The sequence below is a fragment of the Athene cunicularia genome (genome assembly GCF_003259725.1).
Source record: "Athene cunicularia isolate RWA chromosome 1 unlocalized genomic scaffold, athCun1 chr1_part1, whole genome shotgun sequence".
Lineage (NCBI taxonomy): Eukaryota > Metazoa > Chordata > Aves > Strigiformes > Strigidae > Athene > Athene cunicularia.
In genome coordinates, this window is record NW_020799091.1 from 104,484,541 (window position 1) to 104,556,629 (window position 72,089).

The following is a 72,089-nucleotide window of genomic DNA, read 5'->3' on the forward strand; positions in this document are numbered from 1 at the left end:
CGCAGCTACCCTCTCACTCACCCCCACTGAGGGATGGGGGTAAGACGATTGTAAGGGTAAGCATGAGAAAACTTGTGGGTTGAGATAAGAAGAGATTAAAAATAATTATAATAATAATAATGATACTACTAATAATAATGTAATGAAGAGAAAAATAACAAAGAGGGAAACAAAGAAAGACAAGTAATGAACACAAAACAAATCGACTGATGCCCAACCAGTCCCTGAGCAGCACTCCCCCTGCCAACCTTCCCCTTAGTTTTATTGCTAAGCATGACATCATTTGGTATGGAATATCTCTTTGATCAGTTGGATCATCTGTCCTGGCTATGTCCCCTCCCAATTTCTCGGGCACCCTCAGACCACTCACTGGTAGGGAGGTGAGTGAAGCAGAAAAGGCCTTGGCTCTGTGTAGACACTGCTCAGCAATAGCTAAAAAGCCCCTGTGTTATCAGCACTGCTTTCAGCACAAATCTAAAACATAGCCCTGTACCAGCTACTATGAAGAAAATTAACTCTAGCCCAGCTAAAACCAGCACAGCTTCCCTGATTTTTCTCCAGTCATCAGAAAGGCCTGAATTGATTTCCTTCTGCTGTACTTTTCTTATGTCACACATACGCTGTTTTCACCCACAACAATAAGAAAACTAAGAAAACCTTTTTGGGATATACAAACAGTTGCAGGAAGCCATGTGGGAGCAAACAGTAATGTACAAATCAGTTAAAGATATCATTGTCTACCCAAGGCATGTTTCAGAGAAACAATTTCTACTGGAGAGGTTAAAAAGAAGTGTAACCTATTGTCAATGGATTTTTTTTTTCTGAAAATAAAAAGATGGGAAGATGGGGGGTGGGGGTGGGGGGGAGTGTAAAAACAAAGTCAAGAAGATGAAAGAATGAGTTACTAATTTGTTCACTAAAAATAAGTCTTGTGTGAAGTCTTGTGTGAATTACAACAAACCATCAAAGAAGTTAGATGATAAAGTATCTATCAATGCTGTCAGGTTAAAGATAGGTAAGACAGGAAGAAAAATCATTCCGTTGTTATAAATGTGATTTCTTCTGCACCGTGGAATATCCCCAAAGTAAGATATTTCCATTTTGATAATTTACATCTGCCTTACTGCAATAAAATGTATATTATGAAAGCACCTGTTATTTTGGATATCCCTACTGACATTGCTACTTGTCCATTTGAAAATAAATAGATCAATAATAGTCTCTGAAAACTCTGCTATGATCACACTTTAAAACATATAAAGTAAGGATAGAAGAAACAGTCATTCATCTTCTCATGAGATAGGAAACAAGAAATTATCTTCAAAGATGACTTGGGATTCTGTGCTTTAGTTTTTAACTGCAGCATGAAGTAAAATTCACTGAGTATTTTAAGTGATAAAAGACAATCTCATAAAGTAATTCAGCATGTGGATAACTACTCCAGGTTATATATTGTTTCGTTTTGAAACTGTTAGAAGAAATTCAAGGCAAAATATTGAATGTTTTAATAAGTTGGTCTCTATTGCTCTAGAATGTTAGAAGACTGTTTATCTTAAGTAAATCTAAGCTTCAAAGAGAAACTAATAGAAGTTTTAAGAGAGAAAGCAGAATGAATTAATAAATTATATGATTTAAATTTATTTTTAAAGAAAATGTACTGCAAGTGGTACAGTTGTAAAACAATTGGAACACAATGATGTTTCTTTGTTAAGGATTTTTAAAAACAAATACAAAAGACTGGCTCAGATCACGGTAAGCTTTCTATGTAGCAAATAAGAAAAAAAATAAAAGGTACTGAAAAGAAGATCTAAGATTATTCTCTGGCTGTATGAGCTTGTATAGGCACCTTACTTAGCTGAAAAGTGCTATGTATTCAGAACCGAATCCTGAGTTCAGATGAAACTTGCTATCTTCAAAGTAAAAAATAAAACAACACAACAAAAACTTACCAAACATACAATTTGGTAGTTTAAATACATCTGTATACCTAGGGAATGTTTTCTGAGCATTTTTTGTTACCCGAACAAAGAGACAACCTTGCTGAAAGACCTCTAGTTTTTCTTCAGAGCTTAATCCAAAATATACCAGAACTATAACAACATTCTCATGTTTTAGAACATTTAGAGGCAGAAATCACTAGGATACTCCACTAATGGCAGGGCATAAAATATAAAAGGAGGAAAATTAAGAGACAGCATAAAAGAATCCACCTTAATGTATCATATACTCATGTTTTTGTTGGTTGTTTTTTTTTTTTTCAAGTTATCTGAATATTCCAAGGCATACCATCAGTGAGCTTTTCTGAACAAGAATGGAGACAAGCACAACTTCTCAGCCTGAAAGGAACAACAGCAAAATTTGAACCAATTCGAAAAAGAGGTAGATTTACAGACTTCTCAGAGAAAAGTTAAATTTTACCATGTTCTTTTTAAAAAATAGTTTAGGGACAGTTCTCAGAACAGCAGTTTAAAACGTAGTAACATAGAGGGAACTGAAAACTAAGTAGAGCATCAAAGAAAAAAACAAAAACGTACAAAAAGAATTTCAGTACATGTCCAAAATATCTTCTCTGCAGAGAGAATCACAAAAGCCCTGAAGAACTATAAGGAATTTCTCCTAATGAATTGGCTCCCAATGAAAAGAGGGGGAACATTCAGTTAAATAGTCAGGCAGTAATTCAAAATTAACAGCAAGAACACTTTTCCCCAGTCACCACATAGGTAAACTGGGGAGCTTATTATCATAGGATGTGAAAGCTAGAAGCATAAATAGGTTCTAAAAGGACAAGACAATTAAGGACTGTTCCATAATTTTCTGTAAAGCCTATTACCTTTGCCCTTTACTATACCGTTTCATTAAAACCAGAAAATATGGACTTCTATTATTTTGATTTTGATTTTTCTGAGATGTTTGTTGATGATAGAGTCTTGACACTGAGTCTTGTGAGAAATTGGAATGATTTGCAAAGAAAATAACCCAGAAACAAACCATTATATATTGGCTTCTTTTCTTAAGTATCCGCTACAGTACGTACCTAGAAACAGGATAATTAAATACCTTGATCTTAACATTAATGTGGTATAGCTTTCCATATGTTATATTTCAACCAGTTATCTAAGATATTTTAAACTTCTGATCTGAGGAATGTAACTCTTTGTAAATATAAATTCTGAAAAACAAGAAGTTAATTAAACAGGGCCTACAATATCAGACCAGACCCCTGCTTGAGTTAAATGAAGCATAATTCTCCTGTTTTCCATAGAAATATACCAATATAGAACAGGGAATACATAGTCTCTTGGAGATGTAAGACTCCTGATAGCTTTGGGCATCCTAAAATCATGATCCAGGAGAAGAAAACTGATATTTTATCAAAGTTTTAAATGCCAGGGAGCAGCAAGAGCAGGGCTGATAATGAGACCAGAGCTGAAATATGTCTCCTGGTCAGGGAGGACTGGGTCAGGGGTGTGTCCCAAGTGGAGCTGCTCTATGCAATAATGCAGGTCTGACAGTGCCTTCATGACCCTGACATTAAATATCTAAAATTTCCACTATTTCATGTGAAACTAAAGACACACTGCCATGCTGAACTAGCAGTTCTGAACCTGTAGTAGCTTGGAAAATTGTTCTACAACTTCCTTAAACCTAATTTTTCAGGTCACTCAGCTGTAGCTAGAGTATACCCCCAATAATACATTCTGTATTATGTAGCACGTGTGATCCCTTGGGATCTCGCACTCGAGGCAGAGGGAGGGCTGCTTTGGAACAGGATAAGAGGCACCAGGTGGTGGGGCTCTCCCTCTGCACCACAGGGGACAAGATATCACAGCCCAGAATGGGGGCTCCTGGTTTTAAACACCATAGTTGTAAATTTCTTGTGAGAAGTCTCTGAAGTTGTTTTGACTCTCTTGCCTCAGAAGAAGCAATCAGCATTTCAGCAAATTTCTTCAGCAATATAACCTCTGATGTTCGGCTTCCTGGAGCTAAATGAATTAGCACCATCCGCAGAGCTCTCCTGCATTGCTGCTTGTCTCCTGGAACGCACCGTGCACACCCTGCCAGGCTTCTATCCATAGTAAAACTGAAACTAGTTCAGAAACCCATTCAACCGCTCACTTTATTTAATTATATTTTAATTAATTCTTTTGAAAACTCCTATGAGAAAAGGATCTGAACATTTTCAGCATTCAGCTTAAAGCTAAAATTAAGGCAATGAATCAGGCTGTTGGAAGCTGGAAGCTAATATTCTAAAAGTATTTGCCACAGGATTGGAAGCTGTGCACATTTATTTTGAATGTTGACATATAGTGCATGTATTTTTCAAAAAAAAATTATGACTTGTTTCTGATTAGGATACGAATCTTGTCCCATTTTCTACTACAAGCATAAAATGGCCCTACCCTTCAATGTTACTTAATAAACTTTACCAGAATTAGTCATCAGTATTTAAAAAACCCCAAACCCTAGTTTAGGATTGAAAAACTTTTATATAACAAATATATTTGGTTAATGATAAGAATATAATTTGCTCTTTCCCTTTGTCATGCAATATAAAAACATAGCAAAATAGTTTCAGTGTGACCAGATATTTCTTGGATTTGATTACTCTTATAAGTTTCCAACAAATATATTACAGTAATTTCGCCCAGTATCATGCATGTCATTTTAGCATCTCAGTGATTTGAATCACCTTGGGCACCTGGAGCAGAACATGTGATTTGTTCCACAGTTCAACTTTTTCCTATTCTCATGCCGGGTATTCCAGCATACACCGAGAGCATGACAGCAGGCTTGTAACACAGTAAGTAGCTTCAGTAGCCCTGATATCAAAGTCAATAAGAACCATCTCTTAGTGAAGGCCAGGATGGGTCCTACACTGAAATGCAAAATAAACAAGGATAAAGCCACACTACTCAAGATGACCGTAACTGCAGTGTAACTGACAATGTTGAAGCTGGTGTCTTTGTGGAAATTTAGCACTTAGCCTGTTTGACAGAAAAGGACAGCCTGAACAATACTTTATGTTTCAACACAAAATCAAAATTTGACTTGCCTCACATTTCCAAAATGTTCTCCTACATATGTTTTTGACATTAATTGTACTGTTTTTTTTCTTTGCTCTATCAAAGTTGGAGAAGGAAAGTATTATTTAAAATAACTAGCCTCATGTCTCAGAATTATTTGCTGACAACAGAGCCATTTGAGCCTCTCATGTGTACCTGATGAGAGGCAGAGGAACTTAACTCTGACAACTTAGAAAAAGTGCCAAATATAAATTAAATAATCGGGTCCAGGCCTGTGCTACTCAAGTGAGGGTAATATAATATGTCCTGTAGAATAAACCAAGTGTGAAGAGATTTAAAATATATATAATTAGGAAGAAGAAAAAAAAAAACAAAAAACAACCAAAAAAACCCCAGTAAGTTTAGATATAAGTAAGTTCACTGTTGTGGAAGACTAGGAAGGGCAAAGTAAGAAAAACATGCATACTTTTTTGATTGATGGTATCTTGTTTTATCAGTTTTCCTCTATTTATGTTCTGACAGATAAGTATTTTGTTTGAAAGGATCTCACAAGTCACCACAATTTTAACACCTCATATACTACAAATGGGAAACCTATAAAGGTAGCCAAAAAGCTTTGGATGTGAAGATGTGATACAGGTTGCTAACGAGTACTATTGTCACTTGCAGACATAGATGAAAAAGGGATAAATTGTAGAATATCATCCAGAGATCCAGAGGCAGACACAGAGGATGACATTAGGAAATGGGTAAAGGATCTATGGCTGCTAGAAAGTTCCATTTGAAGCTTAAAATCATCTCAAGTCCTTTGTGTGTATTTTTTAAGGTATACTGTGCTTTTTATTTTTCAAATAGATAATCAGAGATTATTATACTTACTGTTTAATTTTTCCATGATTCTATAGTGATTTTTCACTGTTTATTATTTTTGTTCATTCTTATTCACTTTAATATTTAAAGAGGAGCATAATTAAAGTGTTTCAAGATTAAATTAATAAAAAAAAACCCACCACCAAATGAAAAATAAATTATTAATTTCAAATTACTTTAGAGTACACATTTATTTAGAAAGATGTAAATTAATGGCAGACACACTAGCATTTTCTACCATTTTAGATATATAAACTAGTTTTAAGAGACTGTCAGTATTAGAGGCAGTACTTGAGTAAACATCAGTAACTGTGATACAGCTATTTAGTCACCCTTACTTTTAAGGGGTATTTGTTTTGGTTTTACTAATGATTGGTGTGAAGGTAAAAGAATTTGACAAACCTTGTTGCTTAAACAGACTTACAATTCAAACTTCTCAGAACTGGATAAATTCTAATGTAATAGAAAATGCACATGACTGAGGGAACTAAACACTGGGTTAGACTTCTTACTTACATTTTGAGAATTGCAGTTGTGAGAAAGAGTAGAAAGAGTAAACATCTCAGAAAATTGTAGAAGCTTCCGGAAATTTGCACTGTATTTGGCAGACTCCATGAGTCAGCTGGAGAGATAGTGCCCAACATTTTTCCCTTGGGAGGGGCCAGGGGAGGACAGAAGAGACCCTAAAAACCAAAACACTGCCACTAAATTGGTGCTTGTGTTCCAAAGAGAAGAATTTAGCCTATAAAGCTCAAAGCATGTGTCATAACTTGTTCACATTTCTTCCAAGCCAACTGTCTGCTGGCAGCATGCTGACTTGCCAATCCTTATCAGTCATATGAAGGTCAGTGACCTCTGAAGGCATATCCTGATCTCCCTGTCAATCACCCTTGCAAAAAGTAGACAAGATCAGAGGATGCCTTTCACCAACAATGTAGACACAGCACAAATAGAAATTGGGAAATGCTTTTCATGGAAAGATGGCATTTAAAAGGGTAATCACATGAAATGTCATATTTGATAGACAGGGCTTCACTTTTTTACCTGCCAGAGCTCTGTCAGCAGAATAATTTCTGGAAATCTGTTTAGATAGCAAACATTGGTGCCAAAAATATCTGGATCCCTAAATAAATGACCACTATACAGAAACTGTAAATTAATAATTTACTTTTGCATTTGATATTTTTGTGATTTTAGGCATTTTACCCTTCCAAAGACCATACAGCTACATCACTGGAAAGATTCCAGAATTTCTGATTCCCTGATAAGGAAATAAATTTAATTATATGCCTGTTTTCCCTAACTTATAATAAAATCAGTGAAAGAAACTAATGAAATTATTTGCTCATTGTAATAAATAAGGTGAGAGAAGGAGGAGGGGGAAGAGGTGCTCCAGTTACCCGAGCAGAGATCCCTCTACAGCACATGGAGAAACCAAGGAGGAGTAGATATTGCTTTGCAGCCCATGGAGAGGAAAATGCTGGATCAGATCTCTACACTGCAGCCCATGTATCCCGATCCAATGTTGGGGGAGGTTTCGATATGATCCCAGTGGTGAGATTAAGACACAAACAAGGTCAAATGGCATACACTCAAAACAGTTTTTATTATTAAGAGTGAAGAGGGGTAGTGATAGGACACAATGGAAAGAAAAGACTGAAATCAAACAAACACCCGGAATAGTCTCAAGAATAGTCACCACCATGGATCCAGAAGCGTCCCATCAGTCCTCAGACTTCAGTTTTTCTGTGGTGGATGCACACGGAGTAATTTTCTGTTGCCTTTTTAAGTTCATTGCATCAGCTGATTAGCATATCTGCCCACCTTTAGTTTTTCCTCTGGTCCTACAGGTTTTTGTTGACTTCATACTTCTAGAACAGTCATCCTGCTTCTGGGGTAGAAATTCTCGCCTCTCATCATTTCATTAGCAATGCATGCATGGGGTCTGGTGTACACATCTGGCCACACGATGGAGACACTTATAAACATTTGGTTTCAGCTCAGTTCATGTCTGTCCCTTTGAGGCTTATTTAAGGAGTTTGACAATGCAACTGCAAGGGAGTGGGTGTGCATCCTTCAATACACTCCTGCTTCCTGAGGATGCAGCTTGTCCTTGAGGTTTGCACAGACACAAGCAAGCTTTGAGACAGTCATTGACATAGTCTCTAACACCACAGAGGACACAACACCTTAGCAGGTGGATATTTCCTGAAAGAAACTGCACCCCATTGGAAGGGCCCATGCTAGAGCAAGGCATGGCAGAGAAGAACTGTTATGACCTGACCACAACCCCCATTCCCCATCCCCCTGCACTGCTCAAGGGAAGGAGATAGAGGAGTTGGGAATGAGGGACCGAAGTGGAGCCTGGGAAAAAAGACGGAGTAAGGGAAAGGTATTTAAGTGTTGTCTTTGTTTTTCACCATCCAAATCTATTTTAACTGGCAATGAATTAAATTATTTTTCCCCAAGTTGTGTCTGGTTTGCCCTTGATGGTAATTGGTGATCCTCTCTTTATCTCATCCCACAGGCTTTTCCATCTTATTTTCTCCTCCTGTTCTGCTGAGGATGGAGAATGAGAGAGCAGGTGGGTGTACATCTGGCAGTTGGCCAAGGTCAACCCACCACACTTTGTAGTCAGAACACAGTTCCCACTTCTGTCATTTCTCACCTCAACTCCCTGTGTTGGTACTGCCTCCAGCTACTATCCTTTCTTTCTGTCATTTATTCCTTCTAAGGAATCATAAGGACACTACCGTCTTCCCTTTCAAGCCCTTTAAAAATACCTTCAATAAATTAAATAATTGTGGCTATTAGTAAATAGGTAGGAAATATTATCTGTAATTAAAAAAAAAAAAAAAAAAAAAAAAAAAAAAAAAAAAATCAAACAAACAACCCAACAACAAACAAACAAAACCAACAAACACGTAGAATGCTTTTATTCATTTGTAACTTCTGTTCAATGCATTCAGTATAGAATAGTCTGATCCCATATAGGCAATAAAAGTGAGACTGATTGTTTGCAAGTTTGACTTTTGGGAAAAATACCAATCTTCTTATCTAGTTCAGAAGTTGAATCATTTACTCGTTTAAATGGATCTCTTAGAAGTCTAGTGATTTTTCAGTTTATCAAATATTCAGTATAAATCTTAGAGAACACAGTTAATACCATGTTTTTTCATTAGAAATTGGCAGAGAAAACAAAGCAATCTCAGTTAAACTAATTATAATGTGATTGAAAAATACATTTCTATTTTAAGACAGGATTAAGATATTTAATATCATCAGCATACAAGAATCTGAAATCATTAAACTGGAGACTCAAAACATCTCCTTCAACTTTCTTTCTATGCTATTTTTTATTGAAATTATTAACAGTATCTAAAATGCAAAAGATTAAACCCTTATGTAAGCCTAGTAGTTCTTTGAGCATTTATAATTTTGCCAGTAATAGTTAGATAATTTTTACCAGACTTAAAAACAAACAAACTAACCCAGTTATTTGAATACCTGTATGTATATAGAAAAAGCAAGATCTTCAGCTACATTTAAAGGAATCTTAAACCTACAGAAGCTATGGAACTTGGCAGCTTTACTCTGAGCAGGTGTTCGGTTCTTTTTGGGGTATCACCAGTGATGATCAGGTTAAAAAGTGTCACACCTGAAGCCAAACCTCAAATCCTCAAATCTAAGTGTCATCAAAACCAGTCTTTCATCAGTAAACATTAATGAGTGAAGTGGATAAAGATTTTACATGTACAACTGCCTCCTTTTCCACACTTCCTCCCCAATACTTTATGGTCTGCTTCGATATGGCTTGTTCATTTTATCGCAGAGTTCAAAAAAGTACTAAAATCTATGCTACTAAACATACCCTTTGTTGAGAATCAGGGTTTTGTTAAGGCCAGCTTCTATCTTGTAAAGATTAATAGGAAATTATTAATCCTTTACCAAAGATGGACAGTAAAATTTTACCTAATTATATAGAAAATTATTTCAATAATTTCTACACAATTCATACAAGTTTTTCCTCAATCTATTGTCTTCTCTGCTTCATGTTGAGACAAATATTTTGCTGAAGAACCTTGAGTATCTCAGCAAAATTAAACCTTTCATCAACACCTATATATAGCAATTATCAATATGGATTTAAGGTCTCTAGCATACATAAAGTCACAGAATTAAGAAAATGACACCGTTCTATTGAAACCAATGAGATTTCAGGAAGAGAAAGGAATAACACTAAGGTTAGAAACTACTCTTCTGCAGGTCTAAATCTCAAATGATTTGAAAGACTGTTGGTATATTATTGAAGTACTGCCAGTACCTTTGTTCAAAAGAAGGATTAATTTGAGAAAAACAGAAGGGAAGGAAGCTGAAATAGCCTTACTCAGTAGCATCTGATTTTTCTTGGGAAGTCTCTTATTTAAATACTAGGAAGACCATATGTCTTCAAGATCTTACCAGAAAGGTTTCAGGCTAGATTTAACATAACACAGGAGACAAGCTGGTTAGTATTTTAGTCAGATCACATTAAAAATGTAAGAATATAATCTAAAAAAGCATATTGGAAGCCTGCGGGCAATTCTTGTGAATCTTCACCTACTTGTTGCCCTTTCTTTCATTCCTTGAGTACGTTTCCTAAAAAAAAAAAAAAAAAAAGTTGTGAGAATTCAGACCTAACATGCAATTGCCTATTTCCTTAATCTGACATTCATATTACATAAAATTCAAGATGGAGTTGGGCTTGTATAACTCAGTGTTAAATAGATGGTAAGATTAATAGGAAAAAAAAAAAAAAAAAAAAAAAAAAAAGAGATTATTTAGAATCCATTAATTTCATTACAAATACTTCACAAATCTATTCTGCTTGATCTTTCAGAAGAATATTAGAAATGTAACTGGATGACACTTCCTGTCTTTAAAAAAAAAAAAAAAAAAAAAAAAAAAAAGCAAGCAGTATAGCTAGCAATTTTGGCTACTTGCTCCCTTTGGAAACATAACATAAAATGTTATCAAATTTTTGGGGGTTTAGGGTTTTTTAAATAGATATAATGTAGAAAATTTTCAAGAAGTCATGTATTATCATACTTCAAATGCTATACAAGCTTTTAATAAGTGACATGGCAAATTTTTCACTTTCAAAGTACAATCATGTTGCAAATTTACAAAGAAAAATCTTATAAATTCCTCTATGAATACATTACTTAAGGTAGAGACAGTTTTGTTTTTTTTTTTTTCTGTAATGAAATTTTTAAAAAGGGACTAAAACCTCATGCTTTACAATGACAGTTACTGCTGGAGTTAAAAATGTTCAGAGGTAGAATATAAGCCTAGGTATCATATGTAAGAGTGGTCACATATATATGATTATTAGGTAGATTTTTCTACTTTAGAAAGGCACAGACCAACAATTGTTCTTCTGAATTCAGAGGCTATTCAAAACAATTTCGTAACAGGATTATAATTTTTAGATATTTGTATTTATTTTCATTTAATTCTTCTTTGCAAACTTTGGGGGGGGAAAAAAGAAAAAGGAAAATAAAATAATAATAATAAAAAAAGCTAATATTCCAGATATTAGAATGGCAAATACATTGAACTTGTAAACAGGAGATAGGTACTGCATTTTTTTGCAAAGGCATCAACAGCAACTTCAAGCAAAACCACAATAACCAGCTGATGCAACTGCTGATGACAGAGGTGAGGAAGCTTAATATTCTGATGTATTTGTCTTTGAATAGGATAAATTAATCTGCCAGGCTTAATAAAAGGATTGAAACTCTCTGAACAGCAGGTATTTTCAGAGATTAGAGACTCTGAACTATACAGAATCAAAGCATATTTAAGTCCCCGTTACAGGGTCAAATACTGCTCTTAACTTCAACTACCTACTCACTGAAACAAGTTATGTAAGACTCTAATAGGCCTAATATATCATGATACTTGTTTCTTTACAAAATATTTCCTTTGTAATCAAGCAAACAACAAGGTAGTACCTTCCACATAAGTCATCAAACATTAAACTTAAGACTACTTTGCATTAACAAGCTACAATGTCTGCCTCTTGCCATGGACATATTGTAAAGGTTAAGCCTCTATTTCTTATTTTCCAAGTATATTACATTTTCACCCATAGCCATACAACTTAGTGAAGCTCACCCACAGAGCACACAATTTTCTAATGTTTACACATTTTTTATGAGTTGGGCAATATTGTTCTGAGTTCAGCTAATTTAATTGGAGGTAACAAGCTTCTAAGGTCTTTATGACCAAATTGCCACACCTCTTGCCTTTGTATACTGTTCCTCTTTCCACACATAGTTAGATATCATATCACTGTTCTTGGATCTGATCTACTTAATAAAAGAAATGAAAAACCACACTTTTTCCTTTCTCTTGATATTATTAATTGCTAAACTTTGTTATGACAACAACAAACATATAAGTATTTCATTACAACCTTGTTTGGTTTTCACACTAAATTGAAGTTGAGCTGTTGTTTTCACACTATGGCTAACAGTTTTTCTGTTCTCCACCATCCATACTGACTCTCTTCTTGAGAGAATCTTGTCACAGGGCTCTCCTCTTAAAAACCGTATTCATTGTAGCTTCCTGGCTTGGGTGTTTTGGTTTATTTTAATCAATTATGAATATCTAGATCATGACATAACATGCTGGGAGACACACAGCTGCTGAATGCTCAGTTTCGCACCCAAAGTGCAATTCTGCAAGTATGTGAACTCTCTTAGCTTCACTGAGATAACCAGGAGTAAGCACCTATGTTTTGCCAGAAGAGTAGTGGAAGTCATTGAAGTTGTTTGTTGTCTTCTAGTTTTTCTGTTGTAGTTTCAAATTGCAGAAACTCTAAAGAGACTAGCTGCCAAAAGGTCTTCAAAGAAGTAACAAAGGAAGTATAGCAATTTTCCACAAGCTAAGAAACATCAGCTTTCCACACATGACAGTATTGGCTTCTCTGTCATCAAAAGGGGGACTGAAATGGAATTAAACCTGTTACAGGAAAAAAAACCAACAATCCAACACAACCCATGTCTAAAATTCACAGATGATTATTTGTTGCTGTCTGCTTCTGTGATACATTCTTATTTCAGTACAAAGCCAGATAAGGTTAACAGAGGCAGCTATGAAACATTACATCTTTTGAGGTAAAAGCAGGAAAGTTTAACTCAGTGTTAATGAAATTACAAAGTCAAGTTTTTTTGAGGTCTTCCTTTAAAAAAATATAACAGATCATGTAACAGCCTGTAAAGTAGATAGAACATAAGTTTTATCTAAATGACAGTTAAGACTTATCCTACTAGGAGTCTCAAGAGACAATGACGTTCATAAACTCCATTATCAAAATAATACCAGATAGACAAAGGAAAACATTAAATCACATAAAGATAATCTGCTTTAGGATTTTACTACAAACCTGATGTGCAACAGTATGTGGTAAAAAAAAATTATTGAGTTTTACAAGCTTACTCTGTGAAAACATAAAGACCCATTATCAAGAAAGCCAGAACAAAGTAATAAGGCTTTTAGGCAAATTTGAGAAGTTACTTAATTTTTAATATACTCATTCTGATGCTGAACAAAATTAACAAATCAATGAGTTTATTGTGTTCATGTCTGTGCAGGTAGACCTGGTCTCCAGGATTTTTCAACAGACTTGACCACTAAATCTGTTTTCATGGAATGGGTGAGGCCTATATTTTGTAAGATCCCAAATTCATTTTAGCTTAAAATTAATCATTTGCAAACCTGCATGTCTTGAAATAAAAAGAAAACATGTACAGAGCAACTTAATAAGAAATTTGTTCTAATAGTAACACCTGAAATTTAACCTCACATGGAGTAGTGTAATAAGCCAGAGATAGTTCAGTCCAATGAGTTAACCATTTGAAAAATTAAAAAAATAAATATTTCAAAAGGCCTTTTTAGTGTAAAACTAGTTTCCACTCATCTCAGTTTTAAAATCCCAATTGTTATCTAAATTTTTCAAGCTGTTCTGTTAACTGTATTTTTTCTTAATAATGAACTTTAATATACCATCAAAAATTGTATTAACTTAGAGAAAAATATTCTTTGGCAAGTATGATCTCTCACAGAAAGAAAGCACATCATTAAGTTCTTAGTGAGTACTGCCCTTTTCTTGAAGAAGACTTAGGAAGAACAAAAAACCCCAAATGAACAAACAAAAAAAAGGGAAAGATTTCAAACAGAATCGAGTTTATATTCTTAAAGAAATCCCTTCACTATCTCCACCGTGACATGCACTGACCATGTGTAACCATGCCATACAAGCATATTCTAGGAAAAGAAAAGTTAATGCCAAAATGAATATTTCGTAGAATAAAATTATTGTAAACAGTTATTCTCTGTGTTAGCCTGTAAAGCCTACACATTGTAGTGATCTTAGTTTCTGGAAGTGGTCTGAATAACACTGCCAGAGTGAAGTGGGGAAACATGAAAAGTGGCCTACGATGGGGTTGTGAGTTCATCACCCATTTTAGACTTGTATGAATTCAAGTACCATCATCACATTTGATATTGCAGTGTCCAAATGACAATGAGAGTATTTACTCCAAATACGACCATTTCTTTAAGCCTGTGCTTCAGCTTGTACACATTCCATAGGTCCTTTCCAAAGGAAAAATTGAAGTCTGTGTGACTTACAGGTACAAGGATAGTCCAAGATAAATTTTCAAGATCAGGAATTGCATTTTCTAGGTTATTTATATTTGGAAGAATGTATGAAACATGCTGTTCAAGAAAAAATTAAACAATACTTCCATAAAATTGGGGAAGAGTACGTATAAATAAATCAAATATTTCAGTGGTAAAAATATAACTAAAAAACAGACCCTCTAGACAGTGTAGAATTATAACTGCAAATCATCTCACTAATGAAAACTGATGTGAAAATTCATAAGTTTATGAATAGGTGAACAAATAAAACAGCATACTGATGGTTCCAAACACAAGGGTTCTCTTCAACATCTGTCAGAGGAAAAGCTCTTTTTTTTTTTCTTTTTTTTTTCTTTTTTCTTTTTTTTTTTTTTTTTTTTTTTTTTTTTTTTTTTTTTTTTTTTTTTTGAGAAGGGAAGAGAGGGGGAGACAGAGAAGAAAGATACAGGGAAGGGTATTTTCTTCCTACATGGGAGACTCCCTGCTATTCTCTTCTGAAAAACTGAGTAAATATGGACAATACTTTCACTTATTTGGGTTAGTGTTAGTTTAATTTAGTATTTATTACTTTGTTAGGTCTTGGGTCTCATTATTATCTACTCACCATTGTCTTTCTTGAAGGCATCTTGACTTTAGGGCATTCAGAGAACCCCCATGCAATGGTCATCCTGAAAATGACATCTTAATATAGGGCAAATGTACATCTAACTCTGTAATCGCCACAGGAAGATATCAGTTCAATTAATCATAACAAATTGCTGATTTTAAAATTAAACATTTGATAGATGGGACAGAAAATATTAAAAATGTAGTACCACCATATTACTTATATAGAGGTACATAAAAATTAACACTCCACTATGTGCAAATTTCCCTCTAATCATCAAGGACAGTTTGTTTTCTTAGAAAGGACTAAAATCCTCCTTAGGCTACCTTCTTAATTCCAGGAATTTTATCTATTGTGTAAGATATTTATAACCAGGTCCTTGTAAATTACTGTGATTTAGTTAAACTAATTAGAAGAATGACACATTAACCAGGAGATCCGTCAACCTCATTACCTTCGGCCATTAGTCTCTTCAGAGTATCTTCTAAGAAAACATACAATTGAGACATATTTAGCTTGAACACAACCAGATATTTTAATTCTCTAAGAACTGTAATGTGACAGAAAACCTAAAGTATAACTAGAATAAATTGTACTAGAACATGGAAATGAGTATTCATTCTGAATAATGTCCTTCAAAAACCTAGGACATTGTGTTAAAGTTAGTACTTAATTTTAGCTTTACCATCTCATAGCCATTGTTGTTTAAAATACAATTTTAGATATTTGCATTAAGCGGTTACTGTTTCTTCTGTCCTCAAAAGCTCTTGAGGGAGCTGGAGGTGATGGACACCATCAAACACTATACACAACTTATATGACTGAATAATTATTTCTATAAAATTTTCCAGCTCAGGAGCAAAAGGCAAATCAATCAAATGACAACTAGCCTTACCTAAAATGCCCTCAGTGTTTGTTACTTAGGTACTTACGCATATTGAAGAAACGGTTCCTTAACCATATAAATGGGCCTAAAAATTTATGATCTCTTATCAGAAATGAATTTTAGTACATCTAATGTAGCTAATACCTACAGGTAGGATTTAATTGGTTTGTGCCTGGATAACTTTGCCTGCTGATAATCTTACAGATGAAATTTTAGAAGAATACTTTCACATTTTGCTCTTATTTTCTATGTGTATCAGTGAATATTTTTTTTTGTCATTGACACCAGGAATACTATAGAAGAAATATACCAAAATGTAGTTTTGGTTTGAATTTTCCCCATCACTAACTATATTTATATTTTGAATTTTACAATGTTAGACTTCATTAGGAACTCAAACATTACTATGAAGAAGATCCACTGTTATGCATAGCCGAAAGTGGATCCCTAATAGTTCTTTGTACACCAAGAATTCCTTATTTCTCATATGTAACCCACTACCCTTTTTTACACAAGTTTGCCACTATTCACAGTTCTGAAGTGTCCAAGATATGTCAGTCTAACAAATAATTCTAAACATTATAGCATAGTATAAAAGTAGTTTTTCTCATGCTCAGTGCTTTTCCTGAAATTTTTGTTGTTGTTGTTGTTGTTGTTGTTAAAATTCCACATACACTAGCCCATTTACAGATGAGATCCATCTGTATATGCTCTACTTCCTTGGCTGACACATCATGATATGACATGCCATAAAATCATTGCGTCAATCTTTTCATAATATTACTGTATGACTTAATACAGTATGACATGACTATTGAGAACCAGACACAGTGCTTCATAATATTGCAAGTCAGTCTGAGGTACAAGAAAAGACAGTTCACCTTAACTATGGTCAGGTAACTATTCCTTAAGAATTAATTAGCCCACAGTCTGTTGAAAAGGTCATAAAAGTAGCAGCCTTTGAAGATGTTTGCATGTGCATATGTGCAACCAAGATGCTGCCATGAAGTGATAAAAGTTTCCACAATCTATTTCTTTTCCTCTTCTATTGCTTTCAATGATTAATTCAAAATTCTCATATATAAGTATGAATTTATTTTGTACACAAACATGCACACTGACATTCACCTAATGAAACTCCTTTAATGACATTCATAAATTTAAAATAAGTACGTCAATGATTAGCATCAGTTCCACTTTCATTGTCCATGTTGTTTGGGTTCATAGACTTAATACTATCTCAGCTGGCCAGTGAGTCACTCAAGCCTGAAGAGGTCTTGCAAAATAATTTGCTGTGTTTAATGACAAAGTGAATGCTTCGATTTCTTATACTGATTTCAAAAGGGAAAAAGGGAAAGGGAAAGGGAAAGGAAAAGGAAAAGGAAAAGGAAAAGGAAAAGGAAAAGGAAAAGGAAAGGAAAGGAAAAGGAAAAGGAAAAGGAAAAGGAAAAGGAAAAGGAAAAGGAAAAGGAAAAGGAAAAGGAAAAGGAAAAGGAAAAGGAAAAATAATATTAGACCAATTTAATTTAGGGAGGGTTTCTCAGCTGGCGGGAACAGCTGCATAAAAGATGGTGAAGAAACAAAAGGGTTTGTTTCAGATGATTGGGAAAATGCTGGAAGATTTCCCTAAAAAACGTGTGCACAGGTAGGCAAGACGTAACTCACAGACAGTTCAGATGAGTTACCAGCTATACAGATTTAGGCCCACAGAAATCCTGTTCTGAGTTCAACATCAAGGTACATGCACATAAAAGCAAAGTACAAACATGTTTGCCTTGCACAGGAGCAAGCTACCACTTGTCAGCTGACACGTCTGTGTCTGTTCCAGAGTGTTTCATTTAGTGATTTCTCCAGAAATTCAACTATTTCCAGGACCTCGCTCTCTACAGAGCTTGTTTCTGTCATCAGTGATACATACAGGTGTAAAACACAGGTTAGGAAGATGGTTTTACGACCCAGACTGGGAGTTCAGGGAGTCATAAAGTTTCATGATCCCCTCAGTTTAAATTAAGGTGAAACAACACCAAAAAACAACTTAAAATGTTTTACTTGTGGTAGAAGCAACTTAAACTTGGAAAATAATGGTAAGCTATATGGTCTCTTGTTGATAAATCTATAAGAAAGAAAAGAAAGGTAAGAAAAGAAGAGGAAGAGGAAAAAAAAGAGATTCAAAGAAATCAAATCACCATCCAGGTTCTGGCATTGTCTCGGGTCTGAGAGTCTTGGGTGGTGGATGCACACAGAGCAAAGATTTCTCATGCCTTTTTAAGTTAATCTATCAGCTGATTTGCATACTAGACCAAGAAAATCAGATATTTCATTAACTCATTTGCATGAGAGACAAGGAAAAGGTGGAGGATGGGTATTGTGAGTTGAGGAGGAATGGGGTGCATTAAACCTTTTGTCCAATTGAGTCAGTAGCATCATCCACTCCTACCACCTTTACCTTCTCCTCAGTTTTTGTTTCTTGGTCAATTATCGAGCCTTTAGCTCCATCTGGTGCCAGGTGTTTATTCTCTCTTACCAATCTTTTAGCTCTTCTTCAAGACTATATTAGTAAACTAAAGTGTAGGCATTAACCCTTCATTTTTACTCAGTCTACATCTCTCCCCTTCAAGGTTTATCTAGGGAATTTGACTATACAACCGCAAGGGAGTGGGGCTGTGCACAGCTCCACTCGATACACTCTGAACTTCTCTAGGCAGATAATTCATTCTAATTAGTCTAACCACAAAGGCCACTACTCGTCCTTGAGGCTTTCCCTGTGGATAAATGATTGAGGCATTAACTCTTTCAGTTCCTCACAGGTGGGCAAAATAGGAAATAAAGATTTGGAAAAAATGTGTTCAGATAACAGAAGAGCAAATATGGTTTCAGAAAATTAGTAAAATATTATAGTTCTAACACAGTTAAGGAAACTGTACAAAAAGCTGATCTTTGGAATTTTAACTCTCAATAATGCTGGAATAGGGAAGTAGACATGGTATAGACATTTGGCAACCTGCAGACTAGTTAAACTCCTTTTTCCATGCTCCTATTCTGTGGATATCACCAGCAAAGAAATAGATTAATAATTGTCAGGTTCCATAGATTATTATAATCCATAGGAGTTTAAAAAGTAAATCAAACATTTTCTGACCCCAGGGGGAAAAAGAAAATAAAATTTAAAAAGGAAAAAAAAATAAAATAAAAAGAGAAGGGGGGGGAAGAAGAAAAAAAACCCATGCTGTTACCAAAACAGTTAATCTCAGTCTTGTCTGGACTCCTTTTAGAGTGACAGCCTCACTTCTGCTGCAGAAAGGAGGTTGTCCTTCCCAGGATCAACTGCTGCCACTGTTCTCTTCTACTACCTCACCTCCCTGTCCAGTCCAACAACAAACCCAAAGGCAGCAGAGACTAAACACAGATCAGTGCTTCAATAAAATTAAGATACAATACATACAATCATTTCAGTTAAAAGAAAAGAATAGCTTAGAGCTCCCTTATGCCCCACTGAGGCTCACAACGGTCCATGTCCTACTCAGAGCTGAAGTTACACCTACACCAATCTTCTGGCCTTTCAAAACTAAAGCTCATATCTCCTAAGCTTTTTTCCTCTTATCTTCCCAAAATCCAGTGAATATAAAACTGAGTCTTACTTACTCTGTTGTGAATCTCTGAGTCTGCTCTGGTTGGCATCAAGAACCTCTGGAAATGAGTGACCGGAGTAAGTGTGCCATTCATCTGATAACTGTCTGATATTGCCAACCTGCAAATTTTGAAGGTAAAGGAAAATATGTCATGCAAAATTCACAAACAACTGACATTTAAAAGCTTACAAAAGTCATAAATTTAAACAATTCTGACCGGTCAAAATCTACAAAGGGAAAGTGCTTACAATACCTCTTTTCCTCTGTTTTCTGTTTTCTGTGGTGCCATACATGACATTTATTTCTCTTCAGTAATTCTGGAAAGTGCATATGCATAAAACATTTAAACAATAGGGTGCTACCTATTTTAATACCAATTTAAAAATTGAATAACTTAATACAGTGGGATTTATTTCACTGGAATTGGGAAGTACATAAAAAAAATGTGGGATTTGAGAACTAGGAGGTTATATTAGAAGGTTTCTGATCTATGTATTCTCATCAGTCTGCTTGCAAGAAGCCAAGAGAGCATTAACAGAAACATGATGTTAGAAGATAACCAGCAAAGATTTCTGTCAGTAATTCAGTTAATACTGAGGACAGGAGGAGAATAAATCAAAATCAAACTTAACTGGGCAGAGTATGAAGCACCATGTTCAGACAAAAGCCCATAGTTAAGATTACTCCTGACAGGCTGATATTAGATAACCGGAACATGGCATGTAAAATACTAACATTTAATAGTTTCTTTGCTTGCCTTGTGCAATTCACATTTAAAAAAAAAGCAAAACCCAAACCCCCCCCCCCCCCCCGCCAAGAAAAAAAAATAAAAATCCTAAAACATGCAAGATTACAGTTTATTTCTAAAAATACTATGCAAAAGGGTCCCCAGATAATTGAATTTACAATCCACCTGTAGAACAACATTCAAAATATATTTATGAGAGGGTACAAAAAGGAGATTTAAAATTTGCCAGTTGTTTTAATACTTCATTTTATTTGTAGATGAATTCCGTCCTAAAACAAGAGCTTTTAGTTTCTTCCCTACTTTGAAAACAGAAAACTGTGGTGTCATCATAAAGCTAGAAAATCATACCAAAATAAGGATTCCTTGCATCTTCTTTTGGTTTAATCAGTTGCTAGAATTAAATCCAGTTGTCAAAATACAACGTTGGTGAAAACCGGAAAGAGTTGGTACGATACTTGCATTGGAAAAGAGTTTACTCTGCTAATGGTAGCAATAGCTGGGAATTTCAATGAACCAGTTCTGTAAGACTTGTGAGATAATGACTACACTTAAGTGAGGCGATTTATAGCTCACTTCTGCTGAATCTCTTTTTCATCTCCCTCAGCACCACAGTTCTAGACTATGCTTTTAAGTGTCAGAATGCTCATGCACCAGACTACTACTGCTGATGGCAAATGAAAAGAAAAACACACACAAAATATGATTAGGGAGGTCATCTTTTCATTTGCCATCAGCAGCAGTTAAAAGATTCTAGGTAAAGGTACAAGTAAAAGGTGTCAAAAAAATTGCAAAATGTACAGTGCTCAACAGACTAGAGTTCACACTTGCTGCTGCCATTGGAAGCTCGTTTTACATGAATACGTGCAGAAAATAAGCATTAAACACAAATACAATAATATTTGCATTTGAAATTACGCACTTGTCTGTAATGGAACAAGCACCTATGTAAGAAACAGATTCAGCATCAATGGATGCCTTCTGCATGGCTTGGAACAAAATGGATTTTGTGATCTGAACACAGATCGAACTGCTCACCCTGCTGCTGATAGGTAAACATGAATACTAGTCAACACATGTTAGCTGCAGTGGTCACAACAAAAGAAGTACAAGCTATGTGACAATTTTTGTGCACTTACTAACACACTGTGACTGTAACTATTCATCAGAGCCCTAATAAACAGGTAATTAACTGAGCCAGACATTTCTGAGTAAATCCAGTGTGACTGGAACTATAATGCACTTTTGTGTGACCATAACAAGAAAAAAATCAGAGTTTGAACAGTACATGCAGGCAATATATTTCACAGTAGTACATTATTTGTAGAAAAGAAACATAATTAAACTAACCTCCAGCAGAGTCTGTATATCTCACTAAGTATTTCTTTACATAGATTCAAAGAATAATTCTTTTTTGGAAGGGATTTCTGGAAGTCACCCCATCTATCCTCCTTCTTAAAGTATCCATCCTTCTTAAAGTTGGGCTAACCAGAAGTTAGGTTGTCTTGTTCGAGGCTATGCCCATTAACGTTCTGAAAGCTCCAAGAATAGATATTCCCCAACATCTCCAAACAGTCTGTTCAAGTGCTTAATAACCCTTGATTTAGGATTTTGTTACCTTTGTGTTTCCCTTGAAACCACTTGTGACTGTTTCATTATACCATCTCACTGTTCACTTCTAAGAAAGGTCTGACACCATCACCTCTATTCATCTATTAGTAAAAGGCCACAAACTAAGTCCCTCGAAGCCTTCTCTTCTCCAGGCTGAGAAAAAGCCCAGGTCCAGATTTAGTAACCTTGAGCAATTAAATACAGACCCACAGCATCTCCAACAACTCAAAATATGTCATCGTGAAAGGTTTCTAAGACATCTACTTCAATGTCTATTTCATCCACCACACAAAGCAAAACTATTTTCTGAATACCCTATGGAAAAGAATATAGTACTATAGGAAAGATCAAAACCCTATAAATTGGTGTAACCTATGAAAAAAGTAGAACATGAGATTGAATTTTCTCTCTTCCTGCACCACATTTTTCCTCTGCTTTGTTACACCCTCTTGTCCAAATAGCAGACAGAACAGATATCTGCACATGACAGAGGAAGAAAAATAAATCAATCCAAGATACTCTCAAGACAGAGGCAATTTACACCTGCTTTAAGTCTCACCTTCAAATCCTACCAGCAGTAGAACAAGAATCACCAACTTAAATATTTCTTTTCTTAAGTAGCAATAAAAATAGGAGTGGAATTTGCTCTCTCTTATGTCCAGGTATGGTTAATTCCTATTCAGAAGCATATAAAAGGACATCATTGAAGTTATTTTTCCTCTTGACTGGAATTACTCTTTTCTGGTCCCTGAAAACAGAGAGCAGGCTACCTGAAGTATAAGATTAATAAATATAAATTTGTTGCAGAAACCTCAGTCATGGAACAGAAAATTTTCAAAATTACTAGTGTGTTTTGAACTAGTATAGGGTTCATTAAGGAACCTGTGTTAGTGAAATTTTTATGCTGTAATAAAGCTAATCCATACAATCTGAACAGTTTTCAGAATCGGGAATTGTTTTGCTGAGTTTATAACTGGCACAAGGGAAAATCCATATTTTACTAACGGAACAGTTTTGTTCTTTAATAAGATTCCTTGTTAAGGATATTAATCTTGTGCAGTAAAGGTGTTAGATGTCTTCATGCAGCTGTTAAAGTAAATGAAAATTATGGTCTTGTATCTAAAATGCTAAAATATATGATGTTATCTTAAAAATACTACTATGATCCTAAAAATATTTCTAGTGGTGACTGACTGGAATAAGGTCAAACTTATTAATGTCACAACTAAATAAAATGGAAACCTCTAATTTATTATGCTTTTATAGAGTAGTCCATCATAGTTTAATGGGAGCAATCCTATCCATATTTTTCATGTACTGTGTAAAAATGTAATTGTTTTGATGAATGTTTCTCAAGGTATTCATAAGTGTTATTGATTTTGCAGGAGGTGTGATGCAAAAGTGATTTTTCTGGGTCATTCAAAGCATCTAAATTTACTCAAGAACATTTAAATTTAATTTGTTTTAAAATATTAGAATAAAGTCAAATGTAATAACTCAACAAGTTCTTCTTGTTTATAAATTTAAGTGAGAGTCAAACTGAAAAAACTTTTCCATCTGTAATCTCTAGATTTATTTTTTTTTTTTCCCAGCAAGGCCAAAACCCCTCCTGAAGGTATTTTACATGGAAAACTAAAAATAAATAAATAATCAAACATTCATTTTTCTATTGTAGAAAAGGTGTTTTGATAATTTTATGGAGGTATTTCAAAATACGATCACTCAGAAAAATTAATTCAGTTATTACAAGCGATACAACCTTTTTATATTTTTTACATCTGCAGCTCTGATATTAAAGATAATAGAGTTCAGGCTTGGAAGAAACAGTTGTTTGTAAGTCTAACTAGAAAAATATATAGATTGAGAAACATAATTTGTCAGAAATGAGAGATTTGGTCCTCAGAAGGAGTTAATTCTGAACATATGCTCTGTTCTCTCTCTTCTTATATCATGGTTTAACAGAAAAAAGTTCCCAAGAAGATGTAAGACACTGAGTTTTGACATAACAGAGACAAAAGGAGAAATCTCTAGTCTTAAAACAGATGTGCATACAATTCCACATATATTTTACTTGTAAGGAAAGGTTAAAAATGAAAGACAAGAGGGATTCAGCAAAATTAAAAAATGTTAATATTCTTCCCCTAAGAAAAGGCAGTATGTTTAGTATGCCATGTTGTCCCAGGACATAAACTAAAAAGTCAACAGCTCAGCTGAAATCAATGAATGTATTGAAGCCACTGTACAGCTGAAGTCAATCATAGATTTTTTTATTTTTTTTTTTTTTCTGAAGAGTGATGGCGAGAAGCAATAGGATTTCCAAATCCTCTATTTTGCAGCTATTTTGCAAACTGTCTAAAAAAATCACAAAGTCACAACAATAACACTTCTTTGTCAGCTAGAGCTCTAAGTCATTTCACAGTATCATTATCAAACTTAACAAGATTGCAACACAGTGAGGGACTTGACAAGTGTGGTTTAATCACCTACTCACACGGGAGATTATAAATTGTCTTATTTTGAAAAAGAGCTTCATAATTATTTGTTTTGCTCCTTTTAATTTTTTTACTGATTAGTTTCCTTTATTCATTTCCTAAGTAACAAGTTACACATGGGTCATTTGAAATAGTTATTTGTTTATGTCCTTCCTTATTCCATTAAACAAATGGTAAATATTTATTGTTCTTGCTTTTCACCAGGTAATACTTTGGATATACAAGAATTATTGTATTCTAGTCTTGGGACTTAAACATTATCTCCCTGCTGTCACCAACTATATTTAACTAACTCAGATTGTTTCAGAAAAATAATTGCAATTCCCAGCTATTAACTTCTGCTTCCAAATCCATTAGCATAAAATCACATTGTTAGTCCCAAAGTCAAAACTTTCTAATGTCCTTACAAAAGAGTTTGTACTTTGCCCTGATACTGAGTTATACTGTATTATTTAAGATTACAACACTGGTTCACACAAGCTCTCTCATGTAGTCGATTCTCACTTCCTCTGGCCTCACCTAGATTTTGTTTCTTATTATTGTATTCAGCAGCCCCTTTAGTAAGTCAGTTCTCTCTGCCAGTTTCTAACCCTTTTCCAGAAGCCTTTGGTTCTGGTTTTTTTTTGTTTGTTTATTTGTTATTTATTTCAGTTTACACTAGGTTTGATCTTGGGAACAGTAGCTTTTTAAGGTGAAAAGTTTTGTTTTACCAGTTTAGGACCAGTTTATGTAACAGCCTAAAGCAATGGGAAGATGTAATAAAAAAATGAAAAGTGAAAAAGCAGAAAAAACAGCCACACCAAAAGCAAATGAGCAAACAAACAAATAATGCCACTAACTCCCTAAACTATGTAAAAAGGATATTTGCACATACATATGGAAGACAGTAAGTACTGGCCACTATCAGTATGATTGTCAACAGTCACTCAATTTATGGCCAAAATAATGTTACAACTATGAAACTACTTTTAATGTCATTAGTAACTTTTCCCTTATAATTGAACCCCAAGACTTATTATATTTAGATCTAATACTTTATATAATTTTTCATCTAATTCTTGTTGTCTTAGCTTTTATTACAAGTATCCCCCAATTGCATTTCCGTTATTCAAACTAAGAATGTGAAAATGGTACTTCTTTTCCAACTCACATCTTCCTCATACATACACAAGTACATTTTTTTTTTGTTTGTTTAATTTATGATTTATTATCTCCTCTATTCTTCACAAAGTCTTCCCCTCTTCAAAAGAAAGCTTTATCATGCATGTATGCCCTTGTGTTTTTTTTTTTCCTCTTATGATACTTTTTGAACAGGAATGACAATTATATGTTACAAATTCAGTTGAAGTGCTACTGGAAAATACTGTTCTCTTTGTGGAATAGAAGTAGTCAGCTTTCTGCATCTTGTACTAAGAAACTGAACACCTAATTTCAGATTTTTTTTTTTTAAAGTGGCAAAACAGTTGTAAAGTTTTCTTTATCTTTTGTACTGCAATGATTACAAATATTATTAGCCCCTCAGAAATACACTTTAGTACTGAAATGAACTTCCATTAGACTTGTCTTATTTTTGATACACCTGTAAGAAATTGTTGAGATAATATTATTATATTACACACAACAACCTTCCCAACATTTAATATTAAAAATATGTGAAATGTAAATTATTAATATTAAACTCTTTAGAATGTCATTATTAAAGAGTGGAAATATTGATGATCACCTTATATATACATAATCAAATATAATTTAAATTCCTAGGGAAATGGAATAAAATTAGCTTAATTATCCAACTGAATGTGTAAATATTCCATCATGGAATATTTAGGATTTTCCAATCCTAGTCAACAAAAATCTTTGAAGATTTTTTTTATACAGCAAATCTTAAATATGAAGACTTACTAGATACAGGTTGAGGGGCAAGCCAAATTTGTTTTTCAAACTTCAGGTAGCATTTTTAGGGCTTGCCACTGACTACATTAAAATATTTCAAAATTAAACTTTTTTAAACACCTGTTCTTAATCTAATTTAGCTAGAAATTGTGCTCGGTTTGCATGGTGGGGTATTTGGTAGTGAGGGAGGGAGCTACAGTGGTGGCCCCCTGTGAGAAGCTTCTCAAAGATCCCCTGGGTCCAAGTCAAACCCACCTCTGGCTAAGGCCAAGACAATTATCAATGGTGGCTGCACTTTTGCGATAACGTATTTAAGAAGGGGAACCTGAGATGGGGTTGGGACTTTGAGGAGGAGTTACAAGAAGGACAACTATGTGAACACTGAGGTCAGTGGAAGGAAGGAGAAGAAAGAGGAGGAGGTGCACCAGAGCAGAAAGCCCCCCGGTATCCGGTGGTGAGATGGTAGGGCCATCCCCCTGCAACCCATAGAGGTCACCGAAGGAGCAGAGATTCACCCGCAGCCTGTGGAGGGCCCCTGGGATGCTGTGGGAAAAAGCAGCCCCCACTGTTGTAGTTCAGCACTTCGAGGATGTGGTGGTGCAGTTCCTCTTCCCCTCCTCTCTTCTTGCTGGGCCGCTCAGTGCTTGGTGTTATTCTAACCCCCTCCTGGGACACATACTAACCTGGAGACATAAGAAATGCTAATGGCAGTAAATCCAAAGCTTAAGGCTTATGCCCTCCCTATCAATTGAGAACAGTAGCAGAGTTGCACACCCATCAAGTACTTGTGCAACTGGTGGAAGACAGAGAGGTAAAATGATTCTAGGGCAGGAGTTATCAGGGCTTCTTGACAAGGCTTATAACTTGATATGAGGGAGGAGGTGGAGATAACTGAGCATATTAGGAACAAGCTCAAGGGAAGCGTGCCAATGCTTGAAGGATGGTGGACTGGTGAGGGCTCTCCCTCTGACACTTCATTTGAGAGAAAGGAAAGATGTTTAGAAATCATGGAAGCACCTGAGACGGATCTGGTAGGGAATGGGGCCCACACTCACAAAAAGGTGTTGGGTTCACTAGTTCATCTCAAGTGCATCTATACCAGTGCACGTAGTATGAGCAACAAACAGGGGGAGCTTGAAGAAATGATGCAGCATGAGCACTATGACATAGTAACTGTCACAGAAACATGGTGGGATGCCTCACACGACTGGAGTGCTGCAATCGATGGCTACAAGCTCTTCAGGAGGGATAGACAGGGAAGGAGAGGTGGTGGAGTGGCTCTGTATGTAAGAGAATGATATTAGAGCTCAGATGAATCTCTAGTTTAAGTTAATGTAAGAATTATTTCTTATGTCCTCAGTGTTGCTGCTAGGTAATTGGGGAGTACATCTTGCAGTTAAGGAAAATCTTAAGTGGTAAAACCAGACTACAAGGAGGTCACTTGAGTATTCTAAAATCTGAGGATTAATTATTAGGTATAAGACTAAATCAGAAGTGAACAAAGCACAATTTAGATTAAAAACAACCAACCAAAAACTTTCCACAAAGGTTAACTATGATCAAGACTTGTTGGTGTTATACCTGATGAATATGAACAGGGAAGGAACCACAGAAACTGAGCTGAAGAGTGTGCAATATCTTTCTGAGCCTTTAGCACTAATAAATTGCAATCTTAAAATTAAAAATGTGAAAGAGAAAATGACGTTAGCACCTAACATTATTCACACAATATCATTTACTAATGAATTGAGCTGACATTTGGAAAAGAGTGGAATCAGTAAAAAATTAGAATCATAAATTGTAGAAACTGAATGTCCCAAGCCATCTTGATTTTTCTGGTGCTGATACTATGATAAAGGCATGCAGGAGATCTATCTGGATTTCTCAAAATGTATTTGATGCTATGTCACAGCATATCCTATGGGGAAATGAAATCAAATTGGTTTGGAGAGATATACAATTAAATGAATCAAAAGATGTCTGTCTAACTCAGGAGAGGGTAATTATAAATAGTACCTCCATCTAGATGAAGAAATAATGTCCAGCACCTTTCCCCACAAATGCCCTTGGGGTCTTATTTATCCAATATCTTTATCCTGAAAATTTATAAGAACAAGGATATAGTTGCATTCACAACTACTGAGCACTTATTCCCTTGTTGGAAAATCCCCATATTATTATTCAAACCTTGACAACCCCATTGGTATTCACACTGCAACTCGTTGGGCAAAAATCTTGGAGCGACTCTCTGAAGTTGCAGTGTAGACATGACAGGAATGTGTTATCCCATACACCTTGCTAGCGGCCAAGCAAGTTCTTCTGATCCCCGACAACCTTGAAAAAACCCAAGGCACTTTTCTTCCTGAACTGGAAAAATAGCATCCATGGCAGGATCCACATGACAACTGACATTATCATCCTCACACACAACTGTGCATACCTCATTATCTTGCAGACCAGTAAATTTCAGTATAATTGCCATTACTGGGAACAGGTGTCAGGCTGTGTCAGGTCCCAGGGGGTGACTGAGCCATCCTTGGCCCGAGAAGGGCTGAGCTGGGTTTACGAGGCACCCTGTGACCAAGTGCCCATTGCCCAGACTGCCTGAGCACTACATCTGCTGCTGGGCACATGGGGGTGGTGAAGCAGCTTTCACCCCTTCCCTGGGTACAGAGGAAAAGAAGTGGTCAAGAACAGTAAGAGAATGCAAGTAAGAATAGAAAGCAATTTCCACCATGAACCCTTGGATCCTGTTGGTAAAGACCTCAGGATGCTGCCAACACATCTTATTTCACCACTCCCTGTTTCTTCTTGAGGAAGCCTGATCCTGCCAGCTTTGGGATTTTGATGAACTGTTATATTCACTGGAAGGGTGAATATAACACCAGGGACTAATAAACTATTTTCTATAACACTTTCAAAGGTATTAATGAGGTTTTCCTGTGTTAATGTAGATTGTAAATACTAGTATTACTTTAATTGGACTAATAATTTGGCTGATCGGACTGCTAAAACAATATTTTGGTTAAAAGTAAAATTCCTAGCTGCATATAGATAACGTGCTCCCCGTTGCCCACAACAAGGTCTGAGTACAACAGCCTCATACTCTTACTGCAGACACCCTCTGAAATTGCCATTACTGCCTGGGCAGGACTTCGCTAGTTGTGAATTGGGTATGGAGGCAGTGTTCAGTAAGTCCTTCTGCCTAGATTTGCAATGTTCTAAGGCTGAAAACAGCTGTACGGTATACAAATGTGCACTTCACTTGACAGAAACTGACATACATTGGTGAAGGTCATCCAAGATTCAGCATTTCTAGGACTATATGCTAACATTCTGAGAAAGTATTTTTCCTGAATGGTACTCTGTTGCAACTGTTTGTGGAGTAATACCGTCAGATTATTTGTCATGCCTTCCTCTCTTCAGTACCATACACCAACATGCACCTCAGCTTGCATGGCACTCAGAACCGGGGATATGTGACAAGGAGATATCCTTAGCTTTTCCATAGTAGCTATGATCAGTGGATTCACGCACAGACATGTGATTTTTGTTTCTATCATCAGCAGTCAACTTCTTAACAACTGTGGAACCCATCTACCTCTTTCAGTTTTAAGTAAAAACATTTCTTTGAACAGTCTCTGCCACTTACGCATCCTTTTTAAAATTGAGACTCACCCATGGAGGGAGAGCGAAAGGTAGGATTTAACTAACTTCAATTCCATGGGGTCTGCCCATGCACTAGTCCTTTCCCTGCTGATTAATCCAGGACAGACCCTTCAGTCATCCCACTGCCCCTTTTCATTTCTTCTCTATAACCAAATACTGCTTTGGATAATTTCTTCCCATTTCTCATCTGTCTGTTGCCAAATGTTGAAGTCACTCTGCTGTCACTTCAAGTTCAGGCTCTCTAGGAGGAGATAGTCACTAAGTTAACATTATATTAAAAAAAAAAAAAAAAATCAGCTTCCTGCAACCCAGCTTTAAGAATCACTTCCCCACGCTATCCCAAAATTATCTTTTCTACTGCTATGAGCCTTCTTAAGGAACCTTATAATCCTGTAAGGATTTTTATTACATCATTACAGTTTCCTCCAGGCAGACTCTTGATATTTATTTTCAACTGCTTCAGATTCCAGTTCTCTCTCTCTCCCCTAGTCTCTGGTCCTAATCCTCTGGTCTAAACCCTTTTCCTAAAGAAGTGTAAATGGGCTGTATCTCACATATCTGACAGGGCACTGTACTTATTTTGTTTAAAATGGCAGGGATGTGCAGAAACAGTGAATATGTAACCTTTAGAAATATTTAGTGGAGTACTTTTGTGGGAGTGTTTAATTTCAAGCATAGTTTATAATAGTGTCTCTTTTTTTTTTTTTTTTTTCCTTTCCAGAATAGTGTCACCTTCTATAAAGAGGGTCTAGAAGTAGAAGAAATCTCTTAAGTAAATATTAAAGATAAGATATCCTGAGGGTACATGTACAAAAACCTAGGAACCCTTTTTATGGCCTCCACCCTGCTGTTGATTCCTCTACAGAAAATGTTTCACAGATGTTAAGCAAGTAGAAACACTTAAATCTTCAGTAATAAGACAAATGTTCCTCTTTACAGATAATGTATCATTGTGACTATCACAAGCCAGCCAAGGACAATAAAATATGCATAGAAAGGACAGTGAATTCTGGTAGTCTACCCTGATCCCAAAACTTTAAATCTTAGTGTGGCATTTATAAATAAGTTTCAAACAGTGTTATGCAAATTTTTGCAAGATTATTTAAAAAGTTATTCTATCCTTTCTACATGTCCTGATGTGTTTTCCTTTTTTTTTTTTTTTTTTTTTTTTGGCTATTCATTAATTTTTCACCCTAAATGTAAAAATGATTACAACAGGATATTGTTTCATGGTGAATTTGCAGATTTATAAGTACTTGAGGGGTCCAGAAGTCTAGCTGCAAATTTGCTTGGAATAAAAATAACACGTGTTCTTTGCAAAATTGCTTATATCTAGTTTCCAAACTGAATCTAAACTCTGTCTCATGTTCTGCATTATTTCTCAGTTCCGACGAATGTCTTGCATTCAAATTTTAGTCATTCTGAGTTACTGGAAACTGTATAAAATAGATATTTTTTTTTTTTTGTTTTGTTTTGTTTGGTTTTGTTGTTGTTTTTTCCTTGAATACAAAAACTGTCTGTGAAACTGAAAAATAAAATTTTGTATTCTCCAGTAGTAAGATTATGTTTTCCTCTTCTCTGCCTTGCTACTTCACTTCACATAGTGCCCCACAAATACTATATAAAACTTTTCTTCCAAAGGAGACACAATAAAAACGATTCCTTCAAAGGAAACTGTCAAACTCAACTCCAAAAGGCTGAACCAAGCATACAAATGCAGTCACAGAACAATATATAACATTATAACATTCTTTTAAGAGTGCCATGGAGAACAGAAGCAAATTGGACTGAGCTGCATACAGTTGATAGAACACCTGGACCTGCAATATTTAAAAAAAAAAAAAAAGTATAAATCTCTCTTAAACATTTCTGTCTGACCCTTGAGTTTTTGTCCACATCATAACACAGACAGTTCAGGCCCCTTGTGGTATATAGTAACTTGCAAACACAGTTAGCATCAAATACTAAATTCCCATTAAATCCATGGGTCCCCAAAGAGAGTTTTTGCTTTCAGATTATTTCTTCCCCAGTTAGAACACATTATCAAATCCCAGTTAGCACAAGTATCTAGATCTTCAGTTGTGAAATAATGAAACACAAGTGCTGTCAAAACTCTGCTCTGCTTTTCTTCCTTTGCTAGTCATGAATCTTATTTTCCTCACACTGTTGTCAGGTGGGTTTCTTTCAGCCTCTTCCAGCTAACTTTTTATGTTTGTTTGGTGTTTCATTTCATATCTTTTGAGAAGCAGCAAACTTTGGATCCATTGCAAAGTTCTCCATATTAACAAACTAGCTGAAAACAAGACCATTAATGATATGATTTGTATTAATTAGAAGTCATAATTTTTTTGATCACATCTATTGACTCAGCTAATAAGCTTACTTCCACAAATATTATATACCATATACAATGCTAGAAGGTAAAATAAATCTTTATTTTAATATATTCTGTATTGTAGCTTTGTGATACCCATACTATTTATGCATCTATACACATTTATTGTAAGGAATTAATCTAAATTCCTTTTGCAAGAGTATAGTTTACTGGATCTTATAGAGAGTTTTGTCTAAGATGAGATCAGCTTTGCTTTGTCCACATGAGGATCCAAAGGATTATTGCTGGGGGTCTCACAACAGGGTAGAAGAGAAGGAAAAGGAATGTTTTTATAAAATTTTGTGTAATGTAGCTATATTTACTTCTATATTAGCAATGTTCACTGATGGTTTTATACTTATGAAATTATGTAAATTTATGTGCTCTGAGCATTATATAATGGATTATTATATGTTCTAAAATATAAATCCAAGACTTTAAATGTCTTACAGAACAATGTCCCCATTATAGATCTGTATAATATTGTATTTACATTCTGTCATTACTTCTCATTGTAATTATATGTATACAGCTTTAGAGAAGCTCAATTTCTTTTTCCTTCCTTCCTTTAGGTTATATTTAATTAGTTTAATTCCAACTCATGCCCTTCTGGCATCATCATTAACACAGACTTAGTATAATTAGCATTTTAATGTACGATAAATAATCCTGTACAAGTCAGTTTTTTACATTACTCCTTCCATTTTAACAACAAACCTATAAAACTCTTTTCCATTTATGTGCTAATGTTTTTTTTTTTTTTTTTTTTTTTTTTTTTTTTTTCCCAAGGATAACTGAGTAGAGAGCAAAACACAGAAATATTAATTGAACATTCTTTCACTTATCAACTCATTTCAACCTTACTGCCCTTAGACCTTCACAGTATTTTATAATGTGTTCAATAGTAGCCATCAAACTGGTTGACTGAAGCCTCTATTTGTAGCTGACCCATTCCTGGTGTCCTAAAGGACTTTTAGGGATTTGAGCTCTTAGATTTTAAATTATTAGCTTACTTCATAAATTTACCCAGCTCCAAAAGTATGGATTGCAAAAAACTGGATGTACAAATAAAAAAGATAAATTGCTATGAAATGCAGAAAAACAACGTTACAATTTTTATTTTTTTTTTAATTTTATCATTAAATCATTATTTGCAGTCCATGGAAGTGCAGAGAAGGCTCAAAAGGTAAGATTTTTTGAGAATATAAGTATACTTTTACTCCTGTCTTTCCACCTCTAAATCCACATACTGTAAGTATTCAAACTGAAAGCAATACATTTAGAAGCTTTATGCCTTAATCCATAGGTCTCACCTAAAATCGATCCAACAAAATTAAAACCAAACTTTTTGAAATAAAATAAGAAGTCAGAGCAAGTATAATTTCATCAAGTCTCTCTAAGAATAACCTTTCCAATAAGAAGAATCTGTGAAAGCAAGAAGACAGTGAAATCAAACAGAATTTCTACCTTTAAAAAGTGACCTCAACACCAACAGACTTCAAAGGATGTAAATGTTTTAGAGTTAAGATCAAATTTTACACTGAAGCTTAAATCCCTCAAAATAAGTTTAAATTTCACAGAGAAATTACTACTAAAATTATGCCGCTTAAATAGAACAAACTAATTTTCTTGTCAAAACGAGCTGTGACCTTTTAGAAATGAGTTAAGTGGGAAGTCCAATTCCCAGCAGATAAGCAATCAAGAAAAGAAATAAAAGAAAGAAAAAGGAAAAAAAAAAGAAAGAAACCAGAGCTAGAAATACACTACTCATCTTTTGTTGAGTGAATTCATTAGAATATAGAGTATTTGGGAGAGATTGTGACAGTTTATATTTCAAAAGCTCAAAGCACCATTACATGTTTCTATATGACTCTGTTCTGCTTTTATTTTTTCATATTTGTGTTCTTGCATGGAGGGATGATTTGAAGGAGATTCTTTGAGTTCAGGTTAATTTCTAGCTCTGCTTTACTTTTCCTCCTCTTTTACCTTCTTTATGTTGCTTTTGTGTTTTCTACAAATCTGTCTTTGACACTCACAATTCTGTGAATGCATGCATAATTCAATAACATTTAAGTTTCTTGAACTTTAGAATACAGAGCTATGCTATTATGCCTCAGTAATTTAATTTGCGAAACTGCTGGCACATAATTCTGTCATTTAATCCTTTTCTGTTAATTCTGTCTGTTGATAATTTCACTTATACTGCCAATAAGCCACTGATGTTTATAGCACAGACTTTGATATACATATTAGCTATGAAGAAAAACTAGCTTATGTGGCATATCCATTTGAAAGTTGAAAACCATTCCAATATATGAAAATCTTTATTTGAGCAGGAAGTAACTTGGCATAGCTCATTCATCTGTAAGCTGGAAACACCATTACTGGTTTAAAAATAATATTACTGCATTTTTAGATGCATCTACCTATTCTGATATGCTTTTACACTTTAGCAAATAAATAAATGAAGAGGGATCTTTAATGTTTTTTACTAGACTGATAATTTGTGAAATTACCTGTAATAAATCTCAGAATATATATCAGGAGTTTTTTTATGACATAAAGTTTCAACTACGGACCTACAGGATCTGGGCTGGCTGCAGTTTAAGTCCTGGTCTGTTTTCCATGTCATCCTTGATGAAGCTCCATTTAATATATCAGACTTCTAGATGTTTTGTGTATGTAGTACATATCTAGTTTTCTAATAATCTGTATTACTCTATGCACATTCTATAACTTCGAATTAGAAAACAAAAAAAAAAAATCGGAAAAACTCCTGCTTTCTTTTAGTCAGCAGGATGAAAATGAAGTTAGGCAGGAAGCAGATGTATTGAAAGAGAAATGTATATATTGTTCCATATTTTATATAAGCAGAGTCACCTTCAATTTGTAAAGAAATACACTTACATTCTGAACAGACTTTGATCAGTCTGATTGAAAAATATGTCTGATGACACACAGAGCAGATGCAGTAAAAGGAAAAGTATAGTAAAAAGCTTGCTATACATGCATATAGATTGGAGACACAATAAAACCCCTAAGGTGCTGGAAATACTTCAGCGTGTAGGATAATAAAAAAAGGTTTCCACATCAATATCCTAACTGTATTTTACTTTTTGTTGGACAGAGAGGAAGATAATGGTCATGAAAAAACAATACTTACAGAGAAAAAGATGAGAAGATAATGTTGACTCTAAGGAAAAATAGTTATAATTAATTTTTGTTTACTTTGTCTAATATATACTGACAAAGTCTCTGACACAGTAAAATTGCATACACACACACAAAAATGTTAGCATATTTAAACTTTGTATTTTTCAATAATATATTCAACACTTTACAGAGATGACCTTTTCAAATAATTTCAGTGTATTGCATCTACAAGGGATTTTATTTTCTTTGGGATTATGCATTTCTACAGTGAGAAAAAAAAAAAAAAAAAAAAAAAAAAAAAAGTATTAGAAAAGGAAAAAGGAAAAATGTTCTCATTATTTTGAGTTAAAAAAATTTTATATCTGGTCCTTATGACAAAACAAATTTCAGGAGGAAATAAGCAGAAAGGGAATGAAATGCAGAATATAAAATAAGAGTTTGTTTTATTTTCATCAATGTACAAGTTTAGAATTTCTTAACTGTCAGCTAACTGGATGCTGGAACCCTGATTTTATTTTCATTTCATTGTAATTTTGTACCAAACTTTCTGAATTTAAAAATACCCAAAAAAACTAAGAAAATGCGTTAGAAGTTCAGGGGTAAAAAACGTGTTTAAGATCTTCACAACAAAGCTATTCGCTGTTAACTGTTTAGAGGATTGTCCTGAAGATCATATCAATAATAAAATTAAACAAGCTTTGGAAGAACAATAGGTAAGTAATTCTATATTTTGAAAGTAGACTCATTAGTTATCTGTGTATTAGATAATGTTATCTGAAAATTCCAAAGTACAGGTCTGAATCAAAAATTTGAACATTTTTTAAAAACTTGTTTCTTTCATGGTTAATAAAAATAATTTCCCTGTATTAAATATATATATATATATATATATATTTAAGGGAGAAAATATAGCTCTAGGACAACTGATGAGGATTAAGTGTCCTGGTAAACAAGTCACAAAAGCCAGCATCCTGAGTGAACAAGCCTACACTACTCAATAAAGGGAATTAAGTACCTTAAATTAGAGGAACAGGAAAAGATTTATTTTTCTGCAGGCCACATTCACACAGGGCATCCCTCCTTCCCTCCATATAAAGATCCCAGAATCCTCTTCTGAACTAAACATTTCCTTTTTTCTTTAGGGTCTTGTGCAAAACACAGTATCCCTGAAATCTCTAGGATACAACAGTTTCTAATGGAAGTGCGTCATGAGCAATCTGAATGAACCAGATTATAGACCATTCTCCTTCCTTACAACCTTTCTCCTTTTTCTTCTCTCTTGAGGAAGTCTTCCCTCTATAATTGCAACTCAGTGTTGAAAATACAGACATTGAACATTTACAAACTTCTTAAATTTCTTGTTAGTAATTATATATATATATATATATGCACACACACATTTGCATTTCTAACCCCACCACAAAAAAAAAAAAAAAAAAAAAAAAAAAGCAGGGAGTAACCCCGAGTAACCCCTTGCCTTAAAGTACAGCACTAGGAAAAGAAGTTGTACTACCCTTCCCTTTTACTCTTTATCACCCCCCAGTCCCATCTTATTTGACAAATCAATTGCTGAATACACACGAAGGATTTTTATTCCTCCCTCTTCACCACTGCTACCTGAGGAGATTATTGAAAACTGCCTATCCGGTACAGATGTCCCAGCCAACAGATTATAAAATTTTATAACAAGGTATCATTACTCCTGTCCTAATTCCCTTTGCATAAAGGAGTTAATGGCTCATTGAACCAGAAAGGACAAACAGACTACAAAAGAGATTATACCAATCACTTAGAAGGAAGGAGACCTTGGTTCCAGTTTCAATTTCAAAGACCTTTATAAAACTTTAGTGAATAATATCAAGTACAGAAACAGTCCTTAATGAAATGTGTACAAGACACTGCGGTGGTGGTGGTAACTGTAACAACATTTTAAAAGAGAAGAGTTAATAATAATAATTATCAGCATTACTACCTAAAATAAATTTTGCTTTGCTTTTTTTTTTTTTTCCCCCCTAATTTAAAACATTACAAAGGCCAGATAAAAACTTGATTTATCTATTCTTAGTTTTAACCTTGAAGAATATTACTTGGTTTTGTTGTTGGTTTTTATTTGCATAAGATTTGTGAGATATTTGAAAGAGTTGTTATTCAGAATATAACAGCTTTAAAAAAAAAAAAAAAGTGCAATTGTAATTTGTTAATGATGTAGAGGTTGAAATAGTAACTAGTAAGAAGGAAAGTAACATTTATTATTATTCTTGAGTAAGATGAAGTGGAGGACTGAAACTTTAGTGTTTCTGACTTTAGAAAACTATTTCTTAAAATTCAGATTTACAGAAATCCCAAGCAAATATTCCCACAGGTGTGTGACTACAACTTTAAAAATTCTGTGTGTTGTCTATAGTACAATTACCAGTGAAATCTACATTTACCTTAATATTTAATGGTACTGCATGAAAATCAAGCCAGTTGCAGAAGAATTAAATTTTCATATTTTTAAAAATATAATGGATAACAAAGTTAGTCTTTATGTTGGCATGACAGAATCATTAAGATTTTTATATGGTTGGATTATAAAGTAACTAAAGCTGAGTTTTTTATAAGTGCACTGCTATATCATAACCATATGTATATTTTTATGAAGAAAAAACTCTAACAGCTGATGTTTAAATCCCTTTTAAACACCTTTCCATTTATGTTCAAAGTCTCCCATCTCCCTTAACAACCCAGTTTTTAGTGTCAGAACATTATATCTGCTTTTTGTTTGTTTTTATTTCTAAAGTCAGCAGATGTAAAAATAATAATAAGAAAATGGAATTCCCAAGTTGTTCTGATCAGTATAGAAAGCAAAAGAATTCCTTAACTATGAAATGTTTTTAACTGGATTGTTTGACGTTATTTATCCTACATATAGAGGCACTTCAGATTATTCATGATAGCTTGTGAAGAGCAGATCCCAGATAATGCAGGTGATGTAGGTGAACATCAGTGAAGAGCAACCACTTACATTATTTAAAAAAAAAATAATTTTCTTGGGAACAAGACAATCCAATCTCTCAGGAAAATAAAACCTTTATTCAGATTCATAAAAAACCTTACACTGAGTTTTGAAAACTTCTGTAAATACCCATTTGCTTTCAAAAGGCTCTTGTATGTAATGAAAACCAATCCAATACTGTATCCTACAAATATTGTCTTCATATTGTAGGGTGATCTCAGCAGCAGAGCTGTTTTCAGCATTGTATCACCTGGTTAATTAAACATAAACCCAGTGAACTCTATTTTTTAAAAAGCATTTTTTCTGCATTCCATAAATTCTAACCGTCATTTACAAATATCTTTCCAATTAATTTTTCTGTCAGACACTCTTCAAGATATGAAGTCATATAGTCTATTACTCTTCTAACTCAACCCATTTTCTCAATAATCTGTAACTCAAATAGTTACATATGAGGTTTTAATGCTCGATATTCTAATTACTAATGTTATAGAGAACATAAAGTTGGATATGTTAAAAACAGAAAACATTTTTAACATATTTTATTGAATTAAAGTAGGAAAAACAACATCAGTACTCTACATGATATTAATTAGGCCATCTTATGTATTTTCAGGTAATTGTTATTATTGTGATTCCCTTCTAGGGAATTCTACAGCTGCTAAAAATGAATTTTATGATAAATAGATCAGTTAATGAAAATGAAAAGGCTAAATTAAGAGCTGTAGAAAATGATCTGGGAAAAGAACAATAAAAGATCTAATATTTACTATATCCCTGAATCATCACAGAACTCTTCTACTGTTTATAATGGTCTTATTCGCTGTTCCATACTGCCAAATAATATCCTGAAAAATGGGAAAATATTAAAAAAATAAAGATTAACCATGTAACTTAAATGCTGAGAAATACAAGAATTTTTTTTTTCCTGAGTGAATGAGCTATCATTAGTTTTAGACTTTATAAAGAAAAAGTTCTTAATCTCATAAAGACAACCTTAGTATTATACAATCTGATCAAGAATCAATTGTTAAACTATGCTTGCTTAGGAACTTTGGCAAAAAGTGAAACATTCCCTCAACTCCTTTTCTTAAAATTTTTAGGAAGATTAATTTCTGTGCAGATACATAAACTCTAAGACAAGGCACTGAAAAAAAATAAGCACTTGAAACACAGCCTCCTTCTGAGAAACTTAGGCATATACATTTGTGAGGACTAGGTAGACTGTAGTGCCTAAATATTGGTCAAAAAATGAGGCAAAAGACAGTACAGAAAGACAAGTGATTAATCACTATATAACAGTTTAGTAGACTCTTAGTATTCAAAGTACTAACTGTACATTCAGTCAGAAGAAATATATTGACTAAAGAGGATGGTTTAGCAACTTCATAATAATTTATAAAAAACTACCAAATTTGTGAGCATATTGCTAAAACTTCAAGAGTACTAGTGTTAAAAAAAAGTTTGTCAGATACGCTGATATTCTTTCTTCTCCGAGGTGTCTGTAGATCCTTCATCTTATATACATATATGCTAGCTCTTAAGCATCAGATTCAACTATGGTTTGGTAAGTATCAGACATAATAGAAACTATAATTGTCAAATACATCTCAAAATTAACAAATTTGAAAGAAGTCCTAAGGAATGAAGGGGTTCAGATATGCCTGATTACTTACTTTTGTGTCATCTCAGACAAGTAATTGAAAGCTATTAATACATATACATTTAAAAAAATAAATAATACAATTTTATCACTTCTGTTCTTTGAGAGGAAGGACTTAAAACATGGATGAACTGACTGCCTATCTTCTCTGATATTCAATACTGAACACAATAATTCAAAATACATGCTGATATGATACTTTGTTTTCACATTCAGAGGGTTTGTTTTCAGGATATGTGGAATTAAGTAGTTCTGGTTTTGTGCTTATTAGATCCCATTCACTCTCTTGGATTTTTCTGAGACATTCTGTCTTAGAGTTAACTGAGAAAACTGCTTATGGACAGATAATCAAATATCAATAACAGGGAGTTCATTTCATGGCATTGATAAGAAGTCCAATATCTTTTCTCAAGTTAAGATAAAGTGTTATATTTTTTATTGCTGCTTATTATTATAAAGCTGGACACTTATGATTTATCTTTACTCCAGTGTAAAAGCTAATCCTCTAGGCTTTTTAAGTCACATCTATTTTTGATTGCAGCATTCTGTATTACAATCATATAAATTTTCAATGTAATTTCTTATAATTATTCTCAATAAAGTTCATCTTAAATAGCCATAAAAGCATCTGTTTTAATCACAATTCAAATGAGAACACTTGAAGATAACTAAAAGGAACAACATATAAGTAACTTTCTGAACAGTAAAACCTGACTTTGTTATGAAACCTATCCATAATTGCCCTATCTCAGGCTTAAATTGACACTACAAAGCTAAATAGTTCCCAGCAAAGCAGGGCTGTGTACTTTTTAACACCCTGGTTCCATGTATATTAGGTCACATTTGTGTTTGCTCCTCCTTTCATTCCTAAACATAGTGTATTCTCCATAATGGCTTGCTAATATTTTGTTTCTAGGCTTAGAACAAACGTTTGTACATGAAATAGCTATTTATCACAAAGAGAATTCTATATTATTAGAAAACAGCTTCATCAACAAGGCAAGGGCACAAAGTTGATGCTTTTTTTAGACACCAGGTAGGATTTCCTCAAATACTAACCTAGTGAACAAGGTGAAGGGGGAATAAGTGCACTACTGAATGGAAAAATACTCAATCACTGGGTACCAAACTATCAAACTATTAAAAGATTTCTGTGTGGGATGTTCACAAGGTAATCTTAATCAGTAGGTCTTACTAGGTAATAGACAGAAATTTTAATAGAGAGTAATTCATTCAAACATATTGCTCAATACCTGCAGACAAAGTTTCACACTGTAGTGGGAAATATTGCTTCAGTGGCATACAATGATACTGGAGATCATATGCACTTACTGAAGAAAAAGATGGACCTACTATATAAATGCACAAGGATCCATAAGGATATGTAAATATAGTAAATAGTAAATATAGTAAATATACTATATAAATCCACAAGGATTCTGTGTTTACATACACAGAATCATCTAGGTTGTAAAGGACCCTGAAGATCATCTAGTCCAACCATTAACCTAACACTGACAGTTCCCAACTACACCGTATCCCTCAGCGCTATGTAGACCAGACTCTTAAACACCTCCAGGGATGGGGACTCCACCACCTCCCTGGGCAACCCCTTCTGGAAAGAAATGCTTCCTAATATCCAGTCTTCTACATTTAACTAATATTATATTGAGGTATACTTTTACAATATCTCATCTGCTGTAAAATTGGTAAAATCTTAAAATCAAACTGTCAAATCTTTATAATGTGAAATTCCAGACCAATTCAGGTTCAAGCAAAGTTTTAAAAAGAAACATAGGGCTAAGATAATAAAGGAAGTAATTCTTATAAAGTAACACATTTTAACAAATAAAAATACAGATTTTTAATTGCTTCCCCCCCCAAATATACGTCTTTGTATGGCATGTGCAAACATAGCAATCTTCTTTAGTCTTTCAATATATAAAGTGGCATAAAAACATTTACTCTCTTCTTAGGAAATTTGGGGAGATTATTTAATTGACATCTGAAGATCCTGGAAAAGACAAAACACTGAGTGAATACTAACCATTTCACTGTATAACATATATGCTGTATAACAATAGAATTCTTCTGTGCACAGCTTCTCTATTAGTTACAGGTTCATCAGAAGTAGAATTTTTCTGGTTAAGAATGTGGTATCCAAAAGCTCACCACAGGCCTCTCTCTTTCATATTACTTCTGTGAAAGTTTCCAGCTAGCCAATGTCACATGTTTGCTGAGAATCTTCTTTGAAAAACAGTAATCACTTGACTTCACCTGCTCACATTTTCTTTTCAGGTATAGGAAATCAGCTGTCTGCATTTTCTATGTCAACATACACATGTATTTTTAAAGAACTGTAATGAATTATAATTATTTTTAATAAATACTTTTAAACATTTGCTTTATAATTTGTGCTAATTTTCTATCAAGTTTATAATGTGTGAACATTAAGCAGGAACAGAATTTTTGTAAGCAAGGTCTCCTTTCCTCAAAAAAGCAAACAAACGAAAAACCCCCACCACAAAGACATGAAAGGTGAGCTTTGAAAGAAAATACAGATATTCAAGAAATGTGCTTTTTCTTCTCTGGGTATTAGCCCATGCAGCCAGTATTTGTGTGACATAAAACAGATCAAATTACAATAGTTTGTGTAATAGTTGATTTAGGGTCAGAAGAGGTTAATCCGGATCAATTCTCTGACTCTGAGCTGAGATGGTTTCTTTTCAGGTATTTTATTTCACTTTGAAATTAGAGTGATTTACTTTGAATCAGGGACATAGGTATACAAACTATTTACAGATCCGGGGAGAGTCTGAGTTCACAGAATATCAGATAATGTAATGAGTGTTTCATTTAAGAAAGAAAGTGACTGTAGCTGAAGCTAATAAAGTATTGCACATCTAATTGCACTTCTGTTTCAAACCATATGATAATCTGAATGAACAGCTCTACAAAGACAAATTCATAGAGTTTATCTCCATGAGTCTGTAGTACCACATAATGCGAATAACTTCAATTTCTGATTCTGTTACAGCTAATAAGCTCAGAAAATAAGCAATGATTAAACTTTATTTAGTTAGAAGCCAACATTTAAATTTTGTTTTAGCTAAACATTTGTTAAATTTTTCACTTTCCCTGTCACACTTATGCCCTTGCTCTTTAACTTTTTGTTCTTCACATTTCTTTAACCTTCTCTCCCAAAGCAAGATTCCCCTCTGTTCTTTTTCCTTCCCCCCCATCCATGATTTTCAGATTATGTTGATGTTTTTAATATTATAATTTCTCTCTTTTTCTTATTAAAGGTTATAATTGGATCAACATTTGCATCAAAGAGATAATGAAATAATAAAAAATGCATCCTCAGAAAGTTATCAAGGGATGGTAACATATTCCCTTATTTGCTTCCATTAGTGTAGGAGAGAGGCAAGTTGACATTGGTCTGTCAGCCTTGAGCAGATGTGGGACATAGGCAAGTTGACATCAGCCTGTCAGCTCTGTGCAGCCCCAGGAAGCAGCAAGGCTTTGATGAGAAACAGACCCTGGGAGCAAGATAAGAAACTGCCGAGTTGTGCCAGTGTGGCAGGGAAAAACCAGGGACAGCTGCAACACTGAACTGTGAGAAGTTACCGCTGCAGCACGTGAACAGGAAGGTGGTTGGTCTGCACAGCGCGTGTTAGAGTGGTCTTATGCTGATGGGAGAAAAGGTTGATAGCTGTCTAATCACTGATTTGCTAATTATGAAGTAAGAGCTTTAATGAGAGCATAAATATGTACCACTGGAAAAACAAACGGCCCCTGTCCTGCAGAAAGAAAGAACACTCTGACTCATTATTTTGACTGCTACACATTAGGGAAAGGTTCTTTAGAGCTTGTTAGAGATATTTAGAGCAGAGTTAAATTGATGAAAAGATAACATGTCTCTGTGATAAACTTTAGATTATTTCACACCTTGTATTCACATACTAACAGACAGACCTCATAGAAATCCCATGCAATAAGAAGGGAGATACCCCATTTTCTAAAATTCTGCTTTGCATTAGTCACTCACTACTTCTGAGAACACAAGGGTTTAATTAGTCTTCCTTCCTTTTACATCTGCCAATTCATTGTGTACAACTGCATCCACCCCAGGTGAGAGACATCTTTCTTCTCTCTTCTCACCCTTCCAGTGCTTAAAAATACTGTTACAAGTTACTGAACCTAGGGGAATGGGACATGCTGTCCTGGCAACTACACCAGGAATTTGAAGTCTCAGTAAGCATATTTCTAAAAAGCATTTGTATGTATGTTTTCATGATTTGGGGGATTTTTTTTTTTTTAAATATAATTTCACAGTTATTCACAACTGTTTTAAACCGCTTTCAGTTTGACTTATAAAGCCACCCCAAAACATACAAACAAAACAACTGCAGCTAAAAGCCGCATATGTATATGATAAAAATTTGGGAAGTAAAAGCCCTTTTGATACCTTTTTAATTTTTTTTTTTTCAGTCACAAACGTGTTCAGTTTTGTTTCCATTAGTCAACATTATTTATCAGTGAATTGTAACATCATAAAATGTTGTTCAGAAGGGCGATCACTGTGGTCATCTAGCTTGACTTCACAGGCAAAGCGGGATTGTGACCTGTATTAGATAGGTCATCTTTGCATTTTTCTAACCAAGTCCTGGAAACTTCCGAAGGTGGAGGAGCCATGACTTCTGTGGACAACCTATTCAGCACTGTGCTGCTCTTCTGGTAACAGATTTTTTCCATCTTGAAGTTTCCAAGCCATAGTTCACAGCCCGTGCCCTCCTCATTACATTTGAGTCTTTCGTTACTGAGAAGAGTTTGGCTCCATCATCTTTAAATTCTCCCTCAAAGGTTTGTAAGGCTGTTTGTCAGAGGAAACAAGTCCAGATCCCTTCACCTCTTCTCAGGCCTGGTGTGTTCTAAGCACCTGACCATCTTGTAGCCATTAGCTGGACTCTCCTGAACAAGATGTGTCCAGTTGTATGAAGCATCCCCAGTGCAGTCTCACCAGTGCTGCACAGAATGGGGAAGATAACTTCCCTCAAATTCTGTACCGTTGGAACTGCAGCATCAGTTTTGAGCCATCTATATAGAACATAGTATTTGTAGCAAATTCTATGGATTTTTAGACTTTACAACAAATATTTGCAATACTCTGATAGAAAAATTCAAATTAGACTGAATGAGAAGATAGTTGAAGCAGAAATCAGGTCCTCTTCAGGAGGAGGTGTTGTTTTCTTCCAGTGAGGAATTATGATCTAAAGACTTACCTATTAGGTAGGCTTTTCCACTGAGGATACCACAGTATATGCCATGAATACTGCCATGAATGCTGCATAACTAAGACACAACCAATACCCAGGTTCAGATATATGACTTCAGCAGGAAATTCTAATTTACCACAAAAATTAAGATAAAAAGGCTCAATTTACCTTTTTATTGAATTTGTCTGAATCAGTATCTATAAACAGTAATTTCATTATTAAATTAGGAAGAAAATAAAAGGTAACTTCAAATATATTTGCCACATGAAGATGATCATTTATAATAAATAAAAATAATAAAATGAATGTAACAAATTATACAAGTAGTCATCTTTTTTTTTTTTTTTTTTTTTAATGTTAACTAAAATTTGTTTTTATGTTAGCTAAAGTGTACAGCATATCCAGCCAAAGAGCAACAGCCAAAAGCCTGGAAGAATCATTAGATTTTGAAAGACCGTTCCAGAAACCCAGTTTCAAGAGAAAGCAAAGTATCCTCTTTACTCATGTCTGTCTTTTCTCTCATGCTACATTAAGTCCTCAATATAGTTTGTTGTTATATAAAACTAGTAATTTTGTTTAGTTCCTCTTTACTACATATAATCAATAGTTACAAGTCAGTATAACTTGCATTCACTGTATTTAAATTTAATACTACAATGTTACCTCTAGAGATACCAGAAAGGCAAGGCTTCCTGAGGTTCCTGAACAAGAGGATGGATAAGCTGCAACAATGGAAATCTACTACTTTGAGTTATTCGCTACTTATATTTCACAATAAATTGATCTACAGGAGAAGTAAGAAAAAGGTATTATTAATATTAATATGTGTCTTCAAAAAGGTTTCTCTCAGATTTCAGGAAAACTTTTAGACTCACCAGTTTCTGTCTTAATTCAACTGATACTCCTCACAAAAAAGAAGAAAATAAAGTAAGCAAGCAAATTCAAACCAGTAGTACCATAAGAATTATAAAAGTAGACTGAAATTGTAGGCAGTATCAGTACATTGTAACAATATAATTTGCCATAGTTGTGTTGTTTTCTCTGTATGTGGGGGAAAAAAAAAAAAAAAAAAAAAAAAAAAAGGAACTATGGGTAAGGCAGGTAATTGTGTTCCTTGCTGCTGATATAAAATATTGAAGAGTGGTATCATTCATTATATATTGTCTCTCATATTTTTTCTATTTGTTTAGATATATAATGTTTTCTTACAGATGATAAGGGTCTTCTAAATATTAGGAGTGGTGATGAAGCTTGAATTTCTTGAAGTTACACTTTTGAAAGTTTCTTATAGTCAACATATTTGAAAAACTAATTTAATTGAAAGTAGTTTTCATGGATTTTATGAAGTTACAGTAACATTGGAATTTCAGAGTATTGTAAGAATGTGCATAGCAATCTGCCTTTTGGGCACACAGTTAAGAAAATGTATTATCAACAGTTATGAACCCATCTTCATTATTGTGTGTTATCAGAAGACAAATATATGGTTGTCTTTATCTCAATCATTTCTATGCCTATAAATAATATGTTGTCAGCTTTATTTTATTTAACCATTCTGCAAGTTGGCAGCCTTCACTGCAATATATTGCAGATTAAATTATACAGGCTGGGTATTAATTTGCATCATGAACGGACTTCAGTCTTTAACTCTTGAGCACAGAAGTGTGTCCCATAGAAAACTGGTGTTAGAGTGGCAAGTTCTGAGTTGGTGGCTGGTTTAGAGGACACAAAGTAAATATATATAAACAATGTATATTTCCATGGTTTTCTGTTGTATGTTTTTAAATTTTTTTTTTTTGCGTCAAAATGAATCTTTTATTATTATTATTATTATTATTATTATTATTATTATTATTGTGATTTATTGTGTTAATACTATACTGCACCTGAACTTGATTCACAGAGTTGCAGAATCAGAGAATGGTTGTTGGAAGGGGCTTTTGGAGGTCATCTGGTCCAAACCTCTGCTCAAGCAGGGCCACTGACAACCAGTTGCTCAGGATTGTGCTCAGACAACTTTGGAATATCACCAAGGATGGAGACCACAAACTGTCTGGGCAACCTCTTCCAGTGCACAGTCACACTCAAGTAAAAGACTGTTTCCTGATGTTCAGATGGAGTCCCCTGTGTTTTATTTTGTGCCCATTGCCTCTTGTCCTGTTACTGAGCACCACTGAAAAGAATCTGGTTCCATCCTCTTTGCACTGTCCTTTCAGATATTTATAAACGTTACTAAGATCCCCCTGAGCCCTCTCTTCTCTAAGCTAAAAAGTCCCAGCTGTCTCAGCCCTTCCAATTCCTTAATCATCTTTTTGGCCCTTCATTGTACTGTCTCCAGTATGTCCATGTCTCTCTCTTGCCCAGAACTGGACCCTAATTTCACTCTGAAAAGATGCATCTTCTGAAAGATATTTTTTGAAATACTGCATCCAGACACCTCCAAAGACATTTTTACTTCTAGTCCAAAGTCACAAAAAACCATTATTGCATTCTGAAACAAATGACTTGAGACTTTAATCTTCTAATTTATGTACATGATATTAATAATAATAGTTTTTTTGTCTTCTATCTGAATTTTGAACAATCAAAATGGCAGCTGCTCACACGATATCCCATCACATATTACAATCTGAAAACTATGTCACAAATCCACCTTCATTTCAATCCTTCTACTGCAGGTTATTAATTTTATGAATATTTTTTCCAGGTGTTTTCCCTTTTGTTATACACAAAGTGAACTGACGTTTACAACCATCAGAACTGTGGCTAATGTTATGAAAGCCATTACATAGACCATAGTATTTTTTTGTTTTGTTTCTTTAAAGAGTTTGTAAGTATTAGGTCCCAACATTTGTGGATATCTAGATCAGAGTAAGAAAATAACAGTTGTTTTTGGAGGAGATTTTGGATTTCTCAATAAAAACTAAGAGAATTGATCATATGTCTACAGGACATATCTAACAAGTTGAGACAACCATCTCAAACACTGAATATGATCAAAACATTACAGTTGAAAATTCCATATGCTTGTTAGTTCAAAAAGAGAAAGCAGAGAAAATAATTCAAACAAAAACATTATAATGACCAGGATTGTTTCATATTCAGTGCTTTAACATTCTGAAACAAATTGCACAATTCTTTTGAGATAAACCCATCTTATTTTCAAGGTGTGTGCCCTGGGAATCCTCAGTCCTGTTTGTTCCCTATCTATATATGTTTCTGAACAGAAGGAATATTTATGGTCTACCCCAGAAAATACTTCACAATTATTGCAGAACACTCTTTCATCCTTCTCAACCCAAAAAGTTGGTTTTTAACCCTGAATCAAGTTGATGTTGCCATCTGGCACACTTCACCCTAGGTACCAATCATTAAAGTTTTGTCAGTTTTCATCACCAACATAGGCAGAGAGAAAGTAAATGTAGCAGAAATTGAAAAGCAATAAGCCATCACTTCTCTAGAGCATTTATTTCAACCCAGAAGAGAATTCAAAAAAGTTTGTGCATTCATAGGTTTCTTTCAAGACAGCAGTTGAGAATTCTATTTTCTTTAAGCATACTGAAAGTTAACTTAGAACTTAGGCAAGCCAGGATGATGTTCATAATTGAAACAATGAACATTAACATGCAAGTCATTTGAGTAACATTTAGTCCTGTATGTAGATTTTTTGCAGTACCAGCTAGTATCATGACAAAGACTCAGAAATTTTCCTTGTATTCTATCTTTAATAAGTCAAACAAAATATATTTTTCAACTCCTTCATTTTACTGAAAAATCATAAAAAACTCTGGAGAAACTAAAATATGATATTGCAAAGGACTGTAGTTCAAACTGCAACCATCTCTTACTCAGCTGTCATGGAGTGGAAATAGGGTTGTTTCTGTTTCAGTCTTCAACTGCATACACTATCACCTTTCATACTTTGGAGATATGTCAAGAACCTCTAGGAAAAGGAGACTGAAATGATTATGTAGTACTCTTGATATTTCAAATGTCAAGAGAAAGAAGAAAAGTTTGAATGTATTATTATGTCTTGCAAGTGCACTTCAACTCTCCTCCAGACATTACAGTTAAAGAAAGTGAACCGTTTCTCAGCCTTGGAGGCAAAGATAAAGGTCAGAGACACTAAGATCTCAATTTTCTTCTCCCACTAATTGAAATGGAGTTACTATTAATTAACAAAATTCTAAGTGATTTCCCATCTTCTAGTTATGCCTTAGAAAGATTGTTTCCTAACTTACAGAGAGTGAATTTATTAATTTTTATTTGTGTTTATATCTTGGGCATCTACAATAACAAAAACTTACAAGGGGTACATTGCTTCTCTGTAATGTTCTCTGAACATTCCTCCAGAGATTTTTCAATATGAGTTTGTGGTTCCTCATAAGATTTTTGAAATGCAATATAAAACCTTGTAAAATCATGCTCAGTATTAGGACTGTGTTTTTTCACTTAATTCATAAACTGCCAGACTATTTCAAGAGAAGTTTTAAGAAAGAAATCCTACTGTTATTGAAAAATGCTGCTGTTCATGAAACCACTTAGAAAATGTGGGACCTGGTTCTATTAAATTGATTCCTTTTGAAAACCAAACAGAATATGCATCATTTATGATATGGGAAATTAAAAAAAAACACACACAAAAAAACAAAAAACAAACAAAAAAAAAAAACCCGCAACCCACAAACTAAAAAACAGGAAAGAAAATTATTCTGAATGGATTGGGGCAACGTTTGAAGTACTCAAATGTCTTTAAAACAGAGACATTTTTTTCTTTTTGCTTGTGTTTACATATAGACAAGGATTATTCAAAGGATTAGATACATTACTCAAAAATGTCCTTTAGTTGTAAATTAAGGGATGCAACTCCTAGATGTATTCACTACTTGTTCCCTTTGAATTCAATGGGAAAAAAAAAAAAAAAGGAAGAACCTCCTATAAATTTGCAATGGAAACAAAGTGAAGTCAATGAAGTTCTTTCAAAAATTTTATGTAAATATTTTCAATGGTGTGAAAGGACTATTCAGCTTTAATTTATAGCATAGCAGCTACTATAGGCAAATAGACTGAAAAAGAATCACAGCAGTCCAGAACCAGTTGGTTTTGTTCCATAACCAAAGATAAACAAGGGTCTTAATTAATCTCTGGCATTTACATCCCTTCATTTCTCCTCACCATAATTCAAAAACTGTCCTCCCACAGGGCTTAAAATCACAGAAGCTGATGGCATAAATTATGTTGCTGATCCAATCCTCCTTTGAGTCAAGAATTGGGCCTTTCACCTATTTCCATTCTTGAGTCTCAGCCTGAAAACCATTTAGTTTTCTAAATGTGTTTCGTTCAAAAATGATGGAATCTACAGTTATAATCTCATTAATAGTAATGTAAATCTGTAACTACTGTTTTAATGCACTTTAGAATTATTTTATTTTGTGTTCTTAACATATTCTGTGAATTTAGAATTGGCACTAATGAACTTATGATTACAACTGAAAAAAACCCAAAAACCAAAAAACAAACCAACACATAACTGACATCAGTCTGGTAATTAACAGCTCTGATATCAACAAACCATGAGGAAATGGAAGGGCCTCATTTCACAGTTTTAAATCTGTCCTAAAAACAGAAGTGGGAAAAGAGGTTTCACCTGATTATCATGTAGAGATTCACTGGTTGTGAATTAAAATTCTCAGAAAATTTGAGAGAAAACAGATAAAGATTGTTTTTTGTGGGAAAAAGTGAAGTAATTCTAACCCATCAAGTTTTGACACAGAAATATTTTGAGGGGTAATTAATCTGTAAGTGAAATACTGTTAGGGGTCTGATTTTTTGAATGGATAAGACTTGTTAAATATTTCAGTCTATGTGAAACGATAATATAGCATTATTATTTTAGATCATTAGGGCTCTAAACTCTAAAATGCACCGTATAGGCACCTGAGTAGCAAGGCTTTAAGAAAGCAGCTTGAAACCTCTGACTGCAGGCTTGTGAGACAAGCATATGAACCCTGTGAAAGACTCAGCTTGATATCAGCACACTTTCTATCAAATTTTTTGGATGTGGATCTCTTCCTGAGTATGGAAAAGCACTTTGGCAACTGCTTAACTCTTAACAAATATTTAAATCACAAAGGCTTCTGCACAATCCCTGAACTGGGGTGCATTCCTGAATTGGAGTTGTCAAGTTCAGTCACTTAGAGACTACATTTTCTTCCTTTTTTCTTGTTGATTTTAAATACGATTAAACTCTACATGGTGAATGCTGTTAGTAAAAGAGAAAGTACTCTTAATAATATATTGGTAATAAGTAAGATCCTTGGTCATTATTTCAGACACAGTATGATAATAACTTCCAGTTTTCAAAAGAAAGAAGAAAACCTTTAAAAATTATTTTCTACAATTCATACTTCTTTTTGAGTGTGAGTTATTATCTGAGAGGGGAAGTAATGAGCTTCACAACATTAAAATCATATAGATTGAGGATTACACATTGCCAGCAAAACCAAGACTGAAAGAAGGGGCTAGTGACTCACAATGATTATAAAGATGCTGTGAGGCTATGCAGGGAGGAAATCAGGAGGCCTAAGTCCCAGCTGGAATTTAATCTGGCTTCATCAATAAAGGAACACAAGAAAAGTTTCTATAAGTACGTGAGCAGCAAAAGAAAGACCAGGGAGAGCTTCCATTCCATTAGATGCAAGAATAAACATGGTAACAAGGGATGAGGTACAGGATGAGTTCCTTAACACCTTCTTTGCCTCAGTCCTTAATAACAAGAATAGTTGTACTGAGAAAATCCAGCCTCCTCAGCCAGAAGACAGGGACTGGGAGAATGACCCCACCACCACCCCACCACCCCCCACAATCCAGGAGGAGACAGTCAGTGACCAGCTGCATCACACAGACACACACAAGTCTATGGAACCAGACGGGATACACCTGAGGGTGCTGAAGGAGCTGGCTGGGTGCTCGCCAGGCCACTTTCCATCATTTACCAGCAGTCCTGGCTGACCGGGGTGGTCCCAACTGATTGTAAATTGGCCAATGTGACACCCATATATGAGTGTAGGAAGGATGATCCGGGAAATTACAGGCCTATCAGCTTGACTTCAGTGCCTGGGAAGATGATGGAGCAGCTCAACCTGAGTAACATCATACAACAAATGTGGGACAACCAGATGCTCAGGCCCAGCCAGCATGGGTTAATGAAAAGCAGGTCCTGCCTGACAAACCTGATCTCCTTCTATGACAAGGTGACCTGCTTATTGGATGAGGAAAAGGTTGCAGATGCTGTTTACCTTGACTTATGCAAGGCCTTTGACATCGTTTCCCAGAGATTCTCCTGGCAAACACGGCTTCTTGTATCTTGGATGGGCACACGCTTTGCTGGGTAAAAAACTGGCTGGACGTCCGTGCCCAAAGAGTTGAGGTGAACAGAGTTAAATCCAGCTGGTGTCCCCCAGGGCTCGGTTTTGGGGCCACTCATGTTTAACATCTTCATTGATGATCTAGATGAGGAGATCGAGTGCGCCCTCAGTCAGTTTGCAGATGACACCCAGTTGGGTGGGAGTGTTGATCTGCTCGAGGGCAGGGAGGCTCTGCAGAGAGACCTGGACAGGCTGGAGCCATGGGCTGAGCCCAACTGGAGGAGTTTCCATAAGGCCAAATGCCGGGAGCTGCCCTTGGGCCACAACAACCCCCAGCAGCGCTACAGGCTTGGGGAGGAGTGGCTGGAGAGCTGCCAGTCAGAGAGGGACCTGGGGGGGTTGATTGACAGCCGGCTGAGCAGGAGCCAGCAGTGTGCCCAGGGGGCCAAGAAGGCCAATGGCATCCTGGCTTGTGTCAGCAATAGCGTGGCCAGAAGGGACAGGGAAGGGATCTGACCCCTGTACTCGGCACTGGTGAGGCCGCACCTCGATTCCTGTGTTCAGTTTTGGGCCCCTCACTACAAAAAGGACATTGAATGACTCGAGTGTGTCCAGAGAAGGGCAGCAAAGCTGGTGCAGGGTCTGGAGCACAGGTCGTACGGGGAGCGGCTGAGGGAACTGGGGGTGTTTAGTCTGGAGAAGAGGAGGCTGAGGGGAGGCCTCATCGCCCTCTACAGCTACCTTAAAAGGAGGTTGCAGAGAGCTGAGCATGAGCCTCTTTAATGAAGTATCATGCCATAAGACAAGAGGTAATGGCCTCAAGTTGCTCCAGGGAAGTTTTAGACTGGATATTGGAAGCATTTCTTTACAGAAGAGGTTGTTAGGTGTTGGAATGGGCTGTCCAGATAGGTGGTGAAGTCCCCATCCCTGGAGGTGTTTAAGAGTAGAGCTGACATAGTGTTGAGGCATATGGTATAATTGGGAACTGTTTATGTTAGGTTGATGGTTTGACTGAATGATCTTCAATGTCTTTTCCAAACCAGACGGTTCTCTGATTCTGTGTGACTATCCTAAATACCTATAAAATATTTCATCCACCTCTCTGTCCTGGGCGGGTGGCCTGTAGTAGACTCCCACTACAACATCTGCCCTGTTGGTCTTCCACCTGATTCTAGCACAAAGCCACTCCACCCTTCACTACACTTGTACTCAAAGCAATCACAACAGTCACTGACATAAAGCACCACCTCACTGCCTCTCCTTCCATGCCTGTCCCGTCTAAGGATCTTGTAGCCATCAACTGGCACACTCCAGTCATGGGAGACATCCCACCATGTTTCTGTGATAGCCACTACATCATAATTTTCCTGTTTTATCATGGCTTCAAGCTCCTCCTGTTTGTTACACATGCCGTGTGCATTGGTACACATGCACTTCAGATGGGCTGATGCTTTGCCATCTTCCCCCTTCAAATCTAGTTTAAAGCTCTCTCAGTGAGCCCAGCTAACTCCTGCCCCAAGATCCTCTTCCCCCTCTGGGACAGGTGCATCCCATCTAATGCCAAAGTTCTGGTGCTCTGTTTACCAACACATGACTGAAATATCCAAAGCCCTGACGGTAACACCCGTCTTGGAGCCACAAGTTCATCTGTTGAATTCTCCTGTATTCCCCTCCATCCATCCTCCCAACTGAAGGGATGGAAGAGAACACATCTCATATCCCCGACCCCTTAATCATTTTTCTCAAGGACCTGAAATCTCTCTTCATTCCTTTAGGACTTCTCTTGGTAATATCGTTGCTACCTACTTGAAAAACCAAGAGAGGGTAGTAGTCCTTGGGTCTCACTAGAGCGGGGAGTTTTGCTGTGAGGTCCTTCACCCAGGGAGGCATCAGACCCTATGAAGTGGGTCTGGTCTGCATATGGGGCCTTTGACACCCCTCATAATGGAGTCACTCACTACAATGTCTCTTCTGGGGTCCTTTTTAGAACTAGTTTTAATACCTGTTCTGGAATGACCAGGCCTTGGTGGACTTTGGTCTTCCTCCTTGTTTGTCTCATTCTCTTCCTCCTTCTCTATTTCATTCACAAGTTCCAGGGCCCCAAATCTGTTGTGTAGGGGCACCATGGAGGGTGACGAAGGTTGGGAGAGGATTTTCCTGCCTCTTTGAGCAGGGACCTGTTGCCAGCCTCCCCCATCTCTTAGGTACACCCATTCTGATGGGTAGCAAGAGGATTTCCAAAGGACTGACTGTAATGGGCAGAATATGTTAAAACAGAAAGAAGAAATCCCATTATGTCAGCCAGAGAGAAGGAGCTATTCAAAGACTATTCTGTTTGGGGCTTTTTTTTAATTTGTTTTGTTTTGCTTTGTTTTGTTTTGTTTAAGTCAGACAGACATAGGAGGCACTTCCTCCACTTTTAGAAAAGAAGTATTTGTTTCTCTTTTCCACCATATTTTATCACCTCATGTGCATGCTCTTGTTATCTCATCCAAAAAGCAATTGGGAAACACTCAATCAAACTGTGAGATAATTTGTCCTGTGTTTCCATGATAAGAATAAAATAGAGACCTTGTAGATGAAACAATTAAAAAGATAAGTTATTTTTCATACAGTTTTGGAAGGATTTCAGGGTGGTGACTTACAATATTCATTTTTCATTTTAAAATAAAATTTTACTTTTGTCTGTAAGAAAAGCTTCTAGTGTCAGTTCCAGCTTAACAATTAGAAAGGTTAATTTTAGCTGTTACAATGTTTCCTCTTCTCATCTAAATAATTTCTGTCTTGTAGATAACTCATGTATCATATTCAAAGTTGTATACCCTTCAACACATGCTTTTAAAGTAGTTTGACCAAAGGAAAAAAAAAACAAAAAACAAAAACAAAAAAAAACCTACACCAAAATACAACACAAGGCTACCCTATATGAAAGTGACCCCTTCCTTTCATGAAATATCAGTGTGCCATTTTCATTCTTGTTGATATTGTTACAGTTTCAAGCCCAGACCTGTAAGAGACATCATTCCATCGCAGTGAAATATTTTCTTCAGGTAAGCTGCAATACACTGATAGAGTTTGTGCTCCATGACTGTGTTGGTAGTTTTACAATACCAGGTCAGCAAAAAGTGGCCTAAAAGCAATCTTGCCCTGGCTTTTATACTTATCTCAGTAGGGCCGATCTTAAAGAAAAATAGCTATTTCTAAATTAACAAAACCAAGACACTTGCCTCTTACCTTTACTGAATAGCCACATATACCCCTAACCATGGAGTAGCAGAAGGGGATCATTCACTCCTGACCTTTTCTCAGTGCCCCACAAAGGTAACTGAAGGTCTGGCCTTGAAGATGTAAGAGTCTGGGTTATAAGATGGGGCTAGTTATTTGAAACTTTTGAAAGTATTTTAACTTGAAATAGTAATGACAGTTTGTGCCTAATCATTATTTATGTCCAAGTTAGCAAATTTAATGATCAGTAAGCACACAGTGAAATCATACAATGAGATCTGTTTTGCCAGAAGGGCAAAAGTAAACTGTCAGACAGGAAATATGTTCCCAAAGATGGACATACCAGTGAGACCTAGAGAACTGCTGATCAATGGGGTAACTGCTTAGGACATTTGAAGTATTGCTGAATAAACATAATTCATTACTTCTATTAAATAAGACTCTTATTTGACACATAAGCTTTAGTCTGTTTTCTCTTGAAGCACTTGGACATCTCGTTAGGGATATGTCTCCTTAGAAACAAATAACAAGAGAAATATAAAACTGACAGTAAAAAAAAATATTACTAGCTCAACACAAAACAAGCTGACTTTTTTTTTTTTTTTCTGACTGTCAAGAGTAGAAAGATTAGTACATAAAATCTTGTATTGAAAGAAAAGACATCAAATTCAGCACACATTTTCTTTTCTGATCAGCAACTCTGTCCTTATATATATGATAGAGTTAGCATTTTCTTAAAATGCAATTTGCTGAAGAGAATCTATTTCCAACCAAGTTTCTTGTTAATTTCCATTTAGTTAAATTATACCATAATTTACAGAAAGGAAAAATAAACCAAAGAAATGGGGAAAATATTTATGATTTTTTTTTTTCTTTTCCTAATAATATTATGTATTGAAGTTTATCAAGCATGAAAAATGTCTGATCATGCAAAATAACTTTATTCTTTGAATGTGTTTATTTCTTGAATATAGAACCAAACAATTTCAGTACTGAAATAGAACTACTGCATAATTTAATATCTACTCATCAGAACCATCAACCATCAGAGACTGACCCCTTAGTGGGTAACTTAAAAAACCCAAAGCATCTGCAGAATATGAACATTGTCAGAGAAAAGACAGAAGGATATTGATTTTTTATTACCTGAGAGTCATGTAGTCATCCTTTGGACTGAAAGGCTTTTTTCCTAGCACTAACCCTAATTGTGACTCTTTAGGAGGCAAAGTGATTTAAAAAGAGGAAGTAAGTATAACTTATATGGCATGTGACAAGGAATAAAAAAAAAAAAAAAAAAAAAAGTCACTTGAAAGGAAAAAGGATCTTTAAAAGTATAAAATATGATTTCTATTATAAACAGTGAGTAAAATGTTGGGTTTGGAACAAACTTTATTTTTAATAAAAATTATTACAAATTCAGTGGAAAGAGGAAAATAGTAGACCAGTGAGTCTACAACGTTAAATACCCTCATAGACCCATAGTAAAAGCACTAGTGATGAAAATGTCTCTACTGTGTAATGATGTGTTCTCCTTGATCCTGAAAGATAATATATTTTCTTCACCAATAAGTTGTAAATTCAAATATTAAGGTTTAAAAAAGCAGTGACATTTCATTGTCTGCACCTGACATTTATGCATTTTCCAACTTTAATTTTAAACTGTGGATGGTAGCTAATTTTCTGCAGTGCTACTGACTAGCATTTGACATTTTCTGTTTCTCAGTTTCATAGCTTCCATAATCATAAATTAAAATTTCAAAAAGACATGTAAGGAATATGGCACCCAACTGTGATTGACAGTCAACAGCACCTAAGCTCTTTCAAAACCTCCACATACTCAGTTCTTTGCAGCTAATGAAAAACAGCAAAAAATTCACATGCTGACGTTTCTTTTTTCCCTCCATTATAAGAGGTTGCCCAAGGATATTTTGTGAACTACTACTACTACTACTACTGTAGTCCTTTAGGCTGTATTGTTTCTGTTTCATTGAAGTTGAAGGGATCTGCCACTGTTTGCTAAAGAAACAAAAAAAAAAAAAAAAAAAAAAAAAAAGAAAAAAAATGGGAAGACAGTGAGTAGAACTTGTTCCAAATTATGCTTTCCATTGCTTATTAAGGAAAAAAAACAGCCAAAACTCCTATTTGCCACTGGAAAGCAACAGCCTGTTTTATGGTACTTTGTTCTTTTGTTTTCAAATTTGTCTTGAGGACATATTGCACTGTGACAACTCAAATCAAGTTGAGTTCTTTGTACTCTGCCAAGCAGTATTAGAGAAGATAGTGCAATGTGACTCTAATAACCAGAGAAAATGTCATGATGAGATAGAGCTCAGGAGATCACACAAATATTCTCTCCAAAATTTAAAATGAATTCTGCATAAAATTTACTTTTCCCCAAAGCTTTACTAAGTTTAAAACTTCCTTTCTATTCACTGTCAGTTATATCAATACTGTAAACAGCAATATGCTGACAGGAAATAAAATGCATGGAATCAGAATCTTCTTCCTGTTGCTCTCTCAACAATGAAGTGTTCCAGATCAAAATCTCACATACTGAAGGCATTCTCATACATCAATATCCTACTCTCAAGTTCCTAGAAAGTAACATAAAGCTTTTCCAGGTGTGTAAAAGCACACATCTGTGATGCAAATAACTGATGTGAAACAAAAGGCAAATCTTGTTCTAAGTACGGTGGGACTTCTTGGATCTCAGTGTAAAGAAGCAGTACTATACATATTTCAACAGTTCTTTCGATGCCAGTAATCTTGCATATATGCATAACTGCTAGTCTGGATTGTGTATTGTTCAGAAAAAGAGATGTAACGTGCAAAAATTTAATTTCCATCTGGATCTAGTGCATATGAACAAATATTTCATTTAAATAAGTATTATAATAACCCTCAAAAACAATATAGAAGAAATTAAAAATTGTTCTCTGATAAGATTTTCAGCCAGATAAGTGAAAATATTTTTGTAAAATTTAGAAAGGAAGAGGGAACCTTTATTTTCATAGTAGTGTGCTGAAAAATTACATATAATGGATGAATGTTTTCCTTGAGTTTTTTAACCTTTCTTACAGTTCTTTTAAGAGACTGTAACAATGACAGACACCAAATAAAACATAGGTAGGGTTGCTTGCATGAATTATATTGTTATGGATTTATATTTACACAGCTATTTTCCCCCATTAATGTTTCAGTGAAAAAGTCAAGCTTGAGATGGTAGAAAATTAGTTTCAGATTGAACCTACACTGAATATGTTAGCTGGTGGTGGATTTAATAAGATCTTAGAGAAATATTCTGTGTTATTCAAGAGTTGAAGTGTAATTTGAGCCAGTGGAAAAATTTCTCCTAAGAACTGTCAAGCTAACACATCCATTCTGGCAGCATCGAGTCCATTGTACTGTTTCTATACATAACAGGCGAGTTAGAAAAACATGTTTTTTGGTTATCAGATTCATACAAATTTCAGGGGGCAATCATGCAATATTGTTTTAATATATAGATGAAACCCAAATAATATCCAGCCGAATGATTTTGTAGCTCAGAGCTAAAACCTAATAAAACATAACTTAGACTAGTCAAGTCACAAACATTAAGAAAGCATTAGAGATATGTGGGCTTCAAAGTAAAGTCTTCTAGGGAATGTCTTAAGAATTCATTACAGTACACAGATTGAAATTTCCCTGGAAAAATAAAAAATACATTTTTGGCTTCAAAATGGTGTGAATCATGACTCAAGAGTCACTGAAGAAATGTGGCCTTTGTAGCCCAAATATCATAAAGTCAGGCAAACAAATGTGTTCCACTAACAGTTTCTGGAAAGACACACTTGTATGTGCAAGCAGCTCATGCTTGGGTTGTGTGACACCCATATCCAGATATACTGTGTTAATCCGTATGCACATATCAAACCAGAATGCGTATATATGGGAGTATTATATCTGTGTGATCTGGATACAATAAGAATTTGGTCATATCATGTAGAAAATCATATTTTTCTCAGATCACAGTTTTCAATTAAAGTATCTTCGCTTGTAATATTATGATTAAACTTAAGCATTTGAGTGAGTTCCACAGACACCACTAAAGATAAGCACATAGCTTAATTTGTGGTTTTCTCTATAATTTGATTTCACTGAAATATTAAAGCATCCTTTTCACCCCTTCACACAATAAGAAATCATGTGGTTTCATCCATGTAGTTTATATAAAGTACACTAATCTAAAATTCTCCTTATAGAAGTCAACAAAATAGGTCAAAATTATTCTTTTAAATAAAATAAGCAGTATTTGAAATCTAAACCTAAAACCATAATTCAGCTGATTTTTAAATATATCAAATTAAATAGGTGCTTCATGACAAAACCCCTTTTCCACAGATGAGTATCATGAATATTATTATTCCAAACTGAGTCCATATCCAGCTCACTCATTCCCTCTTTTGTATATATGTATTCTCTTTTGTTGTAAATGGTCAGCAGTTTTAGTCCATTGCAAATGTTCATCCAGTTTTTCCCCAGCAACTTGTCAAGCATCTAGTACCAATGTAACTTCAGTTTGGTTTTTGCAATAGGATTTCATATTTAAATTCATTCCTCTATACAATTCATACACGTGGCTAAAAAACTACAATACTTTTCATTAGACTTGTTTAAATGGGGAAAAAACAAAAAACAACAACAACAAAAAAAACAACAACAAAAAACATTTCAACAATTTCTTACATAGGGTAAACCACTACTTAATTGTATGTTTCAACACAAACTCCCCAATGATTCCAGAATGACTTGGAGCTTATCAGTCCTTACGTACTACGACATTTAAAACAACCATTACAGATTAAAATGTGAATGCCTTCTACTTAACCATTTTGTGCGTTCTAGTTGGCAATTCTCTGTACTTCACACACACAGTTCTTTCTTCGATGCCAGAATTTCTCGTTTTCATGTTGTATTTTGAAAAGGAAATTCTTTTGTTGTGTGGGGTAAAAATAAAATACAAGCTTAGAGAGAATTAAGCACTGATACACTCTATTTTGACTGACATTTCCTTCAGTGACTTCAGAGAAGTCTAAGGCTATTAACAAAAGGCCATAAAACGAGAGGAGTTGCAAACATATTAAACAAGGTTTTTTCAAAAGGCTACTATTATTGTGGCTACTTTCATTCAATAGACATTTCATATATGAAGTATCTTTTGTGAAAAAAAAAGCCAAGGAATTTATAGATTTTAATATAATGGTTTCCCATTAGATTCCAAGTGGCAAGGGGAGAACTGTTGAACTTAATCTTTCTTTATCACTTAAATAGAGTAGAAAAATTGTCATTTTAATTATATCTAGTCCCCTACTTTTTGACTTTCTAACTGTTTCTATAAATAAGCCTTTAGATGTCATACTGTACTCTGTAAAAACTTTTGGCTTAATAATAATAAAAACTCTTTCAGAAAACCAATTACAATAGCACATCAATTGTTGGGCTTTTCCACTGCATAATATGTAAGGCAGACCCTAATTTCTTTATATATTTATTTATTCTAAATTTAATTAAATTGTACATTTTATTTTAACATGCATTCAGAAATATTTTATCCTACTTATCTATTTTCAATCTTTTTTTTCAATCTTTTATCTATTTGTAGCTAAATGAATATTCTTTTGTAATGTGTTGGTGTCTAAAACTAATAAAAAGTGATGTTCGATGTCTTGTCAATATGAAGATATTCCTTTTATTATTCTATTAATTAACCTACAGATTCTACCAGGGGAAAGATTCTATTCACTTCTCTTGATAGAGAGATAATTTAATCCACAATTTTCCCGTGAGACCCTGAGAAATTTAGGGTAAAGATGAGTAGGAACTAAAAGGTCTGTAAGATAATGTAAAATTTCACATTCCATTAACTGATATATTAACATATATCATTAATTTCATTTATCATTATCTTAATATAAGCCAGAGATTTTCCTTTTAAAAATTAACACAGTTCTGCAAAATGCATTTGTATCTCCTCTTTTCTTTTATCATACTCAAGAAGCCTTATCCCTGAGAACAAACATTTTCTAGGGCAGTACGTTGGATATTATCTTTTCAGAATCTTATGAGCTGTAACAAATTAAACCTGAAGTACACAGATCTAAGAAAATAAGAAGCTGGACAGTGACAACTGGTCTCTGTTTTTTCTATCCATATAAAATATAAAAAGTTATACACATTTACTAATGACATGATTAGAATATGATGTCAAATGATTAAGCCTGTGGCAGTTATATGATATGTTAAATATGAAGCGTGGAAAATCACAGACTACTTTTAAGTATGACAGTGGTCTCAGTAGGCTCACTGGTTTGAGATAAAAACATCAAACCTCCTATCTTTCCATAGTGCATTTTTTTGTATGTATATAATATCAATTCACAAAAAAAATAAGTGAACTATTTTAACAGAACATTTAAAAACAAGTAGAAAATAATGTAAACACTGGAGATTGCATTCTCCTACACAACAGCCTTGCGCTTCAGGCACTCACAAAGGTGGTAAATTTGTTAGCTTTCTGTGTTACAATGCATAGATCCACAGAATGAGTTTCTCATTTGGCCTAATAAAAAATCAGTTTGATTTTTACCTCATGAGCATAATTCCCATATCTGCACATAAAGTTGTGTTGTTATTGACAATTTCCTCTTCACAAACTCAAAGCAAATTTTTCTTACAGTGAACAATGCACTGAAATTCAATGGATATTTCTGTAATGTTTTGCTATTCCTACTATCAGAAATGATGATGTAGTCAATCTTAAAACCTACAGCAGAATTCCTACTTCCTTTGGGGCATCTCAGACTCCTCACAGTCAACATCATTGCCTGTGGTTCTATGTATAGGTACCTGTCTTTCCCAGAAGGTGCCTGCAGGTTTTGAAAATCCCTAGAAGAGGAAGACTTGCATAATATTGTCAGAAATAAGGTAGGGAACACCTACCTTAACACCAGTTAACACCAGTTAACACCAGTTATGTAAAGTATTGAATCCACTATACTTTTATCCTTACAATATTTCATTCCACTTTTTTTCCAAGCCATTTCACCAGCTGTTTTGAATTTGAATCTCCTGATTCAGTGTATTTTCAACCCTTCTCACCTTGATGTCATCTGTAAATTGAAAAAAATATTGTCTCTGTTTTCTTGTCCTGACTAGTAAGTTTTCAATTTCAGCAAGGAAGAGTCAAGCTAGGCATTAGAGAGAGTAGATTGGTTGGAGACTGGGTAGAGCCTTTGTCACTGGAGGTCTTTTAAGAACAGATTAGAAAAACACCAGCTAAGACTGAACACAGCTGTTCATGTTTTTGGACAGTGCAGGTGGTTATATACATTCTTGTAATCCCTTTTAGTCTTGCCTTCTCTCATTTTATAACATCCAACATAGAAGCTTGAATATACAATTCAAGCTTTGAAAGCAGGCATGATGTAACATTGCATAAGTAGCTTGCTTGCAAAATTAGTAAAATGTGAAAAAATCAGAAGAAATTTTGTGTTCACTTGGAAGCGATTACAGTTTTAATCCCAGGAAGGCCTTGCATAGTTCGAAGATCATACACTCCAATTCAAAAAGAAAAATTCTGCAGTGCCTTTAAGCCAGTTTATCCATTTTATGTCAAACTTCTCTTTTACGCTGCTTATCGAAAAGATCTCTTTCAGAACACTTGCTCTTTTGTAAATCTGCTTTTATATTGAGCAAAGTAACAGAACATGTCTCTTAACTAACCCAAACTTATATCTATTTTTAATGATAAAGTACCAAACAAACTTCCGGAAACCTTATGTTTGTGTGAATGCCAAGTCTACCACAAATAAGTTAATCTATTTTTGCCCTCATTAACTGGCAATACCATCTGACAAAAAATATTTTGCACATGGTTAAGTAATTATGGAAAATGATCAAGTGCTACAATAATTGAGCTATCATCTGGTGTGTGTGTAAGGGAATAGTTAATAATATATTCAACTTTTCTGTATGCACTCTAAGAAAGTTTGTGCCAGTCTTTCTACATGTTGAGAGAGGACAGATGCAAAGAAAGCACAATGTAAGGACAAGAAAGTCTTTTGGTCCCATCTAAAGTAGTTGCTGCATAGAAGCAATTAGGATGTTGTACAGAGTCTGACTCAAGTGGGTACAGAATATACAGAGAGCAAGTTTTTATTTTTCCTATGCAGTCCTAATACTATGCATATTCCAAAATTTCACTAGTGAGAAGTCCTAATGATACAGTACATACAGTAAAACACAATCTGCAAAAATCAAAGCCCAAGTCCATCTATAAAATCTGATAGATTTTAGTTATCTGTCAGACATATTTATCCCAAATTATCACAGACCCTATTTGTGCATCTAGTCTTTATTTAGGAAAGTAAGTTTAATACATAAAAAAAGTAAGGGAGTCAACCTTAAAGACTACATATTTTCTGAGTGGCTCTGAAATTGCATTAAGATCTGTTCATTTAACTGTTTTCATGTAGACATTTTTATTAACATCAAATTTCCTTTATGTGTTATGCTTCAGACACAAAGTATTATATAAACAATCAAACAAGTATGACTTATCCTTTTTGATTTAAATGGACTGATTTTTCTAAACCTTGGGGTTAATTATTTCATTTTTCTTTGGAATTTAAACTATACCATTTCTGACTGTGTAGATAAAAAAATGCAGGCATTATCACATTGTTCAAATAAAGGGATAACTGTGTCTGAATGGTCTTAATATAATTTGACTTTCACTATATAAAAAACAATTTTGGCCAAACAGGATTACATTTCTTCTAATGTGCTTTTTGAATAGTATCAATTTACTGGTACCACACAAAATGCATCTCTTAATTTTCAATGTGCAATCAATATTGGTTTCTTTTCAAAACAGGAGACTTTGAAGACTAATTTAATTTGCAGTAATTTCCTATTCCCCCACACTTGAACACATCTGTGTAGCAAGCTTGCTAGCCGTCACACTGGCTATGCAAGTCATTAATTCCATATCCCACACATGCTGGAGAAATACGTTAACTGACACACTGCAACTGCCAAAGTGCCACGCCTAGACAAGAGGAGATGGAGTAAACACACAGGTGACTGGAGGCGGCAAGAAAGAAGAAGGAAAAAAAGCAGGGCTTTTCCACAAAATCTGGGTTCTTTCTCTCCCTTGCCCTTCAGCCTCTCCTGTTTCTCAGTTGCCAACTTTTTTGTAACAATGAAGTTAACACATTAACAGGACAAAAACAAGAAAAAAAAAAATCCCTTCATTTGGTACTTAATTGAAAAGATAGAGCAATTGGAAGTTTTATAAACATTTCTTATTTATATATTTATACATAAACTCACACACATGTGCAATGTATAGTACAGAAGATGCAGTGTGTTTAATAGACACCTAACGCACACTTGGGGAAATGATGGAATGCAACTCTGAGATAGGAGCATATTTTCTTTTTCTAATATTGCCTACTCTCCATCAATCTGTTTTCTGTTAAGCTACTTTCCATTTATTTGGCAACGGTGATTCATAAGACTTTTTTTTTTTTTTTTTTTTTCCTGCAGCATTGTGCAGAAACTGTTGGTGGTACTATTTTTGGGAAATCTGCTAGAGTACGTGCTGACTCAGTCTTGGACTAAATGCAACACCTACATTTTCTGTATCAAGCCAAGCACTGAACTTGCACCTTATGCAAGAAGAACAATATTTAAAACATTTTAAAAACACCAAACAACTGATGTACATGCTTGTTTTTGTTTAATTTCTCAATTAATCTGATTTTTAAAATAATTCTTTCTCTTTAATCCTGAATTGCTTTTTTAGGACATTTAATTTTCTTCAAAGAATAAGATGTGCATGATATTGATTTTTTTATATAGAAAGAAAAAAGACCTTAAGTGAATACTGTAGTTACTTTCTTCTCATATGCACAAAGTTGTAACCTTTGTTTACTCTGACTTAACTAACTGCTGCCATTTTCAAGCTTCCAGAAGTATAACCCCTAAATGTTAAGAAGAAATTCCTTAAAATAGCCTTCTTACATTCAGCCCTAGTCCTCATTCTGACAACTGGTTGTCATATAACTGGGATGAGTTTAATCTCATCCATGGCAGCTTTTACACTGAGGACAATGAAGTCAATCTCTTCATAGCATTCTGACTCTGAGTCTTGCGTTCCCCCTGTGCTAAGTGCAGTGGCATATACGTGCTAATCCTGGCCCTGCAGCACACCTGAATGGTACAGACTAGAACCAGGATTAAACAGTACCTGTACTGCAGCCTTCAGGAAGGGGTGTTATCCCAGCAAGTGACAGGTCACTAGAGTCACTGCTGATTGCACCTGATGTTGTTTGTAAGAGAAAAGCCCATGAACACTTCAGTCAGTGATCCAGCACCCACTCACAAAATGTCATTAATCTGCCCCATTTAAGTTACCTTAGGATGTAAGGTACCATGCCCCTAAAATACCTTTTTCTCTGTCCTCTTCCCTTCCCACTCAACAAAGGGAGACTACATGAATGTGTCAGACATATATTTGGGTGGATTAATATCAACATTTATTTTTCTTGTCCTTAATACATTGACTAAAATATTCCTCTGCATGAGGTGACCAAAGTTGGTTCCTATTATCTCTATTTGTTAGAAGATAATGAGAGCATTATGCTGTCCTGTAATTTGGCATAAATTCTTAGCCTGATGAGCATGATATTTTTATTAAATGGATCTTAACACTTAATCTAACTCATGCCACTATCAATTATCTATCAGCCTACAGAAATATAGGTACATTTTACAGTGCAAAATTTGTCTATTTGCTTCATACAGCTAACCTTTACATAATCAATAACTACTTTGTTAGAAAAATACCTGTTCATTGGTTTAAAGATAGTTCCATTTTAGAGGTGCTGAAAGACTTCAGCAGAGGCTTTTTCAGTTACTGTGTTTTGACACTGATCAAAATTCCTCGTTCCTTGAGTGCCATTAAAAGTCATACAATGGCAACCAGGGGATCAGGCCCAGTCAGCATGGGTTTATGAAAGGCAGGTCCTGACTGACAAACCTGATCTCCTTCTATGACAAGATGACCTGACTATTGGACAAGGGAAAAGCTGTGGATATTGTCTACCTGGATTTTCAAAAAGCATTTGAGACAGTTCCCCATAGAATTCTCATAGAAGAACTGTCTGCCCATGGCCTGGGTGATCGAACAGTCTGCTGGGTCAAGCACTGGCTGGCTGGAGGGTCCCAGAGAGTGGTGGTCAGTGGAGCTAAATCCAGCTGGTGGCCAGTCACAAGTGGTCCTCAGGGATGGGTGTTGGGACCATTTCTGTTCAACATCTTTATTGATCATCTTGATAAGGACATAGTGTATCATCAGTAAATTTGCAGATAACACCAAGTTAAGTGGGAGTGTAGATCTGCACGAAGACAGGGAGGCACTACAGAGAGAGTTGTTAATGGGATGGACTTCAACAAGGCCAAGTGCCAGGTCCTGCACTTGGGCCACAACACCCCCCTGCATCGCTACAGGCTTGGGGAAGTGTGGCTGGAGAGCTGTCTGGGAGAGAAGGATCTGGGGGTTCTCATTGACAGGCAGCTGAACAGGAGCCAGCAGTGTGCCCAGGTGGCCAAGAAAGCCAACGGCATCCTGGCTTGTATTAGAAATGGTGTGACCAGCAGAAGTAGGGAGGTGACAGCCCCCCTGTACTCTGCACTGGTGAGGCCACACCTGGAGTGTTGTGTCCAGTTTTGGGCACCTCAATACGAGAGAGATATCTAGGTGCTGGAGTGAATGCAGAGGAGGGCAACAAAACGGTGAAGGGCCTGGAGAACAGATCCTGTGAGGAGCGATTGAAGGAGCTGGGACTGTTCAGTTTGAGGAGGAGAAGGCTGAGGGGAGACCTCATCACTCTCTACAGCTACCTGAAAGGTCATTGGAGAGAGGTTGGTGCTGGTCTCTTCTCACAGGTGATTAGTGACAGAACAAGAGGGAATGTCTTTAAACTACAGCAGGGGAGGTTCAGACTGGACATTAAGAAAAAAGATTTTCACAGAAAGAGTGGTCAGACAGTGAAATGGGCTGCCGAGGGAAGTGGGATTGGAGTGGAGTCACCATCCTTGGATGTGTTTAAGGGTTGTTTAGATGAGCTGTTGGGGGATATGGTGTAGGGGAGAACTTTGTATAGTAGGGCTGATGGTTGGACTTGATGATCCCAGGGGTCTTTTCCAACCTGAATGCTTCTGTGGTTCTGTGATCTTTCAACTCTTCATTCAGATATAGTCTCTTTTTGCATTCTGATTCTTGCTGGACTTCATCTGGCCAAAGCATAAAGTAAAGGAAACTGAGGCATACAAATTTATATAGCTTTAACATTATACAGAGTAATAAGATGACTGTTGACTGAAAACTTTTCTTGTTCAGTGAAGAAGGAAGATGCCAATCTGTTCACAAGGTCAATACTGGATCCCCCTCTTTGTCTCAACATTGAGAAGGAAGGCTGTGGTGGTGAGGAGGATAACCTAATTTGCCTCATGTACCAACTGCCCTGTGTGTTGAGAGCACCAAACAAGAAAGGAGAGGCAAAATTATGTGGTGCTATGCTTTGTTTCTATAGGATCACGACAATGCCTGTATTACATTTACTATTGAAGTAGTCAACTATGTGACTTCAGGTGACCTAACTTCAACTAGGTACTGGGCTAGAAACAAAAAAAGAAAAAAATCAAGTGAGACTGGTTACTGGCATTTTTGACTGGCAATACTGAATTATCCTTCAGTACTGTATATTTTCTTGCTAGACAAACAGTAGTAAGTCATTCTATTTAAAAAAAAAAAAAAAAAAAAAAAAAAAAGTTTGGCTTTTAACCCTGCACCTTTTCCTGGATACCTTGTTTTCTAGTTCAATATCAGAGTATACTGAGTGAGACATCACCTCTGTAGTACAAAGCTTCCCCTCTGACTGGAAAAAAATACTGACAACAGTGAACACTAGTTAGGTTTCAATGGCTTACATAGCTGGTTGTTATCAATGTTTAGCTAAAAGTTTCATTTATAACAATATATTAATTGTTTTTTTGGTTGGTTTTGTTGTTGTTTGGTTTTTAAAGATAGCATTCGTATGGCAGGTGTGTATACTTGATTAAATCTAGTTTGGAATCATGGCTGTTTAACTTTTAAGTGGTTTTAAAATTTTAAAATATTTTCCCTTTATCTTCTTTTACTGATTTTTTTTTTTTTATTTTTTTGCTTTATTCTGTTCCTCACTTGAGATTTGATGATAAAAAGAAATACAAGACTGTAGACAATTAAGGGGCCTAACCTACTCAGAACTGTTAGGTATTTGAGATTGAACTAAATATTAGTACAGAGGTAAACCATAAATCCGTTATTTGAAATAAATATGATATGGAAAAAAAGGCCTAACATCTCAGGATCTTTAATAAGATACATTAAGGGATATGAAATCTGTTAAAAACTTTACAGAGGCACCTGCAGGTATCTCATTTTAGTAATGAAAATTTTGTCATTAATCCAGAGGTTCTTCCATTTAGCTACACAAAAAGAGTGCCTTAATCTGACATAAAAGGAGGACTACTAGAAGACAATTTTATTTTCAACTTACATGTTTGAAGTAAAAGCTGTATGTATGTATATATGTGTGTGTGTAAATATACTATATATAGTATAAATTATGTATATTGCAGAAAATTTATGATTTAGCTGAGATGTGACTAAAACTCTTTTCTGACTTTGATAATTATATAATCCCTTTGTGAAATCAAATACATAATTTAGACTCTTGGCTACATTTTGTTATTAAATTGATCTCATCAGAATTTAAAGAAAATAAGAGCAAAGTGTATTCATAATCAAAATCACTGATAGGTAGTAATGTACAGTAATACTAAAAAAGAGATTCTCATATAACTACGGGTCTCAGTGATCTGGATTTTAGAATCCTCAGTTACAATAAGTCATCATGACTTCACTGGTTTCAGCTCAGTTATTTTTGTGCTAAAGAAAAATGTATCATCAAATATTGTAAGACATGATAAAATTTTGAAATTCAGTAAAACAGCACTAGTAAGTATATACATAGACAGATGGATTAAGAACTGTTACAAAAACCCCCCATACATAAGAGTATGGTGTCTTGCAATCATGAAAAACACTTAAAATGTAGGAAGTACTACTAGTAGTTATCACAGAGTTCTGTATAAGCATTATAACATGTGGCTGAATACACTGGGTTTTATCCTTAGCATACTTCCGAAGTAAAACTTAAGATATAAATTTCTACCTCTGGCTCTGCTCACCTCATCACTATTTATATCAACAAATAAGAACAATGTGTCTTCTTACTGCAAAAGCCAAAATAGGCTGAATAGTCTGTTATTCAGAAACACATAATTCTCTTCATTGGCTGAACTAGGTTAAGACAGAAGCAGAGCTTTAAAGTTAAGGAGATGAATTAAAAGATGAATGAAAATAGCTCAGCTTTTCTTTGAATTATGTTTAGAAGAGAGAACTGATTTATGGTTTTATATTCTTTGCAACTGCTGCAGTCATTGAGCCTCACATACGAGCTGGGCCTGTCTGAATCAGGTCTTCATGGATGTGCCCTTCAGATGCCAGGAGGTTTATATGCTGTAAGAAACTTAGATGGCAGCTGATTTTAGGTCACTGCAGGATGACAGCTAGGCTTAGCTTCTCAGGATCTAAATATAATACTTTCTTATTTAAATTGGGAATTTATTCCCAAATACCAGCCTCCGGAATTTGTTGGACTGTCATGGACAAAGCAGTCTTAACACAGGAAATTTAAAACTATTTTCTTAATGACCAGTCAAATTAAAATTTTAATTACTGATGTGGCTATTGATGGGGAAAAAAACAAAACAAAACAAAACAAAAACCAAACACTTCCCTTTTCCCAGGCTCCAGTCCAGTTCAGTATCTCTCCTTCATCCTTCCTAGGCTAATCTTCTCTCTTTTTTTTTTTTTTTTTTTTTTTTGGTTAGTCATTGACAGCTCATGTACAGCCCTCTGTTATCCAAAAATTGCCAGATATGCCTAATACATGGTCCCAGTGTAAAACCTTAGACACAAGTATATATATTAGATTTCATTTCAATAGAGTTTTTTTGTAGGAAAAGTAGATACTTCGCTTTTTTACTGACGTAATGATATATTCTTGGGTTTAGTTTTTCTAACTTCAGTTCCTTTCCTGTTCTACAATGAAAATGAAGTCTTCCTGGCTTAGCTTGTGCTGCACAGCAAATTGGACTCGTCTAATATTCCAGAAATTTCAGTAGACAGAACAGGATTATTATTAACTGAACTTAGATTACCTGAAAATTTGATTTACAGGTTTCATTATCTGTAGTTTAAAAACAGTTTCTTGTGCAAACTTTTAGGCTTATGTCTGAAACAAGTTCGGAAGGATTTCTGTACTCTGCAGAAACTTTATTTTCCAATAAGTGTGTTTTCTGATCATTTTTTTGAAAGACAATTAGTGCATAGCAGACAAAGCCTATCTTAAATGAACTGACTGAAAGAGCTTGGCTTGTTTAGCATAGCAAAACATAAAACAAGAGGGTAGATGATTGCTCTCTGTAAATACATCTGGGAACAAACACAAGGGAGAGGGAAGGGCTATTATAAGCTAAAAGACAATATCTGTGCTAGAACAAAGGTATGTAATTTGGCCTGAAAATTACACTGTAAATTAGAAGATGATTTCTAACCATGAGAAAATTAAGCTGTGAAGCAGCACCTAAAAGGAAGAATGAAAAAAAAAAACCAAAAAAAAACCCAAAACAAAACAAAACCTTGCAGATATGATCTAACTCTAATAAAGGGAGATGTGGGCATATGAACACAATT